At 46.2% G+C, this 72089-nt stretch overlaps 1 long non-coding RNA gene across 1 annotated transcript; it reads right to left on the reverse strand.

Moving 5' to 3' along the window:
• Nucleotides 1-21630: 21630 nt before the first annotated feature.
• LOC118722795 lies at nucleotides 21631-58610 on the reverse strand. The gene is made up of 3 exons (XR_004989128.2): nucleotides 58492-58610; nucleotides 38454-38595; nucleotides 21631-27116 (listed from the first exon to the last, which is right to left on the reverse strand). It is a non-coding gene; the product is annotated as an uncharacterized LOC118722795 (long non-coding RNA).
• Between the last annotated feature and the right edge of the window lie 13479 nt (nucleotides 58611-72089).

The following is a 72089-nucleotide window of genomic DNA, read 5'->3' on the forward strand; positions in this document are numbered from 1 at the left end:
AATGAGCTGATGTTTTGTAAAGCATTTAGAGCAAATAAGTATTGTTACACAAAGAGTGAGGAACATAGGCACCAACAAAGGAAGGTTCAGTACTTAGTACAAAGGTGAACAGTAAATTAGGGAATGGAGGTAGAGTGTGTGGTGGTGGGTTTGCGATTTCAGTGCGGGTGGCCAGGGAAGGCTGTGATGAGAACCTATCATTTGAGCAAAGACCTGGTGGTCAGTGAGCCGACAGGGCCACGTTTGAGCTTTCACTGATGTCCAGAGGCGCCGACAGGGCCACATTTGAGCTTTCACTGATGTCCAGAGGCGCTGGCAGGTTCTATGGCCCTTCCTTCGACTCTTAATTGTAAATATCAATTCCCTGAGATGGTCAATGTAGGGATACTAGTATGCTTTACAAATTGCATCCTTATAGTGTGATGTGTTATAAAGGTATCGATGTGTTTGTCAGGGACTCATCCTATAACCTGGTCTCAGCAACCAGGAAAAGGCCCTGTGTCTTGAGGGACAAGGTCATTTCTGGAATATTCCTTTATAATGAGAACATTACTGAAGGTAAGCCATGGTTTATCAGGTGCCTTCACAGCCCTTATCTCATAGATAAAGGGTGTCTCAGCTGGCCCAGGACTGCACACAATGTACCATATTCTGCTCTTAACTTTCTATTGGACCACACCTGGCTGATAACCCTTAGGTCTTGGGAGTGGAGGTGGGAGTGCAGACACGTAGCCTTCCCTTGACTGAGAAGGATCAAGTCTGGCCATGTGATAATTGCCCTGCTCATACAGGAATGCTGCTTCAGAGGGCTCTTAGGTGCTTGAATGTTCAGAAAACAATTTCATTCTAGTGCGCTCCCCATACGCTGTTTGAGAGTTATCTTTTTCATCCAACCAAAGCTGAGGATTTAGGGATGTGGCTAACATAGTTCACCCTTATCATTGTCATGTGAAATGAAGAACGCTGGCCTGGGAGGCTGGAGACAAGGGTTCCACTCTCGGCTCAGCCTTTCACTCTCATGTATCTGTGTACATCACAACTCCTATCTCCGGCTCTCACTTCTCCATCTATAAGAGAAGGAGGTGAGCCGAAACCAGTTTGCTTCAGTGGATAGAGCATCAGCCTGTGGACTGAAGGGTCCAGGTTCGACTCCAGTCCAGGGCATGTACCTTGGTTGCAGGCACATCCCCAGTAGGGGGTGTGCAAGAGGCAGCTGATTGATGATTCTCTCATCGATGTTTCTGGCTCTCTATCCCTCTCCCTTCCTCTCTGTAAAAAAAAATCAATAAAATATATATTTTAAAAAAGAAAAAAAGGAGGTGATAGTGGGACATACACACACACTGCTCTTCCTGTGTGGCTTGTCCTTATCCTCTCCAGACCTGGTATATCACACATAATCTCTCATTTGGGGCCCTTGTTGTTACACCACAGGTGCACTGTGCTGTAGTGGGAAGGGGCAGAGCAAGGTTGGACCCCAGACCTGACTCCAGCTATTGAGCTGCAATTGCTTAGGCTTTCTAAGAATTTTCTAAGACTGAGATTTGAGAGACTGGGGGAGCCATTCCGTCTCCTTAACTATTACTTTTCTGCAGCTTGAGTTGTAGAGGACCTCTCCAATATCTATCTCATGGGTTTCAGCCCAGCTATGAAGACCCTTTAACCAAAACAAACAAATAAATGAAAACAACACCAGATTGGCATGCGAGTGACAGCAGCGGTCCAAGCAACCCTCTGTTTCATCATCTCGCCCCTGGAGACAGACCAGTCTAAACACAGGAACAGTGCTTGTAAGGAGGAGCCAGAGGCCTCCCCAGTGACTCACTCAGCTCCAGGAGAAGCCCGGCCTCCCAGGGATCGGCAGGCAGCCTCCAGACGGTTCTCCGGAAGCCCTTTCCCATGGTGTGCAGAGGAAGGCAGGAGGTGCAGTCTCAGACAAAAACACTGCAGTGGAGCACAGCCTCAAATGAATTTGCAGTATGAGCTTAGCCAGTTGCTTCCCCGATTACTACAGAGAGGTAGACTGGAGATGGTGTAGGGGAGCAGATATCTAATCAAGGGAGTGGGGTTGCCGACCAGGTTTGAATCCAAGTTCTGCCACTGGTTAGGGCAGTGGCCACCAAACTCATTAGTCAACAGAGTGTCAAACCGCGGCATGCAGCTCGTGAGCCGAGGTTTGCTGACCACTAGGCTAGGAGATAGGAGATGTGGCCTTTCAGCCAAGACTCTTAGCACCTAGTTAGGCATCCTAAGCCTAAACTTGAATCTGGGCTGGAAGATCAATCATCAGGCTCTGCTGCTGACTAGCTGGGGCCAGTGGGAGCACTTCACTCCTCTTGGCCTCAGCTTCCTCATCTATGAAATACATAGTGTCACAAAGGTCACTGGGAGAATCCAAGGTCATATATACAGTGTCTCACACACCAGGCCCTTGATCACTATTAGGACCAACCCACTGCCTCTCTCCACTCAGCTTACCTCAAACCATCCAAGAAATGCTTCAGGTCCATGACTGACCCCATATCGTTTAAGGAGAAGGTCTATTAAGAACCAGCCACCATCAGAAATTGGTTTGCAAATCCCATCACTATAGACTAATTCATCCAGGACTAGAAAGAGAGGAGCACATGCCAGGATCTCTGTCCACTGGGTGGGGGCCTAAGGGTTTGGATATCAGCATGGACATAGTACAGAAGGATAACATGGACATAATAGTGTCATGGCCCACATGGACCAGGGGACTTGCTTTCATAAAAGGCAGAAATCAGACATGCTCTGAGACCAGGAATCAAATGGCTTCCACAGGTCGACATGGAACTTCTACAGGTTCAAACAGGAGAAAGAGGGTTCCCTCTACCCCCTCTCTCATTCACGTCTTTTCTTCTGATACCTGGCTCAGTAGAGGAAAGCAAACAGGAGTGCAGAAAGTCATGCCTACCATTGTTAACCATTTCAGTTGAGGCCCAGGCAAGTCAGAGAAGAAACAATTGCTTCTCCAATGCTGCCTTCCAAAGGGCTGAGGAGAGGCAAGCACTGGCAGTTAGAAACCCACTTGCTGCCCTGTCCCGTGGAGCTCAGATTCACAGGCAGGTCAAATCCCTGGGTATTCCATGGCTGACTCTAACCCATTCCTTTACCAAGATTATTCCACACCCAGTGGCCATATGTCAGGACTTACATTTGCTTCCACTGGCCAGAAGGCGAGGAACCTCCATCTACATTTCAAACAATGGCTCAGTGTGTCAAAGGGGCTCGATTAAATGTTTGGGTGGGATCCCATAGGGTGCAGAGGATAGAGGGGGTGGGGAAGGTTGGTGGAGAGTTTGAAAGATGAGTAGATACTTTGCAGACAGTCACCAGTGAAGGAAGGGCAGTGCAGACAAAGGTGCATCATGAACAAAGACCTGGAGGTGAGACCAGGCTGACATACTCGGAGAAATTACAAGATGTTCAGTAGTGGTTAAGGCCCAGAGTGTGAGGGCTAGGCCTGAGGGGCTTCCTAACATTTACCAAGGATCTGAATTACACCAACTCTGTCTCTTATGGTTTTATGTCAGCCTTACTACCTCTGTGAGTTTTGCTATTATCCCCACTTTTACAGATACAGACACTGAGCCTCACGGTGGTTAAGTGAGAATTGCCAAAGGTCATGCAATTGAAATCAGATCTCAAAACCAGGTCTGTCAGATGGCAAAGTCATGCTTTGTCGACTCTGTGCCATCACTTTTAAATGTCATGATCCCACGTTCATACCATCAACAAATATTGTTGAACCTTACAATGTTCAGGCACCGTTTTAGTTTGGGGACACAGAAGCTAGCCAGACAAGGATCCTGCTCTCAAAGAGCTATCACTCTGATAGAGGGACAGGAGGAAAGACAAAATATCTGAACAAAAGCCCAATATAATTTTGGATAAACAAAGTGCCATGAAAAAAAAAATAATGGGAATGAGACCGTTGGTTGGGGTGGGGAGAAGAGAGAACTTTACCTGGGATGGTTGGGGAAAGGCTGTTTGAAAAGATCACATTAAAATGAGATCCGAATAATGAGAAAAAGGCAAACAATGGAAAATCTAAGGAGATATGTTGTATTAATAGATAGAAGAAAGTGAAAAGGTGCTGGGACAGGCACCAGCTTGTTTGTTCAAGGGGCAGAAAGAAGGCCACTGTGGACAGAACAGAGGGGGCATACATAGTAGATGAGGTCAAGAGGATGCACAGGGTCAATGAACATGTTTTAGAGAATGCAGCTGGTCCCACATGAAGACATTAAAGACAGGATGTAGAACAAGGCAGAGGTTTCACTGTCAGTTAGAAGGCTAGCTTCCCTGGGAGAATCAGTCTGGTGCAAAGGAAACACCCCACTCCGGTTCTTCCTCTCCACAGAAAGCTTACAGTGCAACAGAGGAATTAGGAAGGTTTCAGTCACTTACTATGGAATTTATTGAACAAATGTTCACAGAGTGCCCACTGGGCACCAGGCACCATTTTGGGAAGTAGGATTTCAGTGGAAACCCAGGTCAGGGCCTGCCCTCACAGAGCATTTATCCTGGCAGCAGAGAGCCAAGCAAGCAGATTAGGAGAGCCTCAATGCTGGGGCTGGGTGTAAAGAGAGTACAGGGCTGGAGAGGGTCAGGGAATACCCTCTGGAGAGCTGGCCCTGAGAAAGAGGGGTGCCACCAGCAGAGGGAACAGCATCCCCGGGGACCAGGCCACCCAGCCAGCCAGAGGCCCAGCCTTGATTCAGATCAGGTCTATCTAATCCAAAGGCCTGTTGCTGCTAGTATCTTCCATGCTGTATGAACAAGTCTTGCACAAGAGAGGCCGCCAGCTGTCCCTCCCCAGCAATGTCAGAGCAGCTGGTCCCCCTGTGGAAAGATGTCTGGGAGCAGGGGCCTCTGCATCACCTGACAGGCACAGCGATTATGAAATATGCCTTCTCACCAAACACGCAGCACCACCACCACCATCCCAGCTCCTTCCTCCCTAAGGCTTGTGACTGGGAAGTGTGACCGCCCTCTGATCATGGCTAATAATAGCCTTGATTTTTTTTTTTTTCAAGCAACAATGAACTTTGTAGCCTAGGTGATGGCAGTCACATTGGTTGGTCATCCATTGGGTGAAGTTCATCAGAAAGTAAAAGTCCAGTGACCTAAAAGTTTCCAGGACTCTTAAAGGGGAAAAGAGACAGAAATTCACTAGAAACCAACATCATCTATATGGCAGAGAGCACACACACCTCTTTTCAATCACACGGAGGTGGCACAGGTGGACCTGCCGTGGATATGAATGCAGCCATGTGACTCCAGTCACTTCACTCATCTCCCTCAACCTCAGTTTCCTCATCTTATTACCTGGGAGCCAAATGCCTGCCTTACCTATCTCTCAAACATCAATGTTCATAAAACACTAAACTTGTTTACTGGCACATTATAAGGACCCAGAAATGAGGAGGGTAGATATTCAGAAGGGTTAAGGTAACAGGTGAAAGATAAACTTGAAATCAAGGCTAGCTTCAAAGCCCTGTACCTTTCTCCATTCTTCATGCTCTTCTCATGTTAGAATGATTCCTTTTGCTATTTGGCTGTGTAGGGCCTCCCACAAGAGTGGGCAAATACAGTTCTCTGCCCAGTGATATTGGGTTTGGCCATTTCCACCCAGAGGCATCGGAAGTTCTGGGCTAGGACCTCAGGAGGCATCATCTGTTTCATCATGTTCCTGTCTGCTCACTTGCTCATTTCCCATGAGAAAAGCAACCAGAGGCTACTTTCCAGCCTGGCCCCCACCATGAGGCAGAAGGAACAGACACAAACCTGACTCAACGCCCCACCAAGGCTGCAGCCTGAACCTGAGCCCCACAGCCAACCCTCCAATTCATGAATGAGAAAAACAAATGCTGGCAGTGGTAAGCAACTGAGTATGGGCGGTTTGTGATGCAGCATTAGTGTGGCAATATCTGACTAACACACCTCCACCAAAGAGGGCAGCCAAGCCAGCCCAGCTCTGCCAGTGTTTCTTGAGTACCTACTATGTGTGAGGGAAGAAGGTAAAAGGAATTTAAAATCATCTCTGCCTTCAAAAACAGTTCCATTGCTCTTTCTATCCCTCCTTTGCCAAGCACAGTCATGACATAGAAATCACAGATCCTTCTTTTATAACGAATAAATGCATGTGTTTCTACTGTTGAAGAGAAAAGAATAGCTCTCTGTGAAATGATACCTAGCAATATCGATGCACATCTTTTCCTGGAATTCAGCAGTGGTACTCAGGCAGGTGAGACTCAAGTATCATAGTTGCTATGACAGGTGAGACACAGGTAGTTCTTAACCCACTGTACGCCATAGGCATCTGTAGATGCAAGCGGTGGTGGACCTTCCCCACATGCCAAGCGTGTCTATAAAAAGAAATGTTTTCTCTAAGTGGCAGCCCTGCCCAACTTTAAAATCGTATTTCGTGAGAATTTTTAGCTGGAAATATTTAAGAACACCTGAATTGTGTGTAATATATTTATTTTTACAATATTTATTGCAAATTGATTTTTTTAAATTAAATTCAAAATACCGTGGCGTGTGGGGATGGTTTCCATTTTGGACATGTGGCAGTTAACTGGTTAAAGGATGGGGAGCATCTAAAGATGCAGGACACCGTCCTTTGGTAAAGTCACCGAGCTTTAATGTCCAGGTTACTCTGTTGGGTAAGAGAGGAATCCGAGAGATCTGGGTTCGTCCCTCAGGCTGCTGCTTTCTAGATGTTTGACCTTGGACAAGTCACACATCTCTGACCTTCAGATGAGTTCCCCCAGCTCTCTTCCCTCTGCCTGGAGCAGCCCCTCTGCCTTTGTCTGCCTCTCAGGACCCTTCCTGAACCCCTCTCCTCTGAGAACTAAAATCTCTTTTCCTGTGGTCCCAGCTACCCCGGCCTGAAGTGACTTTGGCCTTAGGGAACTCCAGGGTCCTTAGTTATGCATGTATCTTTTTGGTATGAGGGACACTGAGCCTCCAGGACAGGGCAGGTCCTCTGCACCCCTGGCCCAGAAACAGGCTGTCAGGAAATTGCCCTACACTAAGCAAAATTGCCCCTAAGATCATCCAAGGATAAATCATATCAAAGAAGAGTTTCTACATTGTTTTTGTAAAAGGCTCTCAGGACTAAATACATCAAGAGAAAGGAGACACATGCTTTGAAAAACACATTCACATAAACACACATGTATGCAAACAAACACAGGCCAAAAACAACCCTGGGAGGATTCTGCAGACGTGTCTCCCATGTAAGGCCTGTAATTTCCCTCTTGGCCGACACTGACTTTGGCCTGGACCACGTTTCTCAGACTCCTGGCAGGCAGCCGGCTGGGTCTGGATTCAGCTTTTTTTTTTTTTTTTTTTTCCTTTTCTTTTTCCATCAGACCTGAAACTGAAGGCGCGGACCTTTCTCAAACCTTCTCTCAGCTGTAGCTGCCATGCTCTATCAGGCCATTCATTCCCATAATGTGTCCAGGTCCCATACAAGCTGGCAAGTAGTGATTCCTTCTATAAGGAAACAAGGACTCTCAGAACAACCAGCCCGGGACTGCCTGTGACCCAGACCAGGCCTCCAGAGCTGACTTGGTCTGCGGGCCTGGACAGCCGGCCAACTTCAGCATCACAGATGTAGGACACTGAGAGAAACTGAGGCACGTGAAAACAAAACAGAATGAACAGAGTTGTGCTGGTAGCATGGGTGAAGCTTGTATCAACCTAAATCCTGGGGCCAGGCAGTGGCAGCTGGCTTCTGACAGTTTTTTCGGGGCAAGTTACCCGGGTTCTCTGAACCTTATTTCCCTGTCCAGAGGCCACAGCACACCTGCCTTGCAAGGCTAATGTCAAGATTAAGTGAAACACGATGGGCCTGCGATCTCAGAAATAGCCTGTCAAGGCTGCGTGCAGTCCCCCACCCCTCCTACCGGCCTCTAAAGTGCAGCCCCTCCTGAGCCAGCCCATGTTTAAGGTTCTCAGGGCAGCCTGCTGGAGCCTGGAGAAACCTCATGACTAGACAGTTCTGTCTTAGGCCTCACTCAAAAGGGGTCTCTCTGGAGCTCTCACTCACTGGCCCTTCCCACTGGAGACCATATAAACAAGCCTGTACCCTCATGCTAACTGCAACCTTCTCCATAGCAGAGACATTGCCAAGGCTCTCCTGGTAGTGCCTCCAGCATTCTCCAGACTTTATATACATACGTGAACATGTGTGAGTGAGAGAGCAATTACAAGGGACTATGTAGGCACATATGAAAGGCACCTACCCAAGACTTGAAAGGTTCAGGAGGGCTTCCTGGAGGAAGGGCCTTGGAACTGAGGAGGATCTACAAAGTGGCTGTGTGAAACTTTGCAGCTAACAGTGAGGGACCTGAGGACCAAGAACACGTCTTCTTGCTGGGGCAGCGGGCAGTAGTTGATGCCCACAGAGTGTAAAGCTAAATGTCATTATTGCTGAATTTTTACTGCTTTTTATACTATTAAAATCCACCTTTCTTGGCCCAAACTCCTCAGCAGGCGGGGCCCGGCTCTTGCGACAGCATGTTCCTCCAATCGCCTTTTCAGTGCACAGAGACCTGGGTTGGCATCCAGGCTCTGTCACTCGTAGCTGGGTGACCTGATCTGAGTGAGGCCACTTTTCTGAGCCGCAGTTTCCACATTATAAAATGGGACAGCGCTACCTACCCCCTGGCTGCTGTGTGGGCGGGACGAGGCGTGGCTGGAAAATTGCCCAGCCCAGAGCAGATGTTTGAGGAATGTTTACTTTCTTTCCTCGCTGGCCAAGACGGTGCAGGCTGGTTCAATATTAGACCTCCACTAATGTTATTAGGTTCTACCTAAAATTGATAATGTTACTAGACCTTCAAGGACACTTGCATTTTAACCAGAGGGCACCAACCAGCTCAGGGATGTTCCAGGATAGGGGTGTCGAACTCAATCAGAGAAGGGGCCAAAATCTAAAATCCAGCCTAAATCACGGGCCGAATGGTTTACTGAACAGTCAAAAACTGTCATTGTGATGGAAACGCAGCGGAGTGCAGTGATGACAGCGCGGTGCAGGCCACATTGCAAGGCCTGGTGGGACGGATTTGGCCCGCGGGCCTTGTGTTTGACACATGTGTTCCAGGACCTGTGCCAGTCTCAGGACCTCAGAAATAAGTGGGCACTGAGGCCAAGGAGCCCACTGGAGAGGAGAACATCACAGGCCCACCAGGATAGCTGCTGCAAGAGCTGTGTGCACGCAACGGGAAGCACGCAACGGGAAGAGGCTTTAACTCAATGCCAGGTGATCTGCTGTCTTCATGGTGGAGGGGGTAGAGTACTCTGATGGTGACCATGCCATAATGTCACATGGAAACTACTGCACCAGCGCAAACATCTTCCCCTAGGACCTCTCAGGAGGTTAAACAAGCTTTCTGCAATTATAGGTCGGATTATGTCATGCTCCCTCTCCCAAATGCACCATGACTTCTCACTGTGCAATACCCCCATTCCCTCCTCTGCAGCCCCAAAGGCAGCCAGGCTGGGCTTCTGGAAGCCAGCAGCTCCCATCCCTCTAAACAGGTGCTCATGTGGAAGATCCCAAGGGCATGAGAGGGCAAGGAGAGGTGTGAGCAGGATTATGCCTGCTCCTGGCCAGGACAGAGTCTGCTAGGGGGACTCTGAAGAGCCTCCATGGGAGTATCAATTCAAATCGTGGCAGGAAAGAAAGAGCAAGCACAGGGCAAAGAATAGCTCTCTGTGAAAATAACTGAGTGGCAGGATTCTGCTTAGATGCGAGAGCAGGGTTAAGGAAACCAGTGATAGGTTGAGGCAGCCAGGAGTGCACACCCCTCTGGAGGCCTGAGAGCTGGAGCCAAGGAGGAGCAGCCACCTCGGGGAGGGTAGCCCTGTGGCTGTCCTGGTAAAGTCAATGCTAGGAATGGAAGAAAGGAAGGAGCAGAGAGAAAGAAGGATGCCTGGCTTCTCTCTCCTCCGCCCTCCTCTCTCCTGCCACACCTTCCTTCAGGTCCATCCAACCTAGTTTAAAACTAGGGGGGTGTGCATGGCATCATTCTTAGGGGTAGTCCTCTGGGGCTCTGAGCAAGTGGCAGGGCAGAAAACTGATTGAATGGGAAGGACCACAAAACAGGATTACCAACAGAGTGGGCATCCAGGCAACCCAAAGGGAGACCTGTACAAGCAGCCCTGAGAGGGCCAACTCTTCCCAGGAAAGGGAATGCCGTTGAGGAAGGGGGCCTGGTTGGCAGGCAGTTTGCCCAGCCAGGCTGCAGTGGTCACATGGCATCCAGGTATGTGCCTGCACATCTGCTAGATTAGGCCAAACAGCCACATAATGTGGCTCAGGCCCAGCTTTGGAAGCCAGAGGGTTTGTTCAGTGACCCCCGGCCCATCTCCCTGCTCCTTCTCCATGTCTAAGACCTAGGCAGGTAACAGGAGCCTCCATGCCACCCAGGAGAGAGGCAGAGATGACTCAGATCCAATGGCAGAGAGAATGATAAGAATAGTGAGACAACAACGTGTTATATAATATGTCATAACATGTTACTGTTTTCACTATCGTATCTGTGCAGTTGAGTTCTTCCTAGGTGCTGGGGACTGTGCTCATTTTATTACACCCTCTCCCCACCCCAAGGAGGTAGTAGCTGGTATTATTCCCATTTCAGAGATGAGGGTAAGGTCCAGATCAGGTAAGCAGCTTGCTGAGATCACTCAAGTCAAGCCTGACTATCCTCAAAGCCACCTGGAGCCCACAGACGAATGGGAGAGAGAGGCAGGATTCATTCAGTCCTTCAGGTTACAGGGTCAAAGTCTACTTTTCCAGAGTGGTCTTGCAACACTGTCCTGCACACTATTTTCCAGCCATGCCGATGCCCGCGGCAGCCTGCACAGTCAGCTCTCAGCCCCTTGCTCAGGCTGTTCCCTTTGCCGGGGACATTGCCTTCCCTCTTAATCCCCTCGTGGTTTAACTAGATCCACTTTGGTTTACTATTTCTTGCTCCACAGAGCCCTGTTGCATGTCCCAAGTCCTGGGTTGGTGCACTCACAGATCCTTGCCATTCCCACCACAGCCCTCCACCGGGTCCTGTCTCCCCTGCCTGAATGCAAGCCCTGCCAAGGCTGAGGCACACCTGTCTGGCCTACCCCCATGTCCCTAGAGCCCAGCCCAGTGCCTGGCACGTAACAAATGCCCGGTAAATGTGTGGCAAAGGCAGCTGGATGCTGGCACAGGCTCGGCCACCCAGAACCTGGAGCACGCTGCAGCCCACACAAGGAGAACCACACCCAGTGCTGCAGGAGCAAGGCGGTGTGTGGTGGGGGGGAGGGGGTGTTTCTCCAATGATCTGAGGCAAGAGCAGCCAAAGCCTTGAGGATGGGCTCTCAGGCAAGGGCAGAGGAGCTGAGGTCCATGCAGGGGCAGGCGTTTGATGGCACAAAAGAAAGGGAGTGTGTTCCAGGCAGAAGAAATAGCATGCACAAAGGCTCAGGGAAATAAAGTGCCTGGTGAATCCCTTGGCATGAATGACAGGAGACCTCGAAGGGAGATGGCGCCATCCTGGGGAGGGCCATGTGAGTTTGGTTCAGGAAGATGTGAGTCTGGTTCCATATTTGGCCATTTTCTGGCTCTGTGACTTTGGGTGATTACCTAATCCTTCGAAGCCTCAGTTTCCTCACCTGTGCAATGGGACAATAATAGTAGCTACCCCCTGAGAGAATCAAAAGAAGTAATACACATAAAATGCTTTGCACAGTAAACAGCATGTGGCCCATGTGGCCCCTGTCAGCCTCTTTGCTGTGAGGTCCTTTCTGGCAATGGGGCTGGGAGGCTGTTAAAGGTGTTGGCAAGGAGGGAGGCAGAATCCGCTCAGCGGGTGTTTGTGGAAGAGAGGAAAGGGAGGGGGCAGTTTTGAACAAGACCTTACAGAAAGGGCATGGAGAGGTTAGACAGGAGTGAGAGACCACTCTGCCACATGGGCCCAAGGTTCCTGCCACGCCTGTGCCATTTTATGGGAATAAAGGTGAGCCCTGTGAGCTGTGATGCTAGCAGCACTTTTCCTTTCTGAGCTCCAGTTCCCACCAGCTACATGGAGACAGAACCGAACCAATAAAACAATGCATGTACAGAGCTTGCCACTGTATATGATAATGCTCTGAAGTGTTCTTACATTTACATACAGATGAGAACACTGAGGCTACAGAATGCTCCAAATTTCCCCTTAGGTCTCATACTCTCATGTGGTGCAGATCAAATCCAAACCCAGGGTCTCACTCCAGTCTACCTTATTCCCCACCCCCACCCCATGATACTTAGATCCATGAGACCCCAGATAATTCACTGAGGCCAGAGACCACCCCTTCTTTGCTCTTACGACACTAGTCTCCCCAATTCCTGGCACACAGTAGCACAGGTCCAATATCTCCCAAGTTTGGTTGAAACAAACTGGTTCCCAGTCCCATTTCATACTATACTTTTCATCAGCCTTAATTTAGTAGTATACTTTCCTTGGGGAATGCAAAGTGCAAGCTACTGCTCCAAAAGACAGGTGTGCATTCACATGTGTTGAAGGAATGAATGGACAATGAACAAAGACAGTTTCTATTTTGGGGTCAAATGCTCAGGAAAGGTGCTTTCATAGCGCCTTAGCCTGTTCCTCCAAAGCCCATATCAGGATTGACAGCTGTATGAACCCTCAGCTTCTGCCCCTGCTCCTACCCTTCACTTCCATGTCACAGAGTCAGGATGTGTCCCTGTGCCTGTTGTCACGTCTCTAGTGCCCTAGGCTTATCTGACACACAGCTACACACAGCACATGTGCTTATGGAACAAGGCCACAGAGTAAGACCTCATCCTGGCCTCTCCTTCGTCTGACAGCTGAGGCCCAGAGCACATAGGTGACTTGGCCACAGTCTCTCAGCCAGCCGGCAACAGAGCCAGGTCTACTGCACCCTCGGTTTCTTTCTTCTTTCCCAAAGCATTGGAAGGCTGAGGATTGGGGCCCTCCGGGTGCTCAGAACCTCGTGGTTATCTATAGAGAAAGGAGAGGGAACGTCCTGATAATCTCCTGGCAGAGCTATGTGGCAGTGGGGAGGAATCTATCCTTCAAGGCCACGCTGGGAACTGGAACTGGCCCCACCCTCTGCCCCCGTTGGCTCCTGACTCAGGAGGTAATGATTAAAACATGCTTTGCAAATGGACAGATGTCTCTGAAGGAGAAGCCAATGAGGACACACCACCTCTGGGCTCATCAAAATGCTGCAGCCTCTCTCCCAACCTCCCCCCGCCCTCGCATCTGCCCCCCTCCATTCATCCTGGGATGCAAAAAGGCGTCATTGCCAGGTTCTGCTCTTGCTCCTTGTGTCACGTTAGGCAAAATGCTTCATGTCACTCTGCCTCAGTGCTCTTCATGTAAAATGGGCACCATGACAGTATTTCTCTCATAGGCTGTTCTGAGAATTAAAGTTAATATATGTAAACTAGAGGCTTGGTGCCTCCGAGCCACTCTGGTCAGGCTCATGTTCCCCACCCCATCAGTGCTCTTGTTAAAGTCAACAGTGACCCCTCACCATCTACATCCTCGTTAGCCAGGCAGTGGCATTTGACATGACCCTTCACTCTTCTCCCACAAAGCCCTTCTTGCACCTGACTCTTAGGACAACAGCCTTTGTTACCCCACCTGTCTTAGGGGTTTCTTCCCAGTCTCCTTTGCTGGTTCTTCCCCACCTTCCCAAACACTTTATTATTTTAAATATATTTTTATTGATCTCAGGGAAGAAGGGAGAAGGAGAAAGAGATAGAAACATCAATGATGAGGGAGAATTATTGATCAGCTGCATCGTGCACGTCCCACACTGGGGATCAAACATGCAATCCAGGCATGTGCCCTGACCAGGAATTGAACCCTTCTGGTTCATAGGTCAATGTTCAACATTGAGCCACACCAGCCAAGGCCCCGAGCCCAGTCTTTGGTCCTCCTCTCCTCAGTGACTGCTCTCTCTCCTCGGTGAGCCCTGTGGCCTCCTGGCTGCAGATACCACCTGCACTCCATTGGCTTCCAAATGCCTCTCCAGCTCTGCCTGTCCCCCACCTCCACCCCTGACGGCTCCGTACCTCCACATGGATGACTTCAGGTGTCTCACATTGAACGTGTTTACAAAGATCGATTTCCTGACTCCTTACCTCACCCAGCACCACAAACTTTCTCCTACTGTCTTTCCCATCCCAGTGGACAACAACTCAACCCTTCTATTTGCCCAGGTCCCAAACCCTTGGAGTCATTCTTAACTCCTATCTCTTTATCTCACACCTTTCCAATCTGTCAGCAAATATGGTTGCTTCTTCTCGAAAAAGACGTTTAGAGTCTAACCACATCTCACTACCTGCAATGGCCAAGTCTGAGCACCAGGGCTTCTCACCTGGATTGACCCCCAGTCTTCATCAGGGGGCTCCCTGCTTCCTCCCTCGTTCCCCTTTTCGGTTTTCACCACAGTCCGCAGAGACATCCTGTTAAAACATGAGGCAGATCTTGTCATTTCTCTGCTCAAAACCCTCCCAAGGCTCCCATCACAATCAGAATAAAGCCACCCTAACTTGCAGGGCCTCTCCCCTTCCCGGCACCCTGCGGCCTTCTGTGTTCTCACTGCCCCCCCTTTTGGCACCCCCACACTGCTCCTTGCAGCCTGAGACTCCCATGGGCTTTGCAAGCACCCCCAGTGGAGGCTGCAAACCACTCACAGTCTCCTCCTTCATATCTTGCTCCAGATCACCTTCCGGACCACCTGAGGTCTGACCTGCCCACCCACTTCATGATATACCTTCCTGCATAGCCCCCTCTCCCCTGCTCTCTTCTGGGTTTCTCTCTAGCTTGACCCTCATCCTGACAACCCTGAAGTGTGTTCCTAATTTGCCTCCCTCGGCCCTTCCTAGGACGAGACCTCCTGCCAGCAGGGCTCAGACACTTCTGCTTACTGTCAGTCACGGTCAGGGTCACGGGCAATCAGCACTGAAGCAGTGACTGGTTCTCCCATTGGCCCCGCCCCCTCCGTGCCTTGTGGGAAGGAACTGCCTCTTCTCCACGTGGGCAACCCCCACGCCCAGCAGAGAGCCTTGCTGCCACCTCTCTGAGCATCTGTGGAAGGAACAGAGAAAATGGAGCAAGTGGAGGCGTGAAGAGCTCAGTCCTGGGCGGGGGCTGGCTGGGCTGCATGACCGTGTCCTTCCTGGAACCATCGGCAATGCACCTCTCAGGGACTGCCCTCTGTCAGCTCACGGATGTGGCTCTGGCTTTGGGAGAGATGGTCTCTACTCTTTCCCCCATGGGGACGGCTTGCCCACTCCCAGGCCCTGATGACTTCCAATGTCCATCAGATGCCTTCCGCTTCTCCATGACCCCCTTCCGCCACCCCCCCCCCACACACACACACCCCATACACACCCCTCCTCACAGGCTCTGATCTCAGCAACCTTCCCACCCCCAACTTCACCCAAACTGCTGCCCAGTATCTGGCTGCAGCCTGGGAACATCTCCCAGAGTCTCCCCTCAGCTCCTTCCTAGGGCAGAGTGAGGCCCACCCTCCCCAGGGCCCAGCGGGGTGGGCAGCAGTGAGAGCACAGAACTTTCTGGATGGCTTCCCCTTCCTCAGTGAGGCACGAAGCGAGGTTTCCAGCTGAACTGGATCATCGTGGGGAAGGAGGCGCTGAGTTCGGAGGGGAGAGGAGAATATTTGAAATGGCTGAGAATGGAAGTGGGATGGGAAGAAAGCACAGAGCATGTCTGGCTGAACTGTGCAGGGCAGCAGGGGATGCTGCAGAGGCACCTTGAACCAGGGCTGGGGTTTTGCCCAGCAGTGTAATGAGTCAAGAGGGGAAAAGATAAATTGCATGTCAGTGAGTGACTATAATGAACATGACGATATGAAAGTTAATGAGAGTATAATGAAGGAGCCCAGTGGCCCAAAGGCCTAGGTTTGGTAGGAAAAGTCCAATAAGAGACTTGAAATTGGGGCTATCCCAGGACACCTTTTCTAGAAAGTTCTCTGACCCTCCTCCCGCTACCTGCTCCCACAGCACCCTCTGTTCACCTCTACTACCCTGCAGTGCTTTGTTTGCCTGTACAGGGTGGGACAAAAGTAGGCTTACAGTTGTGAGTATACGAAACAGTTTATTCTTGTACTATTGCTTATTAATAATTGTGTTATTTTTCATACAAATGAGTGTGAGCTCTTAAAGGAAGGATCCAGATGTCATATGTCTTGGTATCCTAATGCCAGACCCAAGAGAAAACTCACTAAGCCATCTCTGTAAACCTCATAAATGTCTGATAGAACCCAGACCATGTCCTGTATAATAATAAATCCTCATGTTTGTCTAACAATCTGCAGTTTGTAAAGCAATTTCACATCCACGATCTTATTTCAATCTTACAAAAAAAAAACCCTACAAGATAGCAGAACTCATTCGCTCACTCACTCACTCACGCTCATTCACTTAAGAAAGAGCCTTCATCTGTGCTGGGCACTGTGTGAGGCACCAGAACGCAGGAATAGACAGGACAAAGGTCCCTGCCTCCTCGGAGCTCGTATTCCTGCAGAAGGTATCACCTATCTTACAGGTGGGCCGACTGAGGTTAGCTCAGGGAGACAAGGCAACCTGGCCAAGGTCACAGGGCAGAGGGGAAAGAACCCAAAAGAGGGTGTAGGACTGTCTGACTCCAGGTACAGGGAATGCACTCTCCACCACACCCCAGTTGCCTCGGGGGATCAGGGGCTCCCCCATGACGTGTCCTTTTTGCCTAAGTTAAAAACAAATAAAAGAAAACTTGGCAGAAATGCACACCCCAGGAGTACGTTGGAACGCCTTCTCTTGTCTGGTGTGTGTGTCTAGCAAAGACGTGAGAAATACCTGCCAGGTCTCCTCTTGCCAGAGCCAACGACAGAAGCCACGCAGCACTGTGAGACGCGTCTGCTTGTGTGCAAACCCGCAGGCATTTTTAGCAACTTTGGGGAACATAAAGAAAGCTGTTGGTTTTATTTGCACATATTTTTCGCCTCTGCAGAAGGCTTCTCACCAAGCAGCAGCCTCAGAGTTGGTTTTTATTTGATCTTCAGACACCCAATGTCTTTACAGCTCACTGAGCTTACATTCAATGTAAACATTTCGCAAATTACTTTCACCTGCTCCTGGTTCCCTCCCTTGTAAAATGGGTCTGATCAGAATGGTTCTCAATTTCAATTTTACAGTGGGGGCTGGCTGTGCGCAGATTAAATGAGTTCTATGGCAATGCCAGCCCTCCTGCAAAGCAGTGTGCCCTGGAGGGGGACTGTGGGTAAGCACAGTGGAGGCAGCAAGGAAGAAGGTGGTCTCCATTAGAGTCTGGACCTGGGCTGGAATCTCAGCTCCACTAACCAGGACTGCACAACTACTGACAGGTGATTCAGTCACCCTCACTCCCCAGCCTCAGTCTCCCTCGTCAATGAGAAGAGTGATGCATATCCCAAAGGACTGCTTATGATATTAGAAATAATGTATATAGAGCGTTGGCACTGGGCCTGCATATAATAGTTGTTTGATAAGTGGCACACAGGATTCATTATTATCGTTATGAGTATATGAGTGTTAGGTCCATGAAGACTTAGGAATTTTAGACTGTGAGTTTCTTGAGGCCAGCAGTATGTCTCCTGGCAGCTACTAGGAGAGTTTGAGAACTGGATGAGACGAAGGAAGAAGAGACGGACGGAACACTCAGCAGGGTTGGCTCACGCCTCCAAACCCACTTCTAGACAGCGAGGTCCTTGGGAGCAGAAATGTGTCTTATTCATACCTAGTTCCTAGGATGACAGCACAAATATAGTAGGGTGTCAGAAAAGGTTTGCTGAATGGAGATCCATTAAGAAAATATTTATTGGCCAAAACCGGTTTGGCTCAGTGGTAGAGCGTCGGTCTGCGGACTGAAAGGTCCCAGGTTCGATTCCAGTCAGGGGCAGGTACGTTGGTTGCGGGCACATCCCCAGTTTGGAGGTATGCAGGAGGCGGCTGGTCGATGTTTCTCTCTCATTGACATTTCTAGCTCTCTATCTCTCTCCCTTCCTCTCTGTAAAAAATCAATGAAATATATTTTTTTTAAAAAGAAAAAAAATATTTATTGGATGATTGGGGATTTACTCATATGAAACTCTACAAATGATATAAATAGCCAATTGCATTTAACTACCCTGATCTCCAGGTCTCAGTATCTGTCTCTGTAAAATGAAGGGAAATTAGAAGTATCAGTGCTTTGCTTTGCTTTTAATTCTCTCCTCCTCCTCCTCCTCCTCCTTCTTCTTCTTCTTCTTCTTCTTCTTCTTCTTCTTCTTCTTCTTCTTCTTCTTCTTCTCTCTCTCTCTCTCTCTCTCTCTCTCTCTCTCTCTCTCTCTCTCTCAATAAAATCTTACTCAGAAGCACAGTGTGCAATGGAAATCAAGTGAGTGCTGCTCTGCAGTGAGGGGAATTGCAGCTTCAGGTCTCCTCTCTGCTTCCCCTTACCAAAGAAAGTGTAGTGGGTGCCTCTGGAGCTCTCACACCTCCGAGGTAGCCAGCTCACCGGGACCAGATATATTACCACCAGAAGACATTGCCAAATATGTATTGAGTGCCCAACACACACCAGGATAGTCAGGCTCTTTAAACAGTTATCCGTTTCCTCTTTCTTTTTCTCCTTGACATCTCTTTCTCTTTCCTCCAAATTCTTCATTTTCAAGTTAAAAAAAAATATTTCATTCTTGTTAGCTGTCTTAAATACTTTTGGATAATGAGTTGGAGTTATAAATAGATCTAAATACAAAACATAGTATGTGTTTAATCCTTCAACAAAAACCTGTCAGGTTGGTTTTGTGTGTGCATATTTTTTTTAAGCCTCACTGGAGGACATGCTGAGAGGAGAGAGAGAGAGAGAGAGAGAGAGAGAGAGAGAGAGAGAGAGAGAGAGAGAGAGAGAGAGAGAGAGAGAGAGAGAGAGATCTGCTGCCTTCTATACATGCCCTGACTGGGGATGGAACCAGCAACCCAGGTATGTGCCCTGACCTTGAATCATACCGGAAACCTTTCCGTGCACAGGATGAAGTTCAACCAACAGAGCCACTCCAGCCGGGCAATTTCAGTAATTCTGTTTCATAAGTAAGATCAGCAAGGCTCAGAGAGGAAGTGAAATTGCCAAAGATCTTTCCAGGAAGTCAGTGAGCATAATCCCAACTCCCACCTTGTGGGCGCTGCCTAATCCTGGCACCGGGCTCACTAAGAAGTGTAGGTTTACTAATTTATTTAATCCCCACAAACCCTGTGAGGTGGATACTGTTGCTATAGCCACATTACAGATAAGAAACCAGAGGATTAGAGAGGCCGAGTAGCTTGTCTAGGACCACACAGTCAACAAATGCTGAGCCAAACTTTGTACCCAGCCTGCGTGATGCCCCGGGCCTGGGGCTGTTACCAGCATGGAGCCCCACTCCTGCCTCTGAAGCACCACTCCCAACTCCCCTTGAAGATACTCTCCATACCCTCCTGGTCAGGGCCCAGGGACAACACAGCACAATGCAGGAGCACAAACCATTGAGCGAACCAGACTGCAAGAGGGAAAAGTCAAGTTTCCCAGAGACTTGGCTGTGTGACCTCTGGCAAGTTGTTTAACTTCTCTGTGTCTCAGTTTTCTCAGCCACGAAATGAGAATTACACTCCTAAAAATCTCAGAGGTATTTTTGTAAGGCATGAAAATTCTTAAACAGGCAGTCAAACATCCCTCGAGGGGTCCCAGATTGGAGAGGGTGCAGGTTGGGCTGAGGGACAACCCCCCCATCCCTGTGCATGAATTTTATGCACCAGGCCTCTAGTTCATAACATAATATTTATTATTTTAACCATTCATAAGTTTCCAATGCATGGGGCATTAAATACACTCTTTATATATAGGTCTCTAGTATGACATAAAATTTAACATTGTAACCATTATTAAGTGTACAGTTTGGTGGCATTAAGTACATTCACTTTGATGTGTTACCATCACCACAAGCCACCTCCAGAACCTCTTCATTTTTCTAAACTGAAACTTTGTACCCATTAAACTCCATTCTCCCGCTTCTCCCACTGGGAGACCACCATAAAATACTTTGTCTCTATGAACTTGACTTCTTGAAGTACCTCATATCTGTGCTGTCAGACAATATTTGTCCTTTTGTGATTGGCTTGTCACTTAAGATAATGTGTTCAAGATCCATCTGTGTTGTGGGATAGCTCAGAATTTCTTGCTTTTAAGGCTGGGTAATATTCCAGTGTCTGTGTACCACTTCATGTTTATCTATTTATTCATCTGTCATTGACCTCGCCACCTGTCTATTGCAAATAATGCTTCTATGAACTCAGGTTCTCAGAGCATTATTTGCAATAGACAGGTGGAGAGGTCAATGACTGATCAATTCTCCCTGCCTTTGAGCTGCTTCTGGTCTAAGGTGGGGGATGGCATGTGGATTCACCTGCAATTACCCTGGATAAGTTGCCCTGGATAAGACACCCTGGATAAAAGTTACCCTGGATGAGCCTCTGTTTCCTCATCTGTGAAATGAGCATAATGTTCCCCATGGTGGGTATTAAATGTGATGCTGCAAGACTTAGGGCAATGCTGGCACACTATAAGCATTGATAATGCTGGCTCTGCCGCAGCTGCTGCCACGTTAGGCCAGATGTGGAAAAAGGGGTTAGAAGTCGGAGGGCAGCTTTAGTCTCTCACAAACATCCTGGCAAGCAGGCTTGAAAATCTCGATTTCCCCAATGAAGAAACAGACTCAGAGGAGTGCCTTGACTATGGATAGTGGAGATGGGCCTGGAACTTTCTTACTCAAATCTAGAGAGCAGGGATGACAGAAAGGCCCACAAGAAAGCAGGCGCCTTATATTGATACAAAAGCTCCCTCAGAGGTCTGCCAAGTGCGCTGGGAAGAGCAAGCACAGTTGCCCCAAATGGCCTTGGTGTTGGAGGAAAGAACTGAGAAGGCAGGGGGAGGAGAGGTGTTAACGTGCCCCCAGAGGGTACAGTCTGAGCAAAATGCAAGAGGTGGGAGGTGCCATGTCTGTAGGAGGAATGGGAGGAGACCAGTCTGTGGGAGCAAAGGGTATATGCCGGAGGGTGGGGTCAGGTCAGGAGAGGACAGGGAGGTGGCCCCACCCAGTCTGGTTCCAGTGTCAGGAGGGCCCAGAGGAACTGCCCAAGGTGCTGTCTCAGGGACATTAATCAGACAGATTGGACATGTCTTGTGACAGACATTTGCCTTCACACCACAGGCAATATTTTAAAAATTATACGTGTTTTACCAACATTATATACATAGTTCAAAATGTCAGACAGGCCTTTAAGGCCCATTCCCCAGTCCCATTCCCCTCTCCTCCAACTCTCACTGCCCACAGTCAGTCACTGGCTATGACTTTGTCGAATATTTAACTCCAAAACCTAAATATGTCCCCACATCTCCTTCCCCAGTTCCAGTTTGAGACATGCCCTGTTGGCTAGCTGGGACGAAGAGAAGGGTCCAGCTCCCTTTCCTTGTCGCTTCACCTTGTCCCTATTTCCCAGTCCAGTTACAGCAGAAGCTGGGGTCAGAGTTAGTGTTTATGGTATTGTGACCCTGTCTATCATGGCTGAACCATATCACACTGTGATTAAATTTCTGCCCCTGTACAACCAATTCTTTTTGCTGAAATGAAGGTCTCAGTGTTTAATTCAGTGTGCTTCAGTTTCTAAGTACACTTGTCTGCCTTCTCTTTGTGGGGATGTAAGTCTTTTCCCAGGAGCTCCGAGCTCGCAGGTAATCAATCCATCAACCCACCTTTCATGCTTCCAGAGCGGACAGCATCCTAGTCTAACCTGGACACTTGCTCTCTGCCTGCTTCAGGATGTGCCTGTGCCCAGAGGTGTTTCCATCAGGTCACTGATGCCAGACAAGCGAACAGTTCAGTGCATCCTGGCCCAATCATCATCCGTCTACAGGTTCTATTAAAAATACCTACTGTGTGCTTTCTGGATCCCAAAGAGGCCCAATGTCAGAGGCTAGTGACAGAGATAAGTCAGATGTGGTCTCTGTTTCAAAAGGGTTTGAATCTGAGCCCAGTGGAATAGACAAAGTAGGTGCTGGGCAGAGGAGCTCTGGGAGGTGGGGTGAGGCGCTTAAGAGAAGCCTTTATCTCAGCCTTTGGAGGGGCAGCATGGAAGGCTTCCCGGAGGAGGTGAGGCTACACAAGTCTCAACTTGTCAGGAGGTGTCTTCTAAGAGATCTGGGAAGGGCATTCCAGGCAGGAGAGCATCATGTGCACAGTCATGGGGCCATGAGAAAGCGTGACTCAGTCTGGGGATTTCAAATAATTAGTGATGATCTTGTGGGCGGGTTCCAGTTGAGGGGGAGGCAGGGTCTTGTGTGCCCAGCGAAGGGGCCTGAGGGAAATGGGGAGCCACAGGAAGAACTTACAGAGCAAAGACAGGATCAGGTCCGTATTTTTTAAAAGGCATGATGGCCACAGAGTGTCAGGTAGATTGGACAGAGAGGTGGGCTGGTGAGGGGATGTTGAGGTCTGGAAAAGGATGAAAGGACCTGAGCTAACACTGGCACTGCAGGTGAGGCATGGGCTCATGAGACCTTACAGAGGCCAAGGAGAATGAACATGGGGTAACAGGGAATGTGGAAAGGCTGACCAATAATTCATAGGGATCCAAGATAAAATATATTTCCGTTCAACGCATGTCTCCTAGGAAACTGGAAGCTTCTCTGGGATGGGAAGGAGGGCATTGGCTTCTTGTCTGGGGAACCAGAGGCAAGAGAATGGATGCCCAGGGATGAGGGAGCAGGGACAGGGTCTGAGGTTTTCAGTGATTAGAGAGCAGAGGCAAGATTAAAAAGCCACAAAGTCAGAAGGGTTGGTACAACCTAGTTGGTAAGAGCTTGTAGGGGTGTGTGAGCAGGGACCATCAAGCAGAGAGAGGGGTGCTTTTGAAGCACAGTGCCCTCAGTGTGTTGGAAGTCAAGGCTCATCTTATTCCAGAAACAGCACCAGACAAGGTGTTTCCAGCTGGAGAGCAGTGGACAGGGGATGGCGGGGAACGTGGTGGCAGCCCACAGTGGAGAACAGCAAGATGCCTCAATGCAACACCAGGGGATGTGGATGCCACATGGGGTGCAAACAGGAGCCTCCCCACTTGGTAAATGTGGAAGTGGTCGGATCCCTGAGAGAGTTCACGGGACACAAAGGCACTGCGGAGGGGCAGGGTGTGAGTGGTACTGTGACCCTCACTGTATGGAGGAGGAAACAATCCCAGAGATGATGTGAGTAGGGAGGACTGCAGTGGCTTAATGTAAATGTGAACGTGAATATACATCTATGTATGTGTCTAATCATACTTTACAACTGCATGGATATAAAGGCAAGTACTTTAGTAATACACGCTAAAACATTGTATTTCATCTAAACTTGGTGGCCCAAGACCTGTTGTCCTTAACAAGCAAGTTGCCCTGGATATGAGTTGCCAGCTCTTTCAGCTCTTTGGGCCCTGCCGCCAGGACTGGGTCTTCCTGGAATGGATGGACGGTCCTTTCATGTGACAGCTAGTCCCTAAGGCCCTTTCAGTTGGGACATGCTGCACCATCAAGGACTTCTCATCCCAGCCACCCAGGGAGAGGGCCGATGGCTGTTTGAGTTTGGAACCAGATGGTGCGCTGAGTGACAGGTAAAGGAGGGAGAGCTGCGAATGTCCCTGGGTTGGGAGGGAAATCAAAGTTCTTTGTGTCTGCAGATGTCTGCAACTTTGCTCTGGGTGCCACCTACCACGTCCACCCTGTGGACTGGGCTGATTGTCTACCCCACCCACTGGGAGGGTGCGGAGGCTGAGTCAGAGGCAGCTGCCAAGGATGTTGTATCAGGAAAAGAAACAGCACCGTCTGTCTGTCTGTCTGCCTGCCTGCCTGTCTGCCTGTCTGCCTGCCTGCCTGCCTGCCTGTCTGGGGTTCCAGGGAATCCTGCCTGGAGGTGGGAGAAGCGTGCCATTCTTTCTTTGTGTGTCAGCCCCTCATGAAGCCCAGGAGAATGGCTGGGGCTTCCACAAGGGCAGTCCCTTCCTCAGGTTTTCCTTACAGATCCCTCACCTACCTTCCTTTTTGTTCCTCCATATGCCCAGGGTAGAGGCAGGTAGGCCTGGTTTGTGAGCGCCAGACCAGTCCTCCCACTTCCTCCCCTTGACCACCGATGTACCTGGGTAGATAAGCAAGAGACAGCACAGAGAGTGCCTATCTGAGAAAGAAAAATAGGTCTAGCCTAGCTATCCCTTTAGGTCTCAATTCAAATCACATTTCCTCATCTTCAAATCACATTTCTCCAAGCTCCAACCCCCTCCTACTAGGTATTTATAATGGACGAATAGATGGAGGAATGAATGAATGCTCAGCTTTTCCCAGTCTTAGAAGTCACTGATACTTCTGCCCTCCAATTCTTGTGGTCAGGTGATAGAAACCAACTTCCTCTAAAAGAGGATAGAAACTGAAACTTGTAGGTTTGGAGAAAACTTACTGAGAATGTTCCCACCTGCTCACTTCTGTCTTCTTTATGAAGGCTGAGAGTTTGGTGGAAAGATGACGGATAAAGTTTGGAATTGCTATTGTACAGAAGGAGAGTGATCCGATTGGGGGGGGTGTAGATACATTACAAGGCAGTGCATGGGCCCTGTGAGTTTTGGTGGTGAGAGTAATAGCTGGTATTTCTGGAGCGATTATTATGGGCCTAACACTGGACCAGCACTCTACTCACATGACCTTTCATCATCTCACCCACTGAGGGGGCAGGCACCTCAGTAGGAAGAGCCAGGTCATGCTGCAGAATTTTTTTTTTTTAATTTTCTAAGTGGCTTACAGACACAAATGTTTATTTCTTGCTCTTGCTATTTGTCCCTCCATCCATGTGGCAGAAGAGATGTGGCAACAGTGAGAATCCAAGGAGGTCTGAGAGGCTGGAGCTCCAGAGGAGGTCCTAGAGCCAGGTTGGTAAAAGCTCTGGAGAGATAAGAGGAAGGGCTGAAGAGTGAGACCGCAAGGTTTGAGATTTCATGAGTGGAGCAGTAGCCAACCAAGATAAGAGCCAGGTGTGGCTCTAGTGGAGTGGATAGCATACAGTCAAGGTGAAGGTCCCTGGAACTGGGCAGTCAAAGGTCTGACCAATGGAGCCATGTTTTCATTCCTTGAGGACAATGGGGGTTCAAAGAAGGATATAACTAGCCTCCAGTTAAGTATTTTGCAACTTCCTGGGCTACGTTTTACCAGGAAATGAGCTTTGGAAATAAAGTATGCTTTTTTAATAGTCAAATATGCAAATATAAAATGGAAGACCTCAGAGAAAGGTGTCTGTAGAAGCCCACTGCCCTCTACGCCACAGGAAGCTGGAGAAAGACCAGATGTAGAAGAGTCACTTAAAAGTCACAAATGACCACAACCTGACGGATCGGGGTGCAAACATCCCATGGCCAGAGTGCTATTAAAATTGCCTTTCAAAGATAATAACAGTAGCAGTTCACAGTTCACGAGAGTTTATGATACTGTTCTAAGCACGTTAGATGTACAGTCACTTCAGTTCTACCATGATTCCCCACTATAATTACTATAGTAATTACTATAGTTCCCATTTATTGGTGAAGAAGAAGAGTGCCTAGCACAGCAGGAGTTATGTCGCGTGGCTAAGGTAGCACACAAATGTGCGTCAAAATGGGATTTGAACTCAGGTGGGCTGGTATTGGAGCCCGCACTCTGAGATGCTGCACCAGTGGTTCCCGCATGTTGAGCAGCAGAGTTGGCTGGGCTTGTGAAAGCACAGGGTTGTTCCCTCCCCTAGAAGTCTGAGGTAGGGGCTGGGCTGCGGTTTGCATTTCTAAGAAGTTCCCAGGTGATCCTCAGGCTGAGGGTCCCAAGACCACACTTCCTTGTGAAACACACAGCTACTATAGCAGACAGTAAGTAAGCATCTCATTCCAAATGCCTGGCAGCAAGTGTGTGTGTGTTTGTGTGTGTGTGTGTGTGTGTGTGTGTGTGTGTGTGTGTCACAGAGAGCAGAGGATTATGGCTCAAGTAGAACTAGGAGGCAAAAGAAGAAACTTGATCTAGCCTTTTGGCCCTGAGGGATGGGGGCTATGGAAAAGCAAAAACCATCTCCACAGAGACAGTGAGGAATACAGGTGATTTGAGACAGAGGCACACAGAGCAGCCAGATTTTAAGCCAAGTGTCTTGGGAGCAGCGCAGTGTCGTGGGGGCAGAGTGGGAAGAGGAGACAGAAGCAGCAGCCATGGGCCAGGAGGGGTGAGCGTGTGATGTGTGGGAGGGAAGGGGTAAGGAAGACAGCCGCTGTCTCAAGAGGTCTGTGAGGAGAGAAGTACAGGCAGGCCATCCCGGAGGCCTTCCTGAGGATGATGGTCACCTTCCCCTCTAGAAATTTCCTGGGGCCAGTGATGACAGACAAGATAGGAGCTGATGCCTGACTACAGGTTCAAGAGCTGAGGCTTCCCACAGAAGGGAGTGAGCTAGAGCCAGGTGACAGCCTTGCAGAGCCAACCTTGAAACCTTCAAGTCAGGGGTCACCGCATGACCAACTCTGCCTCCCGGAATAAGCCATCCACCCCTCTCAGCCATGGCCTTTGTGTGACCGAGTGGTGCCACCTCCATCCCCCGCCGCAGTGTCTCTTTCTCTCTCTCTGCAGCGTGGGGTCTGGCTTACTTACGAGCTCTCCCAGTCAATTAGTCCTGATCACCTCTCTAATTGGGCACCAGCTGTGTTTTCTCTCCACAAGAACTCTTTTATGGGCCTTCTAAAATGCAGTGCATGAAAACACGTAACCGTTTCAGTGGTACGTGACCATATAACTAGGACACTTCTTTTCCACAGAAATGAAGAGTGCATCTCTCTATGTTAAGAAGATATTCTTTTGGAAAGTTTGGAAGGAGGGCAAGGAACAGTAAGTCCTCCGTTTGTTTATGTTCTGGATGTGAGCACTGACGGTGGTTTTGAGCAAAGCTTTGCATAATCACAGGTGTTGGTACATAAAGATTCGGGAAGTTTCCTGGAAGAAAAGGGAGACTTGAGAAACTGCACCATGAATGGCTCCATTTATGAGCAGCCACCAGTGATTGACAGAATGACTGTTAATAATACCTAATATTAGCTGAGCCCTTCGTAGAGGCTTAACCCTACACAAGGCACTTGGCATGGATTGTCTTGTTTAAACCTAGCAATAGTCTAGAACAGTTTCCCAAACTTCTCTCATGATGAGCATCACCTGGTGGATGTTCAAGTTAAGCTTACAATTTTATCTATATGTTTCCAAAAATTCTAGTTTAGCACTTCTTAGTTGGGATTCAGGAATCTGTATTTTAACAACTCCACCAGGTGATGCTCATCATGAGAGAAGTTTGGGAAACACTGGTCTAGAACATGTTGTAAATATTCTCCCCATTTTCACAGATCAGGAAACTGAGGCCCAGAAAGGTGAAATAATTTTTATTCAAGGTCACATGGCTCACCATTATTCAAGGTCACATGGCTCACCATTAAGTGGCTGAAATAGACACACACCCAGGTCTGTCTCCTGCCAAAATTTCTTTCTGCCTTTCTCCAGCTAAGCAATGCAATGAACTTGCAGCACTCAAGAGCTCTGGTTGCAACAATTGCAATATAAACAATGATCCTCATTATTTGTACGGAATTTCACAGTTACTAAATTCTTTACTGTTAGACTTCTCATGTATAATAATCTATGAGAAAAACAAAGCAGTGGTTATAACCCATCATCACAAATGTGGGTCCATAGGTACTAAGGCACTAGATCATTTACCCAGACACAAGCCACCAGCAAAGAACAGAGTCAGACTTTTCTAATTCCTACTCCAAATCCACCACTTTCACCCCTCTCTCACTGTGGTGCTTCCCCTTCAGTAAGTGCGAGATATATTTACATATATTTTTCCAGCCATTCGTTAGAAAAATTTTCATTCCTTCATGTATCCACTCAGTCATATTACATTTCTGTTTTCCCTGTTCTGATTCTTTATGTTTATTTAGTGCTGTCTGTCTCCCCTCTTTAAAATGTTAAGCTCCATTCTCCTCAATAATTATATTTCCAGCCTCCAAAAAGTGCTTTATAGCACTGAAGTATTTATTGTTCAACTCATTCAAACAAATAATAATTCACTAGAGCCGTGGTCGGCAAACTGCGGCTCGCCAGCCACAGGCAGCTCTTTGGCTCCTTGAGTGTAGCTCTTCCACAAAATACCATGGCCTGGGTGAGTCTATTTTGAAGAAGTGGCATTAGAAGAAGTTTAAGTTTAAAAAATTTGGCCCTCAAAAGAAATTTCAATCATTGTACTGTTGATATTTGGCTCTGTTGACTAATGAGTTTGCTGACCATTGCACTAGAGGCCTGACGCACAAAAATTCGTGCAAGAATAGGCCTTCCTTCCCTCGGCTGCTGGCACTGGCTTCCCTCTGGCACCCAGGACCTGGGAGCCCACCAGGATCCAGGCTGCTTCACTCCTGCTGCTGCCAGGCATCCAGAACCTGGACTGAGGTGGTCAATGCCACCTCATGAAGACCAGTCATTTGGTCATTTTAGCTGTGACGCCTCTCAGCCTTTTATTATGATTCCCTCAATAAATGTTTATTGAGCATCTACTATGTACTGGTCACAAGTAGGTCCTGGGAACAGGCATGATTTCCCACTTCCGTGGAACTTATATTTTAAGATGGAAGAGGGCTGTACACAAGTAAATAAATACTTTCTGATTGGGATTTGTGCCATATGAGGACTTAGAGTAATTTGATAGAAAGTGACAGTTACTCAGTTCTTGTCCAAAAGCTGTTCGCATGCTAGGGGGCCACCAGGCAGTTTCTATCTCGTGGGAACAGTGGGGGTTTGAGACTCTGAAGCGGTGATCTTAGTCCCCAGGGCTGGGCTTGGGCAGGTGGGGGCAGAGAAGGCTTCCTGAGTAGGCAGCACCTGAGTGGTTTTAGAAGACAAACAGGAGTTCTCTAGGAAAGGGGTGGGGAAGATTCCAGGCTCATGCGAGGACAGGTGGCAGGAGGCCAGCTGGCACGAAGCGAGGGGTGACAGAGCTGAGCCTGTGAGCGGAGAAGAGAGGGAAGAAAAGTGGTGAGGGAGATGCGCATGGACCAGGTCCAAAAGTATCACGTTGTGATGGGTGGTGTTATGTGTCAACTTGGCGAGACCATAGTTCCCAGCTATTCAGACACGAATCTCTGTGTGGCTGTGAAGGTATTCTGCAGATGTGGTGAATGTCACAATCAGTTGACTTTAAGTAGAGATTATCTTCAGTTATCTGCTTGGGCCAAGTCCAATCACTTGATAGGCCCTCAGAGCAAAGTGGAGATTTCCCTAAGGCAGAAGGAATCCTGCCTGGGACTCAGTGTCACTCCTGCCAAAGACCGTCCGGCAGGCACACTGGGCTGCCTACACTTTTGGGACTTGCTTAGCCAGACCCCACAGTCACAGGAGCCAATTCCTTTAAATAAATTTCCTGATAGTCAGATAGATGCTAGAGAGACAAACAGACAGAAAGATCCCTAGTCTCCTGTTGGTTCTCTTTCTCCAGTGACCCCTGGGAACTGACTCACATTTAACCAGTCAAGTGGACCTCATCCTTGAGGTCATAGAAGGGAGTCTGGAGGCGTGGAATCAAGGAGCAGCATAACCAGCACTGTGCTTCATAACGTGGCTCTGGCCACAGCGAGGCGAGGATCAGAGGAGCAAGACTAGCAAGTCAGAAGCAGTTTCCTGAACAGAATGGGAGGACTCAATCAAGTGATATCTCCAAAGCAGAACTGACAGGACTTGATGTCCAATGGCACATGCAGGGTGAGGAAGAGAGCTGTGAGGAGTCCCAGGGTGTGGGACGTCTTGGCCAAGGGAATGTAAATGCTGTGACAGCAGGAACTTGGTTCTGTTCCCTGCTGTCCCCTTCACACCTAGAACAGGAACTGGTCTGGAAGAAAGGTGCTCCCTGCATATGAATTAAATGAATGGCGGTGCGATTCTCTGAGTCTGGATCACGGGGTGGGGTGGGTGAGGATGAGGAGCATACAAGTGCAGTTGGGGGCCTGTGAGTCTGCTGGAGCTGGCAGCCAGCAGGAGGAGAGGGCCGGCCAGGGGAAGCTGGAGAGACAGTCTGTGTACAAGGGGCAGTTCCAGGACAGAGCCATTATTATTATTATTATTATTATTATTATTATTTATTTATTTTATTGTTTTTTTACAGAGAGGAAGAGAGGGATAGAGAGCTAGAAACAGCCATGAGAGAGAAACATCGATCAGCTGCCTCTTTCCGACCCCTCTCTGGGGATGTGCCCGCAACCAGAGTACATGCCCTTGACCAAAATCAAATCTGGGACCTTTCAGTCCGCAGACTGACGCTCTATCCACTGAGCCAAACTGGTTTCGGGAGAGCCCGAGCCTTTGACCTAAACATGGGGACTGTGCCTGAGGACAGGGGTCAGAGCACCTGAGGGTATGTGGAGTGAGGAGGAAGGAGATTGGATCTAAATCTTGAAGAAATTGTAGCATTTTAGGACTGGCACAGGGGAAGGACCCACCAAAAGAGAGTGAGAAGGAATGAGAGGAGGAAAATGAAGAGAACGAAGCGGTAAGAAGCGAGCGAGCAAGGAAAGGTGCTCTTGCTGCTGCCGAGGTCCTGTCACTTAGACTTACAGTAGTGACCTTATCAGGAGACTGAAGGGTGGGGAGGCAGACAGAGGGCCAAGTGCAGACATCCGAGGAAGGCGTGGGAAGTGAGGGAGGGGAGCAGTGTCTCCAGTGGTCTCTCCCAACCTCCCTTCAAATACTGACGGGACATCACCAGCCCGTGCTATTAAAGAATGTGAAACCCAGGCACTGAGGATAAAGTTAGTTAAAAGCCATCGCAGGGGCAAAGGGCGCTGTGCTATAAGGCACCAGATGCTCAGACCACATACTACCCTGGGTGACTCAGCAGGATGCAGACTTTAAAAAGAGTGGGTGTGCTGGGTGGGGCAGGTGCTGTCGGGCAGATGGCTGCCACGTGCAGGGCAGGAGCTCCAGGGTGTGCGCGAGAACATTTTCTCAAGGGGAACCACCTTCCCTCGAAACAGTTTGTTCTGCTGAGTTGACAGGAGAGGAAAGGGGACTCCTCAGTCCTGGGCCAGGTGCCAAACACGGCACAAAGGCAGAAGGCGCTGAGAGGCTTGAGCTGACTGCAGCCCCTACCCTCACCCTCAGGGGGCCAGGCATGGCCATCCCAGCCCCTCTGCCTTCTCAGGGGGCAGGAAGGAGGCTGCATGTGTGGGATTCATGTGTCTGTAACTAACACGAATCAGCACTTACTGTGGGCCAGGCTCTGTAGTCATCATTTTTACATGCCTGAGCTTATTTAATCCCCACAACATTTTTTTTGTGTGTGTGTGTGAATGTATGATTGTTTTTACTTAAGGGTGAAAAATCGAAGGCCCAGAGAGGCTAAGTCTCTTGCCCAAAGCTTCACAGCTAGTTCTGCAGGTGGGACAGCAGAGAGGCTTAAATCTTGAATCTGTGGGGTGGACGACTTATCTAACCCTAGAGTGTAAGTTCGAATCCTTGGTGGGCATGGGGTGCAGGTCAGGCTTCACTCCAGCTCTGGGATATTAGGTAAGCTACATCAAGGCCCTGAGATTCTGTCTCCATCTGTGAAATGGGAGGCAGCTCACTCCATAGGATGATAACGGGGAGAAAAGGAAATGTTTACAAAGAGTTTCCCCGAGTGTCTAGCCCAGGGTACTTGCTCCATAAATGTTGGCTCTGTTTCCCTTTCCTTTTCTTTTGGAGATGTCTGTCTTGAACCTGTGGGTTAGATTAGGGCAAGAGCACTGGTCTCTGAATCAAACCCATCAGGGACTGAATGCTTCTTCTGATAACTATTAGTTATTTAATTTTAAGCAAGTCACTTTCCTTCCAGGGCTGCAATCTCCCCAATTATAAAATACGAGGTGATGGATTTAGTCCAGAATGGCGTTCAAGTCCCCACAGTCCCTTCCATCCCTATGCAGATATCACTAATTGAACATGAACTTCTTTTCCCTGAGAGCCTTTCTTGGAATGAATGTCCTCTAGTTTGGCTGTACTTCCACCACTAGGCAATTACGCATGGGTTAAATTACCACATTTCAAGAACACACCTGCTGCAGTGCAAAGCCCTCTGATAGAGATAACATATTAATCTTGGCATGTGTTTGCATTTCTTGCCTGAGCTCCAGATAGGGCAGGTGAGATTGTTGTTGTAGCATCATGTCCTGGCTTTTGCTCTGTTTTAATAGGGCAGAGGGAAGATGAATAAGCCTGGGACAGACAGTTTGTGCGCCTGGAAGAGAGATAAAGGGGCAGTTACTGAAGAATTAACATTAACCCCTACACACAGACTAGAATATTACACCAAAATATGAACTGGCTAGATGACTTGCCTGTGGTCACAGCTAGTGAATGGCAGAGCTAAGAGTACAAACCCACCCATGTCTGCCTCTGGAGCTGACAACTATGCCATAAAAACGAAATCCATTCACTTAGTCAGAATTGATCATCGGATGCCTACTCTGCACCAGGCACTCTTTTCAGTGCTAAAACCTCAGTAGTGAACAAAATCCTCCAAATGACTTGCCTCGCCTCGGGGAGCTTACAGTCTAGGGTCTCGTGTATCAGGCGCCCTCTCAGTGTCAATGCCAGGGGCTCCTCTATGCAGAACATACATGAGAACCTTAGCTCTGTGGCTTCTTATTAGATGAAGAAAGCCACTCTACCACTTTACTCTTCTGAACCATGATCATATAGCTTTTTCCAGGGGGTTCTATGATGTTTAAACAGAATAATATATACAAAACATGCAGGACTGAACATTTTGGATAGTCAATAATTTGTAGTCTGTTGAAACTGGTACTGTTTCCTCCATTTTATATGAAAGATAATCAGGTCTCTGAGTTTACAATTCAGGGAGGTTAGGTCACTTGCTTAAGGTCACACAGCTAGCTAACCAGGGGTAGAACTGATATTCAAATCCAGGACAACTTGACTACATCATCCCAGTGTCACACTGTGGTCACATGTTTTTCCAAACTCACAATTGGACTTGCTTCAGGGCAACAGAAAACCACGTTCCTCCTTGGCTTCTTATGCAACAAACCATATGGACCCTCGTGCTCTTACATAACAGGCCCAATGCTAACGAGAGGCAGTTTAACAACAACACAAAAAACAGATCGCATTCACAACAGACCACCATATGCTCTGCCATTCCCACAGCAGCCGTCCCAACTCCTACTCAGGAGCCCACAGAAATCTTCTTGCTGAAAACAGCTTTATTCTCAAGTGACTCAAATGATTGATGCCTTTAAAAAAAGAAGGGGAGAAAGAGTCTGCACTTCTTCCAAAGAAATGTCTTGTTCACTCCTCGGGAAAGCCCAGACCCCTGCAGCCTCCACCCATGGGCTTCCCCAAGGACGGTGTGGCCTCTGAGCTAGCAGCTCCCTCATTCAGAGTGAGGGCAGCTAGGATGATTTCTGGTTTCTGGGTCTCCAAGCTAAATAGCCAGGAGGCTTTGGACCATCCCTTCCTTTGGCCTTGAACTCCTCAGGATCTTGTGCTCAGACTCAGTTTAAGAATCTCGAGTTTTTGAGGATGCGGAGAAAATGGAACCCTCATGCGCTGCTGGTGGGAATGAAGACTGGTGCAGCCACTGTGGAAGACAGTATAGAGTTTCCTCAAAAAACTAAAAATGGAACTGTCATTTGACCCAGTGATCCCACTTCTAGGAATATATCCCAAGAAATTAGAAACACCAATCAGAAAGGATATATGCATCCCTATGTTCATCGCAGCACAATTTACCATAGCTAAGATTTGGAAACAGCTTACGTGTCCATCAGCAGATGAGTAGATTAAAAACTGTGGTACATCTACACAATGGAATACTATGCTTTGGTGAAGAAGAAGGAATTCCTACCACTTGCAATAACATGGATAAAACTGAGAGCATTATGCTAAGTGAAATAAGTCAGAGAAAGATAAACATCACTTGCTTAAGGTCACACAGCTAGCTAGCTATCTCACTCATCTATGGGAAATAATGAACAACATAAACTGATGAACAAAAACAGATCTAGAGACAGGGAAGCATAGATCAGACTGTCAAACCTCAGAGGGAAGGTAGGGGAGGTTGGGGGTAAGAGGGAGAAATCATTCAAAGGATTTGTATTCATGCATATAAGCCTAGCCAATGGACACAAACACCCAGGGGGTGGGGGTGGGGGCAATGAGGGCATAATTGGGGGGGGGGAGTTGGGAAGGTAATGGGGGGATGAGGACACATGTGTAATAACTTAATCAATAAAGAAATTAAAATGCAAAAAGAAAGAAGAAAAAAAAGAATCTCGAGTTTGCTGTAGGCTTTCTGGAAGTGCCCTTTGGAACTGAACCTAGTTCTAAAAGGGTGATTTGATCCACAGACATTGCGGGTAGGGTTCCTGCAGAGGGCTACAGGCCTGGCACCATCTTTCTACTCTACACCTTTGGCCTGGTCTCCTGCCTCCTTTACTTCCTCCCATTCATTTCCCTGTTCAGCTGTCAAAGCCATTCTGCTAATACCTAAATCTGATTGCATCATTCCAAATTCCTCAGAGCTGTGGTGATCCTGATTGCTCTACCTCCTCACCCTTTCCGTTCCTGGCAGCTATGCACATGCTCTTCCCCCTGCTCAGTCCCCTCAGCCCCCTTCCACTCATTCCTCACCTTCTGAATCTCAGCCACAGTGGCTATCGGCCCCTTCAGATGTGGCATTGAGACTGAGGTATTAGAATTTTAATTTTATTAGTTGTAATGAATTTCAATTAAATTTACATTAATTCTCAGATTGCAAAGAAATTTTCTTTCCTATATTTTCTTCCTGTAGTTACGAATTAATTTTGTATATTAGAATACATTTGTATTTCTTTTAATATTTAAAATTTTCATAACCAGATGTCTACCTATGGTATTTTTTTTGTTTTCCAAAGATTGTCATACAAACATATATCCCATCCCACATTTTCTTCTGACAATGTGACATGGACAATCCTTCAGAGAGAGGTGAAACTGGTGGACCTGCTTAACTGCCTTGACCAAAAGGACATTATGGTAGTGACAGCCTGTGCCTTCTGAGGCTGATCACTAAGGGTATTGCCTCTTCCACCTGGGCCTCCCAGATTGCTCACTTTAAGGGAAATGAGCCCCCGTGATCCTTTATGTGGAAGGAACTAAAAGACCTCTGCAAACAGCCACACCAATGGCCCAGTCATGTCATAGAGCCACCCTGAAATGATTCTCCAGTCCCAATCAGACCTTCACAGAACTACTGCCTCTGCTAACATCTGATTGAAATTTTATGGGCACACCCCCACCCCCACCCCCGACAAATGAGACCTGCCCAGCTAAGGCTTTCCAGAAATTCCAACACTCAGAATTTGTGAACACTATAAATGTAGTTTGAAGCCATTAGTTTTTTTGGGGGGTGTTGTTATGGAGTAATAATAATTAGAACACTACTCATTTCCCCCCAACACCATTTAATGATTAGTTAATCATTTTCCCAGAGAGATTGAGATGTCACTTTCATCATAAATTTAATCATCATAGATTATGAGCCAATTGGACTCCTTCTGTTCTATTGGACTATACCAACTTAAACACTAATATCAACTTGTTTAAATTTTTTGATGCTTTGTTATATGTTACTATCTAGTAGAGGTTACCACCCTCCAATACTTGTCTAGCCTTTTTTATTAAGCTTATAAAAATTGATATATTTATGAGATTGCAGCTTCTTACACAAAAATGCAATATACTTTCTTATTTAAGTTTGCTTTGTGATATTCAGGAGTGTTTTTAAGTTTTCTTCATATTTATTTACTTAGTTTTCTTCATATTTAGCTGATTGTTTTTATAGAGCCTACATTTAGGAATTTAATAATTTTATTAATGTTGTAAATTGTTTTTTTTTTCCTGTTATCTGGCCATTCTAACTATTTGTGATTTATATATATAACAATTATTGATTTCTATATATTATTTTTGTATGCCACTTCCTTACTGAATAATATGTTTATTTATGGTAGCTTTTAGCTGATTCTGTTAGTTTACCAGGTATGCAACAATACTATCTGCCAACTGCAATTGCTTTATCTTCTCCTTTCTAATATTTATATCTCACGTTATTTATTACTCTTTTCGCACTAACACATCTAGTATAGTGTAGTTGTGAGAGTGGGTGTTTTTTAGTGATACTACCTCTAATACAAAGTCTAGCCACAGGAGGCTCTTGGACTGTTGAACAGTGACTATGAAGACTGGGGAATTTTATTAGTTTTAATTAATTTAAATGTAAATAGCTACTTGTGGATAGTGATTATTATATTGATCAACACAGGACTAGAATTTCTTCATTTACCGTACTGTTAGCTTTTGGATTCAGACAGGAATTTAACACATGTGGAATATTCAAATATCCTTATTTCATTGGCTTTCTAAAAATAAAAAAAGTAACTGTTGAAATTTGTAAAATGCTTCTTCAGTATCTATGATGATGATTATGTGGGTTTTCTTCTTATATATACTAACACAGTAAATTATATTGAATCATCCTTGAATTGGATTAAACCCAACTTGATCATGATGTGTTATTCTTTTAGTGTGTTTCTCTATTCTGTTTGTTAATATTTTATTTAGGATTTTTTAATCAATACTAACCATCTTTTGTACGATCTTTGTTAGATTTTATATCAATGAATTCTCACTTCTTAAAAAATAAAAAAATAAAAACTTGATTTTTTTTTTTTCTTCAAATTTATTCTAGACCTGTCAGGTTACATAGTACTGTCATTATTTGCTTTTAAAGAGTTTCCTAGTAAAAAGAAGCCTAAAAATACTTTCTCTATTTATCTTATACAAATTAATCTCTTTAGCTTCCTATATCTTTTAGGCTCTGTTTTGGTAAGTTGCATTTTCCTACAAGTTATCTATTTCATCCAGATTTTCAGAGAATTTCTTTGTGAAGAAGTACTTCATTTATTTATTTTAATTTAATGCTTCTTGGTTCTACCCTCATGTTTATAACTTTTAGGAATTGCCTTTTCTAGACATCCTCCTTCTTTTACAATGATCAGGTGACCCAGTGGTTCACCTATTGTATTAATAAGAACAAGACTTAAAAATGTTTATTTATTTGTCCTGATTTTCCTATATTCTAACTTACCTTTTTCACTTTTTCTTTATTAATTTACTTTTTCTGCTTTCCAATAATGTTGGCTCCTCTTTTTCAAATTTTAGACATATGTTTGGTCCATTTGCTCCTGGACTTTTTAGTTGATGTAAGTATCAAGCATAGATTTTCTTCTGAAGCTGCCTTTTCAGGATCTCATAGCTTTAATACATAATATTTTTACTGATGCTCTTTTAAAAATTCTGTCTAAATTAAAAGTTATTAATTGAAGTACATAGATCTCTAAATTATTTTTAATATTATCATAAATTTCTAGTTTTATGGCTTTGTAAGAAGATATTACCATAAGTATTTCCACATTTTGGGAGTTTTGAGCTTTGGACTTTTTGATACATTTTTATGTGTATAAAATGGGCATTTGGAAAAACATAAGAATTTGAAATACACAAATTACATTTGTTTTATACTTGTTCAGATATGTTACATTTATTTATTATTAATCCACTTGATAAATTGAATTTTAACCCCATAATTTTATTTTAGTTAATGTCTTCTTATATCATATCTAATTTCTGCTTTTTAAAATATTGCTGCTGTGAATTTGGTGCATGGATTTTCAAAATTCTTATAGCCTCACTATGAATGGCATACTTTATCATTTTAAATGCCCTTCTCTGTTTGGTTTACTATTTTCTTTAACTTGAATTTAATATTTTCTTATAGGAATGAAGAGGGAGAGACAGAAACATCAACTTGGGGAGACACATAGATTGGTTGCCTCCCACATATGCCCCAACCAGGCCTGGGATCGAGACTGCAATGTACCCTTGACTGGAATCGAACCCAGGACCTTTCAGTCATCAGACAATGCTCTATCCACTGTCCAAACCAGTTGGGTGTGATTTATACATGCTAAAGTGAATCTTTAAAATGCTTCCTTGGATTAGTCTAGACATATACACACACCCATAAACCCTCTATGCCCTCCTGCTCTCCCACACTCTGCCCTGGAAATCTTTCTGCTGTGGTCTCTTTGGACTCAGCTTCTCTTCACCCCCAGGCTCTGTCTGGATTCCTTTCTCAGGCTACAGCCTGGTAACCCTCATAAGAGAGCAAACCAGGTCACTTGAAGGACTCACTTCACTGGCTTCCTGTCTTTCAGGGGCTGCTGCCTTTCATTTCCAGATAGCTGGTGTCCTGAGAACCACTGTTTGATATACTGTCTGGTCTTTTAGGTTGTTTCAGATGGGAGAGTAAATCCAGGCTTCTTATCCATCTTGGCTGGAATCAGAAGTTAAGCTAGTTTTTTACTCACCATTCATTTATTTATTTTAATGTATTTTGTTACTCACTGCATAAACAGGTTTGTTATTTTTGTGTCTAGTTTTCCTGCTATTTGGGGTGGTTTGTATTTCTGCCCAGCTGTTACCATATCGATTTAGTTTGCCCTACTTTTTGGATGATATTAATTTAATTAGTTCATTACTCTAGCAATGACATCATTAGTATGCTTGTCATATTTTTCTTCCTTTTCTCAAGAAACCAATTTCAGTCAATAAAAATCAACAAGCAAACATCTATATAGTATATGCTACCCACCAGGTACTATGCTAGCTACCTTATATTTTGTATTTCATTTAATCTTTACAATAAATCTGTGGAAAATACATTGCTCATATTAGAGACAAGAGGCCCAGTGCACGAAATCCGTGCACTGGGGGATAGGGTGTCCCTCAGCCCACCCTATACCCTCTCTTTCCAATCTGGGACCCTTTGGGGAATGTCCAACTGCTGGTTTAGGTCTGATCCCTATGGGAAGTCAGACATCCCTCTCACAATCTGGCACTGCTGGCTCCCAACCACTCACCTGCTTGATTGCCACTAGATGTTTCTGCCTACCAGCCTGACCACCCCCTAACCACTCCTCTGCCAGCCTGATCAACACCTATTTCACTTGGGCCTGATTGTCCCCAACTGCCACCCTCTGCCGACCTGGTCACCCCTAACTGCCCTCCCCTGCAGGCCTGGCCCCCCACCACTGCCCTCCTCCCCTGCAAGCCTGGTCGCCCCCAACTGTCCTCCTCTGCTGTCCTGGTTGCCCCTAATTGCCCTCCCTTGCTGGCCTGATCACCCCCAACTACCCTCTCTTGCTGGCCTAGTCACCCCTAACTGCCCTTTCCTGCTGGCCTGGTCACCCCAACTGTCCTCCCCTAATAGCCTGGTCACCTCTAACTGCCTTCTCCTATGGGCCTGATTGCCCACAACTGCCCTCCCCTGCCAGCCATCTTGTGCCAGGGCATGATAGTCAATTTGCATATCACCTCTTTATCATATAGGATGATGATGAAGCCCACAAGAAGTTATGATAACCTATCACCCAGAACTCATGGCAGTGGTAGAATTAAGTCCAAAATACTCTTATACAAAGTTCAGAGCTCTTACCACTACTCCACAGTTACCTTTACTATACTGAACTCTGCCCTCCTAATGCAAGCACACACACACACCCACACACTCACTTTATTCTGAGAACAAACTTGGCCTTATAGCTCAATATATAGACAGGATACACCTGGACGAATATAATTTGCCTGTTTTTCCAAACTCTAGGTTCAGAGTCTGGCTTGCAGACAAGGTACAGATGAAAATCTTCCTGGACCCCGGCCAAGAAGAGGAGAAAGGGTGGGAAAGGCTTGCCCCATGGCCTGCAGTAGCGCTGAGTAACCCAACTTGGACTAATACGTACAGAGCAGCTGGAGAAATCATGCCACTGATACTACTGGCCTGTCCAGCATGTGACGGAGTTCTTTGGCACCCATGCTCACTTGAACTTTTCATAGCAGTATTATAGCTGAGGAAGTGGAGGCTCAGAGACATTTAATGTCTTATCGAAGGTCACACAGCTAACTGGTGATAGGGTCTAGACAACAATCCCAGATCTCCTAACCACTTGTCCAGGGCTTTTCTCATGATCTGTTTCTGACTTCATGGATGGCATTTACCCTTTCATAGTTTTAACTGTACCTCATTGATGTGTGAGAGGAGAATTAATATGTCCATGTCCTTAGCACTATACTATGAGCTGCAACAGATAAAAAAAAAATTTAAAAATAAAAATTGTCCTTCTCAATACTCACTTATTCATTTACCCATTCATTTATTCATTCTAAGTGTTCACTCAGTGTCAGGCCCTGTTAGGAACTGGGGAATACTCCTCAAGGGGCTCACTGTGTAATGAAGGAGACAGATTCAAAAGTCAGCTTTTTCAATTCAGTGGAAAAAGCTAGGAATATTTGGGGTGTGACTTTACTCTGTTTGTGAGATCCAGAAAGGCATCCCTGAAAAGAGCTGAATGTAGAAGGGTCCAGAGTAGCTAAAGGAGTCAGATTTGATACTGACAGAGGCAGAAGTGAGCATGTTGCCCTCGGAGGACCAAAATGATGTTCATGAAAGGGATGAGAGCAAAGCTGAGAGCTAGGAGTGCAGACTTTCTCCTGTAGTTGTTGAACACAGATACAAAAGCAGTAATATGATCATGTTTGATTAGAAAGATCACTGAGGCACAGTGGGAAGAATGGACTAGCAGGGAGTGGGACCAATGAAGGATTGGTCCACGTGAGAGCCTACACTGGGGGTGGGAGGGGGATGGGAGGATTGTTCTGGTTCCCCCTTACCCACATTTTAGGGCTCAGTCTGGTTAGATGCTCCTCCTCTGGCACCCTGAAGCCTTGCTATCAAGCCCTCAGGCAGAGAAGAGTTCAGGGAAGGTTAATAGCAATGGTTTTGAAGGCGGCTTTCAAAGCTGTTGCATCCTGTTTCCACTGCTAACTAGCTGTGTGACCTTGGACATGGTATTTAATCACTGTTGCTTCAGTTTCCTCACCTATCAACTAAAATATATAATAGTACCTATCTCTTAGGGTTATTGGCATGACTAAAAGAATTGAATGCATATAAAGCTCTTAGAATAATGCCTAGCAATAATTAAGCATACAATAGGCGTGGCCTTTTATTATCATTACACACATTCACTGTGTGTTTATGGGCGTACCTGACCATCAGGTATACTCCTTGTAGACAGCCTGGGACAGGGAAGGTTCTCAATAAATAACTGTTGATGATGATAGAGATGATGGTTAATGAGAATAAAATAATTCCCACATTCTGAACTGGAACAGAAAGATGGTGGTGATGTCAGGGCTGAGACAGGGAGCTTGAGAGAAGGAGCTGGTTCAGAGGGGTAGGCTGCTAATCTGCCCAAGATCAAATCTATAGGATCTAGAGAAGCTGAGGCTTGAACCAAGGCCTATTCATATTCCATAAACAGCATATGTAATCTGCATGTCTGTGCTCAGAATGAAGGTATTTAATAAAATAATATATATCAAATGAGTTGGTGAATACTTGAATGAATGGATTTCTTTGGTATCAAGGTTGCTCCTATGTTCATTGGTAAATAGATGTCTGTGGAAATGGGGGGGTGGGGAAGGGGGGATAAAAAAAGAGAAAAGAAAATGACCATGAAAAATTACAAAAGAAAGAACTAGTAATAGATATTCAGTGAATGAACATGAGGACCTGGCTTCCTTCTTTTTCCTCTTTTCTGACCTATCAGTACTTTTATATATGACCTCCAATTTTACAATCATTATAATGGACTCTTGCAAACTAGTAGGAAGGATGACTAAAACTACCCAGCAGAACATTTGCAAAGCCCAAGCAAAAAAAAAAAAAAAAAAAAAAAAAAAAGAACAAAATTAGGGACATAGGAAAATGCCTGATAACAGGAGAACCAGTCACACAGGCCCCTCTACACATAATTCCAATTTCAACCACCACCTCCGCAGAGGCAGATTTCTTAGGTCAAGCTGCTTGTGAGATTAGCACCCAAGTATTAGGGCAGAAAGATCTGTCTGCATAGTTTCCATAGTTTCTATTTGAAATTGATAAGCTCTCCTTCAGTGCAAGTCTCAATAGTATAGTAATAAAAATAATAATGATAAGGACATATTATAATATATAACATTAAATATTAATATAATAAAAATAATAATGATAGACATGTTATAATATATAACATTAAATATTAATATAATTATAATAATACCTATAATTTATTGAATGTTTACTGATTCCAGAAACTGGTATTAGGAAACGTTATTTCATTTAAACCTCACCAAACCCTACAAGAAAAATACTGTTATCCCCATTTTAAAGATAAGCAAACTAAGCCTAAGAGAGTAATGTCACTCAGCAAGTAAGTAGGAAATCAGGACCTGAACCCCAGTTTGCCTAACTCCAAAGCCCATTGCTGCAAACCCTAATTTATGTATAATTTTTCTTCTTGATTCCTTTGAATTTGGAGCTGTATGGATTAAATTCATCCACATAAGCTAGTTGAGGCATGGAGTTCATATTTGAACACCAGGTATGACAAGAGTGCCCCTGCTCAAAAGCTCTTTGTCAGTCCAAAAAATTAGAGGCTTGATATGCAAAGATCAAGAGACATGGATTCAGAGAATGAGGTCCAAATGAACTTGGCCTCATACTAGCTGTGAGGCTTCTTGGATCATTTAAATTCTTTGGGCCTCTGTTAATTTCTTAGATTTCATGTGTTGCCCTCCAACTTCCCAAAATAAAAGGGGTTATCTAAATGATCTCTCAAGGCTTTTAGGAAATGAATTTTTTGTTTCAGCATTTGTATTTTTTCTAATAAAAATTTTTCTAGTTAATATGTCATACTTACTAAAGAAAAAAAAAGATACTTGTTCAAAAAAAAGTAATACATGATTTTTAAAGAGAATACAGAAGAGTAGAAAGAAAAATCCTATTCTATTTAGTGCAAAGGAAGTCTCTTCAAATTTCAAATGTAAAGGATAGTCAAAGAGGCTTGATACAGCCTTAACATTTCACAATAATCAAAAATCATTTTTGATTTTTATAAACATTACTTACTTCCCTTTCTAAGACTTACATATCATATCTACATTTCAGTGTTCAGGTATAAAGACTTAAGTTAAATAAAGTTATGAAGCCTTTATTTATTTATTTTTGATGACTGCAAATAAAATAAAGCAAAACAAAAACCCCTTGGGAAATACATTTTTCCCAGAATAATTCACTCTACCACCTCTTGCTAAGCACCTACTATGCCCAGGGCTTGTGCAAGGAGGGATCCTGAATGCAGTGTGGTCCTTGGTGAGGAAGCCCAATGCCTAGAGGGGAAAAAGCGACTGAAGGGAAGTGCCTGTTGCCATGAGAGAGTATTAGGCGGAGCTATTTATTCTGTCAAAAGGAGAGCACAGAGGTTGGATTAGGAACAGTGGACTGGCGTCCAATAGATGGCAAAGCCTTAGAAAAGTCACCAAGTAGACAGCTCTAGTTTGGCTGTCCAGTGCAAGAGTGACATATAATTTATCTTCCACACTGGGATTCTTGATCATAAAAGGGGAAGTACTGATAATTATGTTAAGACAATTGGGTGAAAACCAAAACTTTCTGGGCAAACGAGATCATATGGCCACCTTACTTTAGGCTAACATTTTATTACTGTGAAAATGGGACTCTGAATCTCATTCCACTCACACTGACACCTGTGATGGAACAGCATGTTACAATGCCCCAGGGAAGGCTTCCTGAACAAGTTGTAGAGGTTCCCCTAACAGTCCTGTAGTTGGACTCTAGCGTAACATCAACACAGCGAACAAACTGTCCAAACTAAGGAGTACATTCTGTATCATTGTTAAGTTAGTTTCACAGTTACGCCACATCTTCAGAACCACATCAATAGTCAGCCCTAGGAGTTTTGTGTATGTGTGTTTTTTACAATGCTTTGTAGACCAGCTCAATGCCCTAACTCTCAATATTTCCATTTGATGTTCCTTGGTTTATTGTGTGATTTGTTGCAAATCCAGAGGCAGCAAAGATTCTCTCTTTGCCTGGACTATTTGGAAGCCTCTCAGAAGTGGAAGAGGAAATCCAACAGGTTTGAAAACAGGATTGCTGTCACTGAGACGTGGTGTCTGTTGTGCTCTGGGCAGAAGACATGGAGGCAAGAACAAGCTCAGCGTATTCAAGGAGCTGTGTGGAGATCTCTGCCAGGGCTGGGGCTGGGCATGTGGTTAGAGAAGGTAAAAGGATGAGTTGGGACTAGATAGTGAAGGGTCTCAAATGCCACCCCAAGGAGTTTGGATTTCATCCTATTAAGAGTGATGAGTCTCTGGAGCTATTCAAGCAGGACATTTGTGTTTGGAAAGAGAGCAACCCAAACAAAGCCAAGCTCCAGTCATCCAGGAGCAAAGTCCTCCTTTCAATTTGCATACTGATTTGTTCCAAACTGTTCGTTAGTGTGTTCCCTGACCCACTGCACCTCAAATACCACCCCCAAGGGAATGTGTCTTAACTGACTGGTGATTATAGACACACATTTCTGATGCTTTGAGTTCAGCTAAACCCCCACTGTCTGGGAAGATCTTAGCACCCCCTGCTCTAATGCCCCAGCTCTATCCCCAGCAAGACTGGGAATGAGAAAGCTGGGCCAGGCCCAGGTAGGTGAGGACAGAGGTTCTGCCTTCTGACCAACCTGTTGCACAATGCTCCTGAAGACTTCCCTAGGGAAAATTTATTTATTTTTATTTCTTTTTTTGTTGTTAATTTTCACCTGAGGATATTTTTCCCATTGGTTGTTATAGAGAATGGAAGCGAGAGGGGAAGGAGGTTGGGTGGAGACAGAGAAACATCAATGTGAGAGAGGCACATTGATTGGTTGTCCCCTGCATACACCAGGACTAGGGTATGGATTCATCAACCTGATACCTTTCTTTGACTAGGAGTTGAACCCAAGACCCTTCGATGCAAGGACTGACACTCTAACCACTGAATGATGCCGGCCAAGACATCTTGTGGAAATTTATAATTTCCCTTCCCTCAACTCTATACCCAAATCATATCTGCCTAGAGTTCAAGTCCAAAGTCATGAGCTGTTCAGAATGCTTCATAAGGAACTGGTTTGAAAGATAGCAGGCTCCTTGTCCCCAGAGATATTTGGACAGGCATGCTCCAGAGGGGATTCTCACAGGCAGTAGGGAATGAAGCCAGACAAATAAAGATCCTACTCCCTGTTCAACTACCAACAGCCCCCAAGCATCTGTTTTCTCATCTGTAGAATGTGAATCACAGTAATAACTTCTTTGTAGGTTTCTTGGGAAAAATAAACAGAGTAATGATGGCACTTGGCTCACTGCCTGGCACCAGCCCGCACTTGGTAAAAGCTGGCAACAATCACGGTTAGTACTGTGACCTACCAGTGGTACAGCTTTGTGCTGCCAGTGGCAAACCAGACATTAGTTTCTGCGTTTAACTTCTAACTTGGAACATTACCCAAATGAAATGTCCTACAGGCAAAGAAATACCATTAATATTACTTGATATTACCCTTCAAAGATCATCTGGCTGTGAGAGCCAAACTTCTCATTATGCAGAAGGAGAAATAAATTCAGAGTGAAGAAGAGAGAGGATCGGATCCGCACTTTAAGAAAGAGACAGATCCTGATATCTACCCCATGTTCTTAACTCTGGAACATTCTGTTTATGTTTCACTTTCTGTGAATTAGCAAAATTCAGGACCTTGCCTTCATTCACTGGACATCTATCGCTTAGAGATTCACAGTATTTTGTAGACAATAATTCACTCAGTCCTTACAGCAATGCCGTGAGGCTGATCTTGTTGTTTACCTCCATGTTATGGACAAGGGAATTGAGGCAAAGAAAGGTCAAGTCACTGATTCAAGCCTCACGGCAGTAAGTAGCAGAGCCTGGATGTGCCTGGGCAGGTGGGCTTCCTAGTCTGTATTCTCCACCAGAACACCACCCTGACCTCCCAAATGAAGACAGGTCTAATGCCTGCCTCAGAAGAGCACTCCCTAGAGGAGAGACACACTCACAAAGGTGTGCAGTCACCTGCTCAAGGTATCAGGAGAACAAAAAAGAAAGGGTTTAGTTGTATAAGGGGAAGGAGGGAGAATCAGGAAAGCTGCCTGGAGGAGGTGACTTTTACCTAGTTTCTAGAGTTGACTTTTTTCCTCCAAGATGATGAGAACTGGGGAAGGAAAGGAATTCCCAGCAGGTGAGGCAGGCAGGTGTGAAGTGACTGGGGCTTAAGGGACACCATGAAGGAGGGAGACCAGGACACCAGGTACTAGCTCAGTGTGTGACCTGGGCAAGTTACTTACCTCCAGGAACCTCAACTTCCTCATCTGCAGAATGGGGATAATAATGCCTGCCTTATGGAGCTGTTTGAATATTAAATGAGATCATGTGTATACACTTCCTGACCCAGTGTTATTTTGCCTTCCTTATTAACCTCTCATAAAACTATTTCCCTCCGTAAAAAATTTTAATTGAGCCTATTTTTTACACTTATGCTTACAGCAGCATTAGTAATAATCTTGTGTCATTATTAGTCACTCAAAATTACAATATAATTGATAATGTTAATTGCCATTGACTGAAGGCACTAAATGCTTAATATGTATAATCTACATTTACCTAATGTAGAACTTATCTTGATGATATGTATCATTAAGCCCATTTTATAGATGAGGATAATGAGGCTCCAGGAGATTAGGAAATTTACACAAAGATCGCTGGCTGGGAAGCATTCAGTCCCGGATCCGTCTGTCCAGAAAAGCATCCGACAGACAGAGAATGCCCTGTGTTTGGAGTTCATGTTGGTCTTGGCAATGTCCTCCAGCCTCTTTCTCAGAAAGAAAACAAACATTTGAAGAGGTTTGCTAACACGTTGGAACAGGAAAGTCGCAGTAAGGGAGGGAGCGGCATGCAGGGGCAGGAAGAGAGGCCCATATTTGGAGGCGGGAGCCGGGCCGCCTCGGTCTTTCGCCCAGTCTACACCTCCCAGAGAGCCTGCCTTGAACTGGACTTGAGGCGCCCAGAGTCAGAGTCGAGCCGCAGGGTCCGGGCGGCCCGTGGGTACCGTCTTGGGCTTCAGCAGGGGTGCCCGCCTATTGTGGAGTCTGCCAGACTGCCGGGGAGGCCCTGGCCTGTGACCCGCCCATTCCCACGTGGGTGGCTCCCAGGCAGCAGGGAGTTAACCTGCTATCTGTTGGGAAGGTTTCCAGAACCTCCTCCTCCCCGCCCTTGTTTGCTCAGTGCCTTCCCCCACCCCCGCACCCTCTTCAGAAACTGAAACCAGCGGGACTCAAGGCCCCGCCAGCCCTCGTGGGTTCCAGCCTGGGTTTACCTTCTATGGGGAGGCCTGGGAGGGCTGGGCGGAGCCAGCGGAGTCTAGGCAGAGCCTGCGACTGGGCGACTGGCTCCCCTCTTCCTCCTCCTCCTTTCTCCTCCTTCCAGGGAGTCGCCCTCCCGCCCCGCCCCTCCCCTTGCCACCCTGTCCTCTCTGCCAGGGACCAGCTCCAGACTGGGATTGGGGGAGGGCCGCCCTGTCCTCTCTGCCAGGGACCAGCTCCAGACTGGGATTGGGGGAGGGGAGGTGGGTAGACTAGTCAAATGGCTTGAGTCCATCCCCTGCCTCTCACCACTCTGAGACACTGGGTAAACCACCAAACCTCTGTTTTCGGTATTGTTTTGCTTTTCACTGTAAAACGGGGATACATAGTGCTTAGCCTTTGGACTCCATAGCATGTGTGAAGGAGTGCTCAGTATATGGTCACTGCGGGTGTCTTCATCTGCTGCTGTTACAGTGGGTTGGGCAGCCTGCTTTGTGAGGTGGTAGCACCCACCACTCCAAGTGTCCAAGCACAAGCTGAACAAGGGGAAGACAGGAAAGAATAGAAGAGGAAGGGACTCATCCTTGCCACCCCCAGATGAACCGACCCAGGCACTTCAGCATCAACTGAGGAAGCTCAAGCACCACCTCAGACCCACTGGAGCAAAACCCCTGAAAGCCAGTTCTTTGGAAAGTTCAGCTTCATTTTGTAAACTACTGATCTGAGCCACTAATCCCTACAGTTTTCACCTTCAAAAGACCCTCCTATCTTACTGATTGCACGGTGTGAAATATTTTATTGACTAAACTAGATTTAACTCATAATTTAATCACCCTATATATAAACTATTAACCAAAGACTCAGGAGTTCAATTCAATAAATAGTAATTCATTAAACCGATATTTATCTGAGTAACTACTATGTGCCAGGCACTGTGCTGGGTACTGGGGGTGAGGATGGAGAAGAAGGTGAACAAACTCTGTCCTCATGGGCTCTGCAGTCCAGCAAGGGAACGCAGAACAAGAACAAGGATTCAAATACTGACATTGAAGCTAAGAGAATCCCACTGAGCCTAAGACACACACAACAGTCCTACAGGGAGCAGGTACAGCTCCAGTCAAAAGCAAGCCATTCATGAACCTTCTTCCATATTGGCCTCATTATATAGAGAGGTGGATGTCACTCCTCAATACACACAGACGTAGATAAACACACACCACAATGTTATTACTTTTATGGTTCCCAAGAGGTCTAGAGTCCTTATCTCAAGAACATCTAATATCTAAGGCCTTATGAAAAAAAGGGAGAACCTTTGAGCCTAATTTCTGCTATGTGGCCAGTGCCATCACCTGCCACCCCCTTGAAGAACCACTGACAAGCACCCCCAAACCCTCCGAGCACAGTGGCTAACAGTGTGGGCTCTGAAGCCAGGATGCCTGGAGCTGAATTCCAGCTCCATTCCTTATTAGGTGTGCCATCTCGAGCAAGTTACTGTGTGATCACAGGCCCACAGGCAAGACCTCCACATGCCTGTTTCCTCTTCTGTAAAGGGGACTGAATATTAGTACCCACTTCCCAGCATTGTAAGAATTACTGAGATAGTACCTAAAGCAGGAGGTAGGCACTCAATATCACTGTGACTGTTATACCACACTAGAGGCCCGGTACACGAAATTCATGCAAGAATAGGCCTTCCTTCCCCCTGCTGCCAGCAACAGCTTCCCTCTGGCACCTGGGACCCAGGCTTCCTTCCAGGAGCAGGCACCTGGGACCTAGGTTTCCCTAGTAGCCCCAACTTCTTCAGGAAGGTCATCTCATAAGGACATCCAGTCTAATTAGCATATTATGCTTTTATTATTATAGATTATTATAGTTTTTGCCTTTGATGCTCTGTGTGCCAGGGGTACCCCTTCCCTTTCTCCACCTGGGGACCATAGAGTTATTAATGCAATGTCCCCTCCTCTCCAAGAGCCTTCCTTACTTTTATTTCACCAAGCAATTTGATGCTTTTGCTCTATATCCCTCTAGCTGTATTTATACGCCTCTTACAGCATCTCTCATACTGCAGTCATGTTTCTAACTGTTTAAGATGTTTTCCTTGCTTACTGGATTATAAGTTCTTGGAGAGCAGAAGCCATACTTTATAAACATATATTTTCGACTCTAGGGAGAAGACTCTAGGGACAGAAAAAGCACTTGCCACTCTTTCTTGAATTAATGAATGGATGGATGACCCATAGATGGGTGAAATGATTTGCCCAGGATCACAGAGTTCAAATCCGGAGTCTATGCTTAGTTTAAGTCAGGAAAATTCCCCCTTTTTTTTTTAATTTTTATGTTCTGGCTTCTCACCTAGAAAACAGGTCTGATAATAATGGTTCCTATGTCTTGGGTTTGGAAGGGTGAGTCCAAAGATGAGGTCCTTATAGGACAGTGTTCAAGTGTAGGAGATCTAGAATAAGACTGTTTGGGTTCATCATATATGTACTGTATGATTCATTGACATGTTCTTAAACTTGCTATGCCTAGAGAAAACAGATCTTAAACCAAAAAAGAATGAATGGGCTGTTCAGAGAAATAAGAAATATTCTTTGTAAAGGCCTGGACAACTGATGTAGGTATTTGGTAAATAAAATTGGTTCCCTTCCCCTACCTTCTCCAAATCTGTAGGCCCTGGACTGTGAGTGCCCGAAACAGCTGTTCAAATGGCACATTTTGCTCCCAGTGACTAATGTCCCGTAAGCCCAGCTTGGAAAGCTGACTCCAGAACTAAGCTTACATTGGAGTGCTGAATTAGATGCAGGGAATGCGGCTGACTGGTTTATTTAAATTTTAATTAATAAGAAAACTTGTAAAATGGGGCAGTTTAAAATCAAAAAACATGTCAAGGAAATTGAAAAGCAAGAGCTAACTCACAATTTCATATGTGGGTTTCCTATGTTACTGAAATAGCCCCTGGTATGAAGGCATGAATAACGGAATCATCCAAACCAATTTAATGCTTTATAAACTATGAAAGCAGTGATCAGAATTGCTTGAGCTAATTAACCAATAATCAATGCACAGCATTCTAATAATTCTTGAATTTTCTATGCTTACCACAATATATTCTAATAAATTCATTATTCAAAATTCTCCAAGGGTTGCATGTCTATTACTAGACCAAAGGGTATGGAAGAGAAATAAGGTATTTTCATTTGGACCTAGAATCCTATCACACTCTCACACAAATTGCCCCAAACCTCCTTTTATTTTTGTGGGACTTGGAAGAAGCTGAAATAAGGGTGACCTGGGTGGCTCACCCCACAAGTATCTGGCAGTTGAGTTAAGACAGGAAATCGGAGAGGGCAAGGCTCAGCGGGACCTGGGGATGAGCTGCATAGTAGGGGAGGGAGAGAGGCAGGACTCTTATTAGCAAAACCAGCTGCCTGCCAAGTAGGCTGTGTGTCTGAGTTTCTGAAGAAAAGAGAGAATTGCAGCTGTTAGTTTTAACTTCAGGCCTCGAAGAATGGAAAGAAAGTGTGTGTGGCAGCAGGCATGGGGGGGGGGGGGGCCCGAGCGGGCCCAGGGGGGAGGAATACATTGTTCTCTATTACTCAAAACAAATTCTACCTGTATCTTCCCTCTTAATCTTTTTTAAAAAAATATATTTTATTAATTTTTTGACAGAGAGGAAGAGAGAGGGATAGAGTTAGAAATATTGATGAGAGAGAAACATCGATCAGCTGCCTCCTGCATACCTCCTACTGGGGATGTGCCTGCAACCAAGGTACATGCTCCTGACCAGGATCGAACCTGGGACCTTTCAGTCCGAAGTTCTATCCACTGAGCCAAACCAGTTTCGGCCTCCCTTAATCTTTCTTAATTGAATACCTCCTTATCCATACCTTGAGTCCCATCAGACACCTACCGTATTTTTCGGACCATAAGACGCACTTTTTTCCCCCCAGAAGTGGGGGGAAAAAGTCCCTGCGTCTTATGGTCCAAATATAGCCTACACATATACTTTTAAAAAAAAAGTTTTTTTTACTTGCCTGGCTCAGTGTGGTCTCTGTGTGCTTGCCCGGCTCTAAAATGGTTCTAAATGCTGCTGTTTACTTTACAGGGTTGATTACATGTGTTTATGACTGTGATGTTGGGTTTTAATGCACATAAAATATTTTAGGACACTATTTGTTTCAGAATCTTTTTTTCTTCATTTCCCTTCTCTAAAAACTGGTGCATCTTATGGTCCGGAGCGTCTTATGGTCCGAAAAATACGGTATTTCAAGAAGTCTTTCCTGACCTTCCCATGTGCCCGTAGAATATTGTGTCCCCACTTTAAGAGTTCTTGTGGAGCTCTTTAATGATACGTCAGCCAATCTACTCCATCCTTTTTTGCCTCTTATCTTCTACATTTTAAATAACTTCATGGAAGTATGCCTAGTCAACATACAATAAACTGCATGGGTTTGAAGTACACAATTCGATAGGCACAGACCTGTGAGACCATCACCACCACCAAGATGGTGAACATATCCATCTTTCTGACACATGGGCTGTCCTGGAGAGGAGCAGGGCTCACCCAGGCCATGGAGCTCGATACTGGGCACAGAGACCCATGGCAGAGGAGCCTCGGGTGAGGGGCAGAACTCTGGATCTGGTTGCAGAATATACACTCAGATCTCCTCCCGGACTGACTACCACCAGCTGTGTAGCCAGGAGTGACTCACTTACAAGCTGAGCCTCAGTTTCTTCTTTGATAAATTAGGGGTGATGATAAACCTCTCTTCTCTCCATTGAGCTGGGAGGTAAAGTGCTCTGTAAACTGTGAAAGGTTAGTCCTGGGCAGGGGATTAGGCCTGGATCAAGCCCACAGCACATGGGAATGCCCAGCCCGCAGGGCTATTTACAGCCACCCTGTCATCCAGGGAAGCTGAGTGGATTGGCGATCCCTCTCAGAAATGGCCAATGAGGGCCATGCCCATGTACCCTGGCCTTTAATCCTGGCCCAGTCACCAAATGTCAAGGATTCTCTTCCCGTCTCTCCCTCCCCCTTCCTCTGTGTGGGCTGTGTTTATTTACAAGGTCTCCCTCCCTCCAGAAAGCCGCATGTGACCGCATGTGACCGGAGGATTCCTCCTCTGGCCTGGAGCCCACTGATAAGGGTGAACCATCTGCTGGGGGCTCCACAGACAGTGGGGGCAGGAACCCAGCAGACAGGGGTCGAGAGGGAAGCTGGCCAGGCCCCACGGAGGGACAAGGCAGGGAGGGAGAGGAGGAAACAGTGTCTTTAGTTTAAAACTGACTTGATCTATAAAATCACACCAGATTTGAGGAAGCTTCCTGTTTCACCCTATGAACTGTTTCTGCTTGTTTGCTTGTTTGTTTTTCTCATGTGCTGTTGCTTGGTAAAGAGAAGCAGCGCCAATAGCCAAGGCCCAGAAGGGTAGATTTGAAGCTCAATGATCACTCGTTCTCCTGTGAGCTTGTGAAGCCGGCTTCCCTCTCTGGGCTACCATTCCTTGAAGACCTACTATGTGCCACCCACTATACTACATTTTCTCTGTGATTTTAAAAGTAACTATCAACATTCTACTGAGAGGTCAGTTTTTATAGTGGATGAAGGCGAAGCAACATATCCACGGTCACCTAGGATTTGAGCCAGAATTTGAACTCATGATGACAACAGAACTTCTCAAGGAATGCACTTAATAATAAATACCTAATTTCCCGGTCATGCTCTGCAAAGAGAGGGCTTTGTGGCCCGTCAACACAGGGAATACTTGCTTCGTCCAGTGTCCTTGTCATCCAAAACTCACAGGACTCTTTGTGTCTAGAAGGACCTGGGAAGTTTTGGAATAAAAGAGCTTAACTTTTTTTAAACAAAGTATTCCCCACATTAAACTGATCTTCAGTCTTTTTTCATATAACACCTCTTCATATTCTAAGGCAGTGTTTCCCAACCTTCTCTCATGATGAGAATCACCTGGTGGAGTTGTTAAAACACAGATTCCCGGATCCCAACTAAGAAGTGCTAAACTAGAATTTTTGAGAACATATAGGTAAAATTGCATACCTAACTTAGTGCTCTGTATATAAAATCTGTCTTAGAGCACTAGTTAAGTATACAATTTTACCTATATGTTCCCAAAAATTCTAGTTTAGCACTTCTTAGTTGGGATCCGGGAATCTGTGTTTTAACAACTCCACCAGGTGATTCTCATCATGAGAGAAGGTTGGGAAACACTGTTCTAAGGAACAAGTGCTCCTCAGAGGACAGCCTGGAATCAGTTGAATCCTAATTGGAGGGCTGATAGAGTATATCCACCTAACTAAAGACTTCCATTAACAAGGCTTTTGTAACATCCCCAGTGATGCGAGGCTGGTTACCAGCGGGACAGCCTGCTTCATCATTGCACAGAAGCAGTGGTCAGAACAGCGTTGCCCAACTGAAAGATACTGCAAGCCATGCATGATTCTAAATTTTCTAGAAGCCACAGGGGAAAAAAAAAAAAACATAAAGGAACAGGTGACACTAATTGTAATGATATATATTAAATAACCCAATGAATTTAAAAACATCATTTCAACATGGAATCAATAGAAACTGATTGAGACAGTTTACCTTTTTAAAAAAATAAATAAATAAATATTTTAAATCCAGGCTGGCCACATTGTAAGTGCTCACTTGACTAGTGCCCACCGACTAGAGAGCACAGAGTCTGAAGACTCTTCTTCAGGCCAACATGAGCCTTTCCAGCCTGAACCTCTTCCCCATGGTCCTTGGATTCAAGGGTGCAGTAAATGGATGCATCACCAGACACCCCGCCCAAGAATGAGTTCTGTTGGGCTATGTCCTTGTATATGTCCATCAAGTGGCCCCTCAGAGAGCTCAGCCCTCTGGCCAGGATCTGCTGAGGTCTGTTCCCCCTTGCAAAGGGCTTTCCCAACTTGAAAGTGCTATAGCAACAACAGACCTCATTCTCCTGACCCTCAGTGAGGCACACTTAGAGTGGCGAGTGTTCATGGTCTCGTCACACTGCTATTTTGTCTCGAACCCACAGGTAGCTGCTAAAACACTGTACTGCCTGGGGCAACTCCTTTTTCCTTCCGGGCCTCAGTTTCCCTATTTGTCAAATAACAGATTTGAGTTTTCTATGATTCAGACTCTTTCTGCTTCTTCTTATTCACCCCACTCTCTTCACCTACCTATGAAATTTCCCTTTAAACCAAGACTTAAATTCAAATTCAGGAAATAGTATATCTCCCCATATAAATCATCATAATAAGCATCTTTGGAGTGTTCACAATGTGTCAGGCGCCATGACAAGAGCTTTATATAGCATCTCATTTAATCCTGTCCACTCCCCAGTGAAGTAAACACTACTATTACTTCCTCTCATAATTGTGGAAACTGAGGTACTGAGGTTGAGTCATAAGTCACACACCTCATAAAGAGGAACAGCTGGAGACTCCCGTCCAGGGCCTTCTCTGTCCGTGACCCTAGGCTATGAATTAAGCTCCAGGACTGACCCCTGAGCTGGGCCCAGGCCTCTGATTACTAATGAGGAGGAGGGACTCAGAAAAACAAAACCCAGAGTGTCCTCCTCCTGTTTTGCACACATACACAAAATATTGTTATACTTTCCTTGCTAAGGAAGTCCTACTCTTCACAAGACTTTCTTCCCAACCCCTTGACCTTTCAGGAAGGGGGCTGAAGACCCTGGGAAGGCTCTGGAGGAGACCAGAGGAGCTCAGTGTCCCCTGTCTAGGACGGCTATTTTTAGAGCTGGCTGCACTGTTTACAAGGAAGCCGGTCCCCTGCGCCTGCCCTCTCCCTACAGGGAAACACTGTCCACCAGCTCCTCCCGCTGCCCGGACTCCCGCCAGCCCTTCCTTCCTCCCTGCTGGCTGCTCCTTTCCTGTCATCTCTATCAATCAGCACATGGTGCACTGTCATTCTAGCCCTGAGAGCCTCTTGGGAGGCCAGCTGTGCCCTGGCACTGGAGAAGAGCAGGATGTTGCCATGAGCAGAGAAGATGGTCCTGGCAGCGGGCAATGGGCTGGGAGTCCTGTAATGGGCATCTCTCTGGAGCAGCCACGAAAACTCTCTCTCTGTGCCTTCTGGTCAAAGGCCTGGGAGCCTGGAGAGCACAGGAGTGACGGATGAAGAGGCACCAGGCAGGTGGGAGGCTCAGGCCTGCCTGCCACTCTCACCATGTGCCACACTCTGAGCCGTGACAAGTTGCTCATTCTCCCCACCCTCCCTTTCTGCAGCTGGAGAGCGGGGAGGTTTTGAACGGTGCTGGCTCTGCATTCCATGCCTGTCTAATCCTCCTCGATCAGATCATTAGGTGAGCATACTTAGGCCCCACTCATTGGGGGTGACAGTGCGTATTAAATAAGGACAGTAAGGGAAAGCCCTGGCACACAGTGGGCCTGCAAGTCATAGGACCATTGGTAATCATTTCCCTAGGCACAAAGGAAGTTCTCCACCTGGAATGCTCTCCTTATTCTTACAGCTCAGGGCTCTTTCACCTTTAAGTCTACACAAAACTCTCCTCCAACTATGCACTCTAGAAAATTAAGTATTTATTCCTTCTCTCCAATCCCGCTGGCCAGTCCTGCTGTGGTTCAGGAGCCTGGTGGCAGACCGCAGAGGCCCCTTCTCTGAGTCACAGCTCTTTAGCTTCCCAGGCAGGCTGCACACCTGGACCCCACCCCACTAGCTCTTGAGAAATATCATCCAGACCCAGAGCAACTGGACCTGACCCAGGTAAACTAGCAGGCTGGGTAGGAAACTGGACCCAGGCAGCCCAGACCCCACCCAAGCTTTCCCAGATGTGGGAAGCCTGCAAGGGCTCCAAGCTCCTCAGAGGAAGTGCCTTCCCCCTCTGTCCTGTGGGCAGGCTGGACTTTTCCAGAGACTGAAAGAGGTCCAGGGTTTGATATCAGAGGCACTAAACTCCCACCAATGCATCCTCCCCCTCTCCACCGCCTCCTGTTTCCCACTTCCTCTCTCAGCCCTTTTCCTTCCCCTCCTCCACTTCCTCCACGTCCTCTTCCTCATATCCACCCTCTTCCCCCTCCTCCTCCTCCTGCACTTCCACACAGCTGTGCTTTTGACCCAACTGAGAGTCTACTATATTCCTAAGGGGGAAGTCCCAGCAGAGGGGGGAGAGACTGACTTCCTGTGCTCTGTGTCTGGTTCTTAGTCCACAAATGTGCCCTGGTGGCCTCTGATGTGCCAGACACTGGCCAACAACTTAACAACTAGGAGGCATGGCTGAGGCCAATTAACCTGGTGGGCAGGGAAGCACTCCTGGTTGGTTGAGGAAGCTTTGACCACCTTCTCTACTGTCTCAATGTCCTGCATTCTCACTTTTTCTAGTGCCATGTAATGTGTTACCTGAACCTTAATTAGAAGGGGACACTTGAGGAGAAGGTAGTATGGAACTTGTACTCCCTTTCTCCCCATCTCCTGCTCACTAAACAACAGAAGCTGCGTGTTTAATGGGGCAAAGCCTGAACAAATAGGGGTGCCACCCAGCAAAGGCTAAAGGCAAAGAGGCTGGAGACATGGGATGGGACAGATCATGCCAGCAGCCATGTCCCTTCCCATCTTCATCAAGGGCTGATTGCAGCAAAGACGTGGAGGCTGGGCTGGAGAAAGGAGAGAACAGGGACACCTCATGGGAAACCACTCTCTGGTCCCACGGAACCACCTTTATCCCTGATCCTTCCTTCTAACTCACCCCTGACCTGAGCACATTCCCAGGGATGTGCTCATTCTCAAGCCTCCTCCTCACCTGCCTCTGTCTCTTGGTAGATGGGTGGATTTAGGCAAGTCCTTTAGCCTATGTGGCTTTATTTTCTTCATCTGTGACTCAGAGAAAGAGTGTGTGTGTGTGTGTGTGTGTGTGTGTGTGTGTGTGTACATTCGCAAATGAGCACATACCAAGAGTTGTTATGACGCTTAAATAAATAAGACGCTATGGAAGGAAGCCCTTTAGAAAGCACAGGCAGTTCCCTATCTTTCCTCACCCTCAGCTGCTATTCCCATTCCAGGAGGGGAAATCCTCACCCGGAAAGCCTTGTTCACACTGGCGCAGGTCCCAGGGCGTGCGCCCTGCGGAGCCTGGGTCTCTCCCTTTCCATTTCCCTTGTTGACTTCCAGTGACTGTGTTGTTGGCTCGCAGATGGACAAGCAGTTCTCTAGAACTTGCCCAGCTGCCAGGCTACTGTCTCACCTTGGCTCCCTGGGAACAGACTGATCAGGTCAATTATTTAATGAGGGAAAAATTGTGATTATAAAATGCCAGGTGTCACAGTGATCATTGGGTTCCACCATAGGGCAGAATAATGAGCAGGGAGTTCCTATAATACTCAGGGAGTGTGCTGGCTACCTGAGCTACAGACCCAGGTGGAAGGGGGCCCTGGCCTCCAGGAGCTCACAGCAGAGGAAGAGAAGGTTACATAGACAGGGAAGGACAACACAGTGTGCCATGGATTGACAGGCTGCAGTTAGGGAGGCACCCCAAGTCCTCTAGCACTTACCAACCTGAAGTCATATTGTGATTTAATTATTTGCACTCTGTATTCCCACAGAGTACAAACTCTAAAAAGGCAAGATACCAGAAGGTCCCATCCTGTGTGTCCAGCCTCTTCGCCTGTTAGCCTTCACTGGTTGCCACCACTACTAGTTCAGGCTTTGCCCCATTAAACATACTCTCAGCACATAGTAGGTGCTCACTTAGGAAGTATTTGTGAATGAGTTCATGGCTTGAGGAAGCACAGAGGGTTGTGGCTGCTTAGCCCAGTATAGGCGTAGGGGTCACAGAAGACTTCCTGGTGGAAGAGGCTTGACCAGAAGCATGGTGTTCCAAAACTTGCCCTCCTCCAACATTCCCCAGTTCATAACTTCCTTACCAGTCATTGAGGTCACACTCACTTTATGAATGAAGAACAAATCTCAGAGAAGGGGAATCAGCTTGGTGAAGTTCACTCAGCTGGCAGAAAAAAGACTTGAGCTCAGTTCTCCAAAGTCGGAAGCCTGTGCCTTCTCCACACAGGCCTGTAAAACCATTCAAGACAGGGCTAAGTCCAGAAGACAGATCATCATCACCAACATTAACATCAAACTCCATCAGCAACAGCATCTTCTTCATCATTTTTATGGCAGCCAAATTTTAATAAGTGTTCACTCTATGCCAGGTACCTTTCTAAGAACCCTATATTTGTTAACGCATCTATAATATATATACAAAACCCTAATATGCAAATAGACCAACCAGCAGAACAACTGAACAACTGGTTGCTATGACATGCGCTGACCACCAGGGGACACACATGGAACATGACAGGCGTAGGCTGCTGTGGGATGTGGAACAGATGAGGGGGGTGACACCACCCAAGGTGGAGTGCCAGTTGCTGTCATCAGGGTGAGGCTCTGGTGGTTACTGAACATTCTTTGCTCCCCAGCTGCTATCCCACCTGGCACTGCCACCTGTTGCTGACACCTGGCACTGGCCACTATTGCTCAGCACCATCAGTGGATGCGAGCAGTGGTTGCTGGCCTGATCACCCCTGAGGGCTTCTCCACCTCTTCCTGTTCCTGAGGGGCAATCGGGGCAGCATCTGCCACTCTCACATAGTGATGGCACTAGCCCCTCTCATACCCACTGCTGGCGCCAGCCCCAATCACTCCTCGCCATAAGTGGGTACGAGTGGGACTGGCATCATCAGCACATGGAAGCAGCAGCAGGGGAGCAGGGCTGCCAGCAGACAGGGGACCAGAGGCCATGGCAAGAAGGGCTAGGCAGGGATGCTGAGGATGGACTAAGACCCGTTCCTGTGCCCACCATGGCTCATAGTTCCTTTAAAGGTACACAAATTCATGCACTGGGCCCCTAGTTCTTCATAACTACCTAATGATCTAAGCTTAATTATTGTTCTCAATTTATAGATGAGCACATTGAGGCACTTTGAAATAACTTTCTTAGGGCATACTGGTAAGTGAAAGGTCCACAATTCAAACCCATGTAGTCTGGCCTTAAAGCTTACATGATTAATCACTTCATCTTCTGCCTCAAGAGACCATGTCCACTTCCTCCAACTCTAGGAGCCCTCTAGAGATTGCACAACTGAGCACTCTGTAGTCCCAGACCCTATGCTAGGTACTGTGGGGAAAGCCACAAAGAAGAAATGAATAAAGTTCCTGACTTTACAAAGTGACTGCCCAGGAAAGAAAGATGTAAGTCTAGAGGCATCCATGCCCCTATGATATGGAGGAAACAGATGAAAGAGAATGAAGCCAGTACATCACCTGACTCAGAAAAGGGAGGTGGAAGAGAAAGACCCCTGTTCCAGCCAACTGGGCCCTTCCTGGAGATTGGTAATTTGGTTTCACCTTCAATTTTGTGGTTGTCCCTATATTCTTCTAACTTAAATCTCATTTTTTTGCTTAAGCAAATTTAATTCAGGATTTTGATTCTTGTGACAGCTTTAAATAATAAAGGCAAGAAGTTTGTGAGTTCCAATTTGGAAAGGAGGGGACAGGCAAGGGAGAGGAGTCAGAGGCAGAACTGAAAGAATATGATCACCAATTTGATGAGTCATGTAAGTGAAGGGGTGTCCAAGGGGAAGTCCCAAGCTATAGGCCTGAAAGAATGGAGAGAGATCGTGGTATCTTTAGCAGAAGTAGACAGTTCAGAAGATAAACTGTATGCAGGGTAAGGGGAAAGGGGGGGAAGGGGATGTGGGGGAGGAAAGGAAAATGTATTCCTTCAGTTATTTACTCATTCATTGAACAACTGTTTTCCATGCTCGATCTTGACACTGGAGAGTCAATAGTGGATAAGGTGAGCTCCGATTTGGATAGTATCTGTGGACCATCATTGACTTAATCACTGAGCCAACAGTAAGCACCAACTATGGCCCATGCACTATCTATAGAACTGACTGAGCACAGATCCGGGCAGTGATGTCCAGCAGGCAGCTGGAAAGAGGTGTGACCTAGCATTTCTGTTGGAAGCATCATCCTCAGAGAGATACTTTGGGAAGTTGAGGGAGAAAGCTACAGCGAAGAGAAGTCTCATTCTACAAGCATTGTCTCTCATGCCCGGGCGGGCTTCATCCATCAGCTGAGAACACAATGTTTCTTTGGCCTGTGTGACTGAGCATGGGCACTGAAAGAGCTTGGGTGTAGGAGTCCATGCTGGTGCCAGCCCGGATTTACACACCAGCCCATGAATGACCCAAATGAGTTGGGCTTGCCTGGCAGAGTCTAGGTTCCCTCAGCTACAAAATGAGGGTATGAATGCTCATCTGAGAACTGAGAGTAAGAAAAAAGGTACAAGGCCATCCACTCAACCACAAACAGAGAGTGAACACCTACATGTACCAAATTCTGGATAAAGGACTTAAACAGAAGTCAGTGTTAGGGGGTTTGTCTGGCATCTGTGCAAGATTTGGGGCTGCCATGGCTGGGTTTTGATTCACCTCAAATGGCCAATTCCTATCTGCCCACCAGAAATCAATACCAATCTACCCTTGCACTTGCCTATTAAAAAAAAAAAAAAAAAGGTATCTTTGTACCCGTGAGAAGAAAGAGAGAAATGCAGGTTTTGCTGTCCTCGGCAGAGTTTTCCTGAGTGGCAGAAAAAGGGCCCACGTGAACCATGCTGTTCTTGGCAGCCACTATTCCACTCCTCACAGCCAGAGGCTTAAAGCGTTATTTGTGGTTTAAGTTACAAGCAAGGGCGAAACCCCAGAAAAAGGGGGGGAGGAGGGGAGAAAACATTTTAAAACTTGAGAAAATTGCCCTGTGTTCTCAAGTGTGGGCAATTTGTCCAAACACCTGAGCTCTGTAGAATCCTAGTGGTCTGCCTGTGGTTTTATATTCTGGGGCTCTGAGCCCAGTGCTGGGGGTTGGGGACGTTTTTCATACATTAAGAAAATCACAAAATCACTTTTTATGAGATATTAATGAATAGCTTTACTGCTTCAATGGTGATATTGTTGGAGGTTTTGAAAAAAAATCCAAGTCCGTGGTTGGGGGTGATGTTGTTTTGAAGATTGCTGCATAAAGCATTTCACAGTCATTATAGGGGAGTCTGGGTGTTGCCCCAGATCCACAGCAGAGGACACTGAACATTTTAGGCACAGAAGAACCTTTTAAGGCCTTCAAGTTTAGTCCAACCCTCTCCTTACGTTGATGATAAAAACAAGGCCCAGAGAAGGTAAGAAATATGCCAAAGATAGCACAGTGTGTTTGTGGTAGAAGCAAGTCTAGACTTCAGGCTCCTGGACACCCAACAGCCTTTGAGGCAGCCCAGAGGTGACATTCCACCTCAGAAACCAAGGCTGGCCTCCCCTTCGTGTTGACATTTCTGCGGCAGTGACTTTGAAAGCTGCCTTTTATGGTCCTGGCTTTGGAAGGGCAAACACTGCTATCAGTAGAATAACACAGGTGGCTTCTAGATGTTGGGCCCAGGTGGAGTAGGGCAGGAAGTGAGGCCCCTGTGCACAGGCAGACATGACCCAATCACCTGTCTGGGTTCAGAAGGGTACACAGGCTTTCCTAGAGGAGTGGGACAAGAGGCCAGTGTGCTGGTGAAGGGCTTGGCTTTGTGGCAGACAAGATGGGCTCAAGTCCCCATGGCCTTACTTGCCAACTGTACAACTTCCACAAGCTCCCTGACTGGGCTATGACGCAAAAATCACGATCGCTCAGTCCTATCAGCCACATGTTATAGTGACTAGTGTATTGGATAGCACAGGTACACGACTATCAAAGAAAGTTCTGTTGGCCAATGCTGGTAGGGGCGCTGGGCTGTTAACAGGGGTGCCTGATGCTGGACCTCGCCCTCCTGAGCCACCTGAAAACAGGGCTTGACCAGGTGAGGTCTCCAGCTCTAAGGGCTCAGGCTCATGTGGAGACACCCAGGGCTCCAGGCTCCTCTCTCTGCCTTGGTCCTCTCTAATGCTGCAAGGATTTGGCTTCCAGCTTGGGCACCTAGCTGAGTGCCTCTCCCATGCTTCCTGGAGCAAAATCCCAGGGAGGAAGGAGGTGCGCAGCCAAAGGCAAGTGGCTGGGAATACCTGAGGCAACTGCTGCAGAGTGAGAAAGCCTTGCATTCGAACCATGGCTTGCCCACTGGGTGTTAGTGGCCCTGGGTAAGTTAATGACACTCTGTGCCTCAGTTTTCACATTGATGCTCTCTGCCTGCCACATCATGAACCAGTGAGAGAATGAGTCAGTGGAGGTAAAAACACTAAGTAAATGAAGTACACACTTAGTAATACTTAGCAAAGAATGGGAAACTCCTAAAAGTAGGGGCTTGCCTTTCTCTTATTCAGCCTCTTTACCAAAAAGGTATTTAGATAGAAGGATGCAGGAAGCTGCCTTTGAATCTCTGTAAATCCATGTTGTGCTATTTGGAAACATTCTCCAGAAGGCAGGAGATTAGGAGAGGCTGGTCTCCCAGAGACATCCTGAAGAAAGAGGGACTAAGGAAGGAGAAAAAGGGGACACATTCTTTGAACACCTATAATGTACTAGATACTGTGATAGTCACTTTCATACATGAAAAGAGATGGTGATGATGATGGCAAACTTTATCAACAGGTACAGTTCTCAGGGCTTTACACATATTAACCCCACTTTGTAGATGAGGAACCTTCTGAGACAAGAGAAATTACAATAAGTCAGCAGGATTACCCTAAACTGAGGTTTGCCTCCTGGGGCCATCATACAACCCTGCTCCCCTAGTCTGCATCTTATTGGAGTCTACTCACCTACTCCTGTCAGACAAGGTAACTTAGGCTCAAGGAAATTGGGCTCACACAGAGGAGGGAGAAGAGTTTCCTCCAGCTTTTTTCTTTTTTCTTCAAAAGTTTTTCTTACTTTGGCTATCTTTTTAACTGATAGAAATATATTATTCAATTTGAGTCTAAATCTAGATTCCTATTACTTCCTTGCTTTAAACTTATTTTTCCCTTTGGGCCAGAAAGAAGAAATCTACTGTCTCATTCATAGGGAAACCTCTGAGGTACCCAAATCCCACTCTCATACTTCTTCTCCCTTCTGTTCCTCAGGAAAAAGCAAAGCAGGTCCATCAGCCTAGACAAGGATGACCACATCATCCCTTCTGTGTTCTAGTTCTGAGCTTTAGAACAAGTTCTGGTTTGACTATGACAATCTGAAAATATGAAATTAGAATTTTCCAGCTCTTGTCTGACCTCAAAGGAAGTGCAATGTCACCTTATGTTTTGACACTATGCTCCTAGTGATACATCCCAACTTCACATTCTCTTTTGGCAGCCACCTCCACATTGCGACTCATGACTCCTCATGTGCTAATTTCCTGTTCATTATCCTTTCCTCTACTTGGCCTGATTTCTTAAGACCTCTCTGGTTACATTATGCTGAGATTCTTGAAGAGTCCCTTTAGCAAGTAACTTGGAGAAGCCCTCAGATTTGGTGCTAGTTAATCCACACCCTCAAATGAAGGCCTTCAAAACCTCAACAATAGTTGGATCCAGAGGGGACTGAAAAAGTCTCTCTGACCCCAGGGGAGCCAGCAGACAGAGGGCTATTTCATCAAGAGTCAGATCCATATGTGACTGGATGATACTCCTTCTAGAGGAACAAATGCTGCTGCTATCTTGTCACTTTCAGAAGAGCTTGGGAGCCACAGTCCATTCACACTTCAGAGTAGTGATGGGTAGTTGAGGCTGGAACCCAACAAGCCTGGACTCAAAGCCATTTACCAGTTTTATGATTTCAGGCCTAGGACAACATCTTTAAGCCTCAATTTCTCTCTATAAAACTGAGGCCATAATGGTACCCCATGATGCTGACAGAGTGAAAAAAGAAAACACGAGTCAATGACTTCCCCAGGGCCTTGGTCCATGGTGGGAGCTTAGCTTTTGTGATGACTTCTTCAAGCCTGTGTTCTCTCATTCAAGCATTTCTTCAGCAAGTATTCACCGAGAGTGGGAAGGGGCAGCTGGGTGCTACAGAGGGAAAATGCAGATGCTAACAAAAGCCTGAGAGTAGGTTCAGCTCTGGCAGGTAAAGATGCTTCCAGGGAACTAGCCAAATGCTCTACAGAAACCTCTCTGATTCTGGGTTCAGACTGCTCGCCACAACATCCACTTCACCCCCCCCCTTCACCCCCTACCCTCCCTTCATCCCTTACCCCCCCTCCCACTCACACACCTTCTCCTGGGCCATCTCTGAGTTTGAAGCTTCTCAGATTACTCTCAATGTGACCCTCCACAAATACCATAACTCATAGCCTCTGACACATTTCTTATAAAACAGAGATAGTAATATCCACAGAACTGACTTTTTGTAGTAGATTAAACAGTGACATATTTAAACTGACCAGCCACGCCCGAATTTGGCCAATGCTCCATAACTTTCAGTTACATTTCCCCACCACTCCCTCTGCCTGTCAGTCCTCTACTATCATATGCCAAGCTTGGGCTGGATGCTGGTGGCCAACAGGTTAATGAGAAGCCCATAGGGAGTTTAAAGTTTTGGGGGGATAAACATTTGAATCTCCAACCCAAATAGAGAGTGCTAAGGACTCTGATAAACTTATATCCAAGGCAATGTGGGAACAGCAGGAAGGTCAAATCACTTTGGCTGGCCTGCCCTCAGTTTCCGGCATCTGTCAAATGGGTACAATTTGTTTCTATCTCACATGAGATGACTCAGTAAATTAGCAAATGTGAAACTATATTGGAAAGTTGAGTTCTGTTCTCTATTTATTTACCTGGTTCCTCATTACACTTGAACCCATTGAGGGAAAGCCTATCCCCAGCACATTAGCACAGAGAAGGTCCACAGTGATTGAGTGAACTGTTATAAGAATTTATTATCTAATCTTATCTTTGCAGACTTCAAGTGGTCTCCCCATTTTATAGATGGAGAGAAAACAGAGCACAGAGTTCAAAGAGTTGCCTGGCAATTAGTAACTGAGCCAGGCACCTTCAGACCTGATCTTTCCACTAGATTCCACCATACAAGCCACTCTGGCTGGGGTGGAGAACCACTGCTCGGCCAGACACAATTAACCTTTCCCAGTGGCTCACTGAGCCAACCCACCAGCCTCTCACACTGAGTCATGGACTGAGGTGGACCTGAGACCTGAGGAGAAAGCATAGCCCTCCTGCTGAACAAGTGTGCCAGGGATCCCTCAGGTCAGCACATTGCCTGGGAAATCCCTCATGCAGGATAAAGATGGGGCAAGTACAGAGACATCATGCTAGGTCCACTCCCCTCTTTCACAAGAGCGTCTGAAGGACAACACCTAACTGTCCCCAGTGGGACGTCACTCAGAGGCATCCCTTCCTCTCCACTCACTGTGCTAACACCCTAACATCTATCCTATCATCTTTTGTCTTGACTGGGCTCCCAATTTCACTCTATTAACCTAAGAACTTGAGTAACCTGCAATAGTCATGCATTATGACTGTGGCATGCTTATATTCAAAAATCTTTAACAGCTCCCTAGTACATAGGGAATAAAGTCAGTGTGGCCTTCCAGGCCCTCCTGATTACATCTCATGCTTCTCACATACTTGTAGGTCCTCTGTAGTAGAGATTGATACACGGTGAGGGAAGACAACTAACTGCTCATCAAAGACCCGATTTCTAAACCAAATGATCAACGGGCTTTCTCTGAGGGAAGGTCCAGTTGTGTGATTTTGGGAAAATGAGTAACCCTCCCTAAGTCATATGACCTTGGACAAGTAATTTTACCACTGAAGCCCATTCTCTATCAGTTAAATGGAGATAACAATACAATCATCTCTACCTCATGGGATTACTGGGTGGCTTAACAGACATCGTGAAAAACATAAGAAAATAATTTTGACAATATGGTCTATTTACCCAATATATCCAAAATATTATTAATTCAACACATACTCAATTAACATGGCTAAGGATAAATTCTATTTTACATACTAAGACTTTGAAATCCAGTGTGTATTTCATATTCATAACATCTCAATTCAGACCAGGCGAGTTTCAAGTATTCAGTAGCCACAGGCGGCTGGTGGCAACTGAGGGAGACAATGCAGGTTGAGACTCATGTAAGTGCCCTTGCTGGGGTGCTCCCCTGGCACCTGAACTTACAAGGGAAGAAATAACCCTTCCCGTGGCAAGTGTGTTTACTTGACTTACCTGCAAGCAATTCCCCTAAGGAGAGGGAATGAGTGGTATCCCCTGGGCCTAACATAGTACCTAGCACAGAGCAGACACTTAATAAATACTTGTTAAACAAATATTATTCAGTTCTCTACCCCCAATACCCAGCCCAGTGCTTGACCCTCAGTAGGCATTTAATAAAGACTTATTAAATTAATGAAGTAACGACCCGGTGTTTTAATGGTAAGTGAGTTTGCGATTTGCCAGCAGGTGAAAACCAGGCAGTTTATTGCAGGGGAGACAATGGTACCTTTCTAACCCTGAAGGTAACACCTGCCATTAAGTCAAGTTCCCTTCACCACCTCCTTCCCCCAAAACAAAACTGAAGCCAGATGGGAAGCCGTGGGGCCTGCACATTCAGGGGAGATCCCCCAATGCAGTGATAGGTAAGCATATCAAGTTCCCATAAAGAAATAAAGTTAAGTCCCAAAGCAGGCCTAATTGCTCTCTCTCACTATATTTTTTTTCTCTCAAGATCAATTCAGCAATGCACAAGGTGAGAGACTCCAAAAATGTGCCAAGCATTGTGCAACAGAAATCTAGTCAGAAAACTTTACATTAGGTGAGTGACAATCACAACAATGGGGCATTTCAGCCTCGGCATCTCTGCTCACAAACTTGACCTGAAGCAACCTATGTCCCTCCCATGAGCGTGAACTTGCCCGTGTGCAGGCTGGGAGTGCCAGTACAGACGTCTGGCTAGGCGAGGACTCTGGGAGAGCAGAGTTCCCCCGCACACACCCATGTTCAGGGACTGCTCTCTTGCATTGTTCCTTCACCGAACCTGCAGGCTCTCCCAAATTTGCAAAATGAGCCTTCGAATTATTTTTGTCTTGAGGTCAGCCATAGGATGGATGATTTTCTTAGAGTTGTGAAGAGCTTTCTTTCCCCTCCTTGTGGACAACTCACACAAACACTATTTGGAAAGATCTGGGCGAGTCGTCTCTCTGGAGTCTGGTGGCAAGCCAGGAGGCTGGTCACAAAGGCTGCATTCAACTGCAAACAGCAGTCTGATGGGCAGGGGCCATGTCCCAAACATTCTTGACTAGGCATGGGGATGGGGGGAGGAGGGAGGTGTTACCGGCCTCCAAATATTTGTTGCTCTATCTCCATAGCAACTGCAGTGGCCATAGTGAAACCTTGAAACTGCACATCGAAACTTGGGAGGAGCTGCGAAGGCAGGCCTGATTGGGAGGAGGCTTTCTCCTGGACTTCTCCTCTGCTCTCTCACTGAGCAGCTTTCCAGCTCCTTTCAAAGGGCACTAAAGACATGCTATTATGCTGGCTGCACACAATCTGATGCCTGCTCTAATGAAGGATTTTTGTGCGGAGACTGTACCGTATTGCCCAGGACAGCTTTTAAGTGACTTACATCAGATGTAGAGGCCTGGGACAGTGGCACTACGTACTACTCGTATGACCTTGGGCAAGTCACTTATAGTCACAGAGCCCTTTGGGGTTGGGGTTGGGGGGTGGGGAAAGTGAGTGGGAATCCAGCCCGATTCCCAGTTCAGTAAATTCTTATTGATACCGACCCTGAGCTACTGCAAAGCTAAAAACATGTGACTATTCTCAGGGATCTCACAGAACCTACCAGGCAGAGCTTTATTAAATAGCAGGTTGCATCACACCAGGTGCCCACTGCCCAGCCCCCAGTGAGGACCAGACATACTATAAAACTTTACTTTCCTTCCTTCTTCATACTGGGCTACTCCAAAGACAGCCCTGAAAGATTAGCAAGAGCCCAGCCACTTTCATAACATTCTTCTCACATCCAAGGTAAACTTACCAGTTTGAACATAACTGGGAATGAACTGAACTTTTATCGATTTTATACATTTTGCCTTCATTACAATAGACTTTCACAACCCATATCTCATTGGACTTTCATAACTATCTGTTGGATTTGGAAGGGCAAGAATTGTTTTTCACTCTAGAGTGTAAGGCACAAAGGTGAAGTGATTTGCCGGGTCACAAAGGGAATTAAGGGCAGAGAAGGCATTCAAACACATATTTACCAAATTATTATTTTAATAATTATTCCTTGAGCAGCTACTAGGTGCCAATATTGTTCTAGACACTGAGGTTAAAGCAGTGAACAAAACAAATTTCTGTTAAAGAGCTTAACTTCTAGAGGAGAGAAGATGACTATTAATAATCACATAAATACATATTATATCATGTAGAAATAAGCAGTATGGAGAAAAAATAAGCAGAGTAAAGAAAGCAGTGGTACAAGATACCATTTTCTATAGAGTCTTCTGGTAAGTTCTTTCCAAGGAGACTGAAAGAACTGAGGAGCTAGCTATGTGGCTACCATCGTTAGAGAGTCTCTCAGCAGGAAGAAGAGTAAGGCTCAAGGCCACAAGGTAGGGGCATGTTGGCATGTTTGTGGAACAGCCAGAAGACTAGTGTAGCTAAGCAGAGAGGGGTGGGGAGACTGGCAGGAGGTAAGGCCAAAGAAGATGTGAGGGCCTCTTGGGAGGTGGAATGAACTTTGGGTTTCACCCTGAGTAAGAATGGAGCCATTGGAAGGTTTTGGACAAAGGAGTGACATGATATGACTTGGCATGCTAAAAATTCCCTTTGGTACCCACATGTGCCACAGTCTGAAAAATGGCAAGGATGGACAGGGAGAGCAGCTATTGCAATGGTCCAAGCAGGAAACGAATGGTTGTGCAGGGAGAGTGGTAACAGGGAACTGGGGAGGAGGAGTGGATTTTGGATCCATTTCTCTAAAAGAGGTAACAGGATGGCTGATGGTTGAAAGTGGGGTATGAGGAAGAAGAGTCAATGATGAAAAAACAAAAAGAGTCAATGATGATTCCTTGGCCTCTGAACTGAGTAGCTAGAAGAATAAAGTTGCCATGTCCAGAGATGGAAAACTCTGGGGAAGGAGCACACTGGGGGATAATATTGAAGAGTTTTGATTTAAATATGGTACATTTGAGGTACACATTGGAACTCCTAAAGGAGTAGGCATAGAAGGTGAAGAGAGGCAAGCTAGACATATATATTTACATTCTTTGGAGCACATTATTTAAAGCCATTGGCCTGGATTAACATCCTCAAAGGAATGAGTGGGGATAGAGGAAAGGGCCAACCTTTGAACATTCTAATGGATGGAGTTAATAAAGAGGATCAGCCTCTGCAGGAGGGTCCTGTCCAGGTGCACACCTGCCCTGGCAGGTTAATGAAGGAAGAGCTTCAAGAAAGGAGTGACCATTAAGGGTCAGACTAGTGATAGGTTAAGGCGGGGACTGAGAGTTGAACTTCTGATTAGGCAAAGAATGGCCCTGCCACCTTCACGATCTCTATTATAGTGACATGGTGAGAGCAAAAGCCTGATTAAGTGGGTTCAAGAGAGAATAGGGGAGGGAAAGTGGAGACTGCAAGTAGGTTCAAGTCTTTGGAGAGTTTGTCTAAAAAGAGGAGCAGAGAAATTAGGGAAAATGGGGGATCAATGGATGGTTTCTCTCTTCCTTCCTTCCTTTCTTTCTTTCTCTCTTTTTGGAGTTTCTTTTAAAATATGATTGACTTCACAGCATGTTTGTGTACTGATGGGATGAGCAACTAGAGAGGGATGGATTGATGGGCAGGAGAGAGAGAGAAGCTTTTCTAGGAGCTGTGCTCTTGGATAAGAGAGCAATGGGATCGTTTTCAATCCCTGAGGTATCTTCCACTATGACATGACCTCTAATTAATAAAATTATACATTTAGAGATCATTTTAAAGTACTTTTCAAATGTAAACATTTCTTTCAATGACATAGAGAAAGTTTACCATGAGGTGGTGAAAATATTGCACAATGATTCTTAGAGTACCTGCCTTGGTAGCACAATGAGTTAGCCACTCCTCCTGCTGCTTTCCCTAATGTGTGTGTGTGTGCACACCTCTAACTGCAGGCTATTTACCAGGCAGGCTCCCACTGTAGACATGAACTCCCCACAGGCAAGGACTGTACTCCTTTCCTTTCTGCGGCCCCAGGACTAACCAATAACTGGCATGTGTGTATTCACCAATCACTTAGGAAAGTAACAAGAAGAAAGAGTAAAAGAAAGAAGGTGAGAACTGCATATTCCTGCTCTAATAAAACTTTCACCTTTCCAATGAGACATGAACCTGATATTACTTTATAAATATACCTTCCTGACAGCATGGTGAGTAAACAAGTGCTTTCATTTCTTTTTAATCTGTGAAAGGCAAAGGAAAAGGAAGGAAGGGTTTATTGAGTAACCAACAAAAGTAGGAAAAAGCTTTATTTTGCACATACAGAATCATCAGCATTATTATTAAGTTAAATAGTCATGTAATGGGATGGCATCCTCCTTCAATAGTGAGCTTCCCATCAGTAGAGGTATGTAAACAGAGACTAGATAACGCCTGTGGGAAATCCTGGCATCTAATGGTCATCAGGCTTTGTCACTTATGGTCCAATTCAATCCTGGGAGCCAATGAGTCCAAGTTATATTATTCTACAATTCATCATTGAAATAGAAGCACAGAGAATTGCTATTATCAGAGGCACAATAGTGTAGTACTTATACATGTAAATTGTGAAGTCAGGCTGCCAGGGACAAAATCTGCCTCTGCTATTACGAACCACACAATGTGCCTCATAGTTTGCAAATTCATGCATAAACTTCCTCATCTACAAAAATGAGAATAATAAGAGGATATGCCTCACTCAAAATCCACCTGAAGTGCTTAGGACATCATCTAACACATAATAAGTGCTCAATAAATTGTTAGCTATTATTTATGCAGTTTATCCATCTTTTATAGACTGCATCCATAGTGTCCTAGGACCTATGGGTGTCTGTTTAGGCCCACATTAAACAAAGCCAATTCCAGTTAGAAGAACTGGGTTCAGCAGATAGAAGCTCTTGGGGACTAAGGTGATTTGATGGGGTCCCTGTGGCCCCAGCCAAGCTGGCCCCCCTCCTGCTCCATGAATGTACCTATCTGCCCTCATTGGGCAACGTGCAGAAACTTTTATGGCGACCTCATTTGTTTTCCTTTCAGTTACTGCTGCCTTCCAAAGGCCAGGAACCACTGAAATTAAACCAAGCCAGGGGCCAGGGGAGCAGAAGGGGCCTGGGCCAGAGCCAGGAGTAATGAAGTGGAAAATGTTCACACCACAGGCAGCATTATAATGCACCTGTACAAACAGAATGAGGCCTGCCTACCCCCTTCCTCCCCAGAGCCCAACATGCCTGGAGGACTTTTTTATGGTTTGCTCTCTCCCTGCCCCATCAATGCTTAGGCCAACAATGAAGATAGGATACAAAGGCATCTCGAGTGGAGCAGGAGAGAAGGGGCAG

The sequence above is a fragment of the Pipistrellus kuhlii genome, unplaced genomic scaffold (assembly GCF_014108245.1).
Source record: "Pipistrellus kuhlii isolate mPipKuh1 unplaced genomic scaffold, mPipKuh1.p scaffold_m20_p_2, whole genome shotgun sequence".
Lineage (NCBI taxonomy): Eukaryota > Metazoa > Chordata > Mammalia > Chiroptera > Vespertilionidae > Pipistrellus > Pipistrellus kuhlii.